Source organism: Perissodus microlepis, chromosome 10, assembly GCF_051167445.1.
Source record: "Perissodus microlepis isolate ML-2025 ecotype Zambia chromosome 10, ASM5116744v1, whole genome shotgun sequence".
NCBI classification, from domain to species: domain Eukaryota; kingdom Metazoa; phylum Chordata; class Actinopteri; order Cichliformes; family Cichlidae; genus Perissodus; species Perissodus microlepis.
Genome location: NC_140470.1, coordinates 12034092 through 12095039, shown reverse-complemented (window position 1 = coordinate 12095039; position 60948 = coordinate 12034092). Strand labels below are relative to the sequence as shown.

General features: G+C 41.0%; 5 protein-coding genes across 10 annotated transcripts in view; 2 read left to right on the top strand and 3 right to left on the bottom strand.

Moving 5' to 3' along the window:
- Positions 1-279: 279 nt before the first annotated feature.
- On the bottom strand, positions 280-11562 carry LOC146378904 (insulin receptor substrate 1-B). Its single transcript, XM_084942055.1, has 3 exons — positions 10842-11562; positions 6161-9301; positions 280-3734 (listed from the first exon to the last, which is right to left on the bottom strand). The coding sequence occupies exons 1-3, from the start codon at positions 11188-11190 to the stop codon at positions 3727-3729; spliced, it is 3498 nt and encodes a 1165-aa protein (XP_084798181.1). The 5' UTR covers positions 11191-11562; the 3' UTR covers positions 280-3726.
- Positions 11563-15593: 4031 nt separating this feature from the next.
- On the bottom strand, positions 15594-27034 carry gucy2d (guanylate cyclase 2D, retinal). Of its 4 annotated transcripts, none has more exons than XM_084942053.1 (19): positions 26606-27034; positions 24009-25009; positions 23435-23736; positions 22937-23309; positions 22755-22839; positions 22570-22693; positions 22303-22422; positions 22113-22193; positions 21767-21943; positions 21530-21683; positions 21275-21424; positions 20991-21139; positions 20746-20909; positions 20045-20237; positions 18474-18648; positions 17543-17641; positions 16820-16914; positions 16642-16724; positions 15594-16481 (listed from the first exon to the last, which is right to left on the bottom strand). In XM_084942053.1, the coding sequence occupies exons 2-19, from the start codon at positions 24871-24873 to the stop codon at positions 16397-16399; spliced, it is 3474 nt and encodes a 1157-aa protein (XP_084798179.1). In that variant the 5' UTR covers positions 24874-25009; positions 26606-27034; the 3' UTR covers positions 15594-16396. The 4 variants fall into 4 exon arrangements, with proteins under 4 accessions (XP_084798179.1, XP_084798180.1, XP_084798177.1 ...); XM_084942054.1 differs by having other exon boundaries at positions 22570-22684; XM_084942051.1 differs by having other exon boundaries at positions 21275-21683.
- A 9038-nt stretch (positions 27035-36072) lies between these two features.
- On the top strand, positions 36073-39393 carry hsd20b2 (hydroxysteroid (20-beta) dehydrogenase 2). The gene is made up of 11 exons (XM_084942050.1): positions 36073-36223; positions 37158-37204; positions 37658-37733; positions 37810-37920; positions 38012-38079; positions 38185-38229; positions 38330-38364; positions 38457-38538; positions 38675-38740; positions 38832-38981; positions 39066-39393. Exons 1-11 carry the CDS (start codon positions 36073-36075, stop codon positions 39177-39179), a joined length of 945 nt encoding a protein of 314 aa, XP_084798176.1. The 3' UTR covers positions 39180-39393.
- Positions 39394-41470: 2077 nt separating this feature from the next.
- slc12a9 (solute carrier family 12 member 9) lies at positions 41471-54694 on the bottom strand. 2 transcript variants are annotated; one of them, XM_084942045.1, is made up of 14 exons: positions 54422-54694; positions 52442-52679; positions 52197-52331; positions 51961-52098; positions 51541-51843; positions 51333-51440; positions 48088-48199; positions 47854-48011; positions 47686-47768; positions 47482-47606; positions 46195-46387; positions 45921-46095; positions 43793-43939; positions 41471-43697 (listed from the first exon to the last, which is right to left on the bottom strand). In XM_084942045.1, the coding sequence occupies exons 2-14, from the start codon at positions 52644-52646 to the stop codon at positions 42871-42873; spliced, it is 2709 nt and encodes a 902-aa protein (XP_084798171.1). In that variant the 5' UTR covers positions 52647-52679; positions 54422-54694; the 3' UTR covers positions 41471-42870. The 2 variants fall into 2 exon arrangements, with proteins under 2 accessions (XP_084798171.1, XP_084798173.1); XM_084942047.1 differs by lacking the exons at positions 51961-52098; positions 52197-52331 and having other exon boundaries at positions 54422-54693.
- Positions 54695-58213: 3519 nt separating this feature from the next.
- The window catches only part of gnb2 (guanine nucleotide binding protein (G protein), beta polypeptide 2), a 12329-nt gene continuing 9594 nt past the window's right edge, over positions 58214-60948 (top strand). Inside the window, exons 1-2 of one of the 2 annotated variants that reach the window (XM_084942049.1) lie at positions 58214-59136; positions 60835-60914. In XM_084942049.1, the coding sequence (XP_084798175.1) occupies positions 60858-60914 (57 nt within the window). In that variant the 5' untranslated portion in view covers positions 58214-59136; positions 60835-60857. Of the gene's footprint in view, positions 59137-60831; positions 60915-60948 lie in introns of both variants that reach the window. The other variant, XM_084942048.1, reaches the window with a different exon arrangement.

Genomic DNA, 60948 nt, shown 5'->3' with positions numbered 1-60948 from the left:
TTCTTTTTATATCCGCTAACAACACATCCTTATTCAATATTCAGTATCACCACAAAGGCTCTACTTGCCAGTATGGTACTGGATACAGTATGCAAGCAGTCATTAACTATAAATCACACAACCTTCAGAAAAAACTTGCTTATCACAAACTTTGACTGAATTTTAACAACTATTTTCGTTTTTTTTCTTCTTCTTCTTTTGGCCCAGTGGCTGATGAAGAAAAGTGATTTATCTTAAGTCACATCTATGATCTTTGAAGAGTTTTTTTTTTTTAAGACCTTTTTGGCAATTGCTCTGACAGCAGCAGATTACAAATGGAATAAATGAGAAAGTCATGTGTAGGAGCAGGAATGGCACTGTTTCATAGTTTAGACCTCAAGTTTGAGAGAGAAAATAAAGCGTGACAAAGAAGTAGTGCTATTCACACCTTCTGGGATCTGAATCCACATCCCCAAAAAATATCTGAACAATACACACGTGTGTTAATACTGTTTTAGCCCAGCAGCCAGCAGGACTGGCTTCACCCTTCATCTCATGATTTATTTTTTCTTTTTTTTGGGGGGGGAGGGGTTCAAACCAAGCAGCTGTATTAATTTCTTCCCAGTGTAGAGACAGTGGAAGTTAAATTATAAAAGAGATTAAGTATGAGTTTACATTAAAGTCTCCAGCATGAATAAGTGGCTGGCTGGTGGTAAAAGGGTAAAAAGAAAAGGAGAGTTGGGGCAGAAGTGGACACATCCCAATGTGTGAATATGCTAAGATGAAAAAGTGAGCTTTTCCTTTCATTTTTTTTTTTTTTTTTACTTTTTGGTTTTTCTTTTCTTTCTTTTCTTTTTTCTTTTTTGGCCAAACCACAGCTTGATAAAGCCAAACACACGAGCGAGGGTGTGTGCTTACATTGTGGCTGAAGTGTTAGGCACTGCAAAAAAGAGCATGAGATTGTTTTACATGTTTCTGATTCTAAACACAGTAAGGCAATTTGATTATGGTTGAATGACAGCAATGTAAGTTCCCAGCCTTTTCTCTCACGATCAACAAATGCTCAATTTAGACTCAGGCAAGAAATAACACTTGGTTTTTTTTTGTTGTTCTTGTTGTTTTTTCCCATTTTCACAACCCTTCATAAGATTACCTGTGTAAAAACAGCTACAATCAAAAATGAGGCACTTTATAAAATACTATGTATATATATATACATATACATATATATATATATATACATATATATATATATATATATCTAGGCTAAATAGTATTAATCAATATATGTATACTGTATATTTTGTATACCATTGTAATGTGTTACTTTATATAAGAGTTGTGTTAACTGTTATGCAAATGAGAAAAAGTACAGCACGTACTATAGTTTCTGTTATTCTATACTATAGTATACACTATAGTATAATATACAGTTATAACAGAAAAGCTCAGTTGCAAAAAGTGTTTACACTTTGATGTTTCCAATGATTTTGTGCTACACAATTGTTCAAAATGCAGAATGTAAATAAAAATAGGATTCAACAAATTGTAAAGCTCATAAACCCAAATTTTATTCACAGTAAGGCTTAGAAAATATATCAGATGTCTTACTATTTCATGAAAAACATTAGCTCATTTGGAATTTGATGCATTGCCGCCATAAAATTCCAAATGAGCTGCTATTTTAATTAAAATAGTACCTTTTCTCCATTTGAACACTTGATATTTTTTTTCCTATATTCTAATGTGAGTAAAAATTTGGGTTTATGAGAACTGCAAATCATTGCAATCTTTGTTTTTTTATTCACACAGCCTTGTAATATTGTATATGATCTGTCCTCATAAAAACACGAAGGGACTGTTAGGGACTCCAAAATTCATTCTTTTCCTAAGATATTTACTGATTTTGTTTTCTTTTATACACTAATTACAAAGATGGCTTACATTTTGATTTAACTTACTATTTTCAACTGGCTGTGTGGCGTTGGGATCGTGTAATTTGACAGTCACGTGTCAGTCTCAGCCAATGTACGGTTATCAAGTGGAATCGGGGGATAACTTGAGCGCTCAGATTCATTAGAAAGCTGTCGCGTGTGCTCAGTTCATGTGTAATAACTGCTTACGTAGCGATTCTTCTCAGTTAAACATAAAGAAGAGCTAGAATGGACTAGTCATAATTTGGACAAAATTTGGTATATCTGTTGTTTTTAAATTAAGTCTGACATTTTTTCTTCTATGCCAAAGCAGACAAGCAAGAATATTAGGTCAATCTGGTCATTTTAATCAAGTGTTTCGCTCATTCATGGTTAATGAATTGATTTTTGAGCATCTATGTAAGTTTTTTTCTGTATAATTGTGACATCAATCACTTTCATAAAATGCCTGTATGACAGCGAAGGCTTTCACGTGACTTCTTCTGCTGGATTTATGCTGTAAAACAAATACAGCATATATGAGTCCAGTGAAATTACTTTTCTTATGCCAGCTGCAGCTACTGAAGGTTATTAAACTGTCACTTAGGTTTGGGAATAAGGATGAAGGGGATCATGAGTTTCCTATCAAACCCTGAACACCACATAGTGTATAAGTAAATCCATTAAATATCCCAAAATACCACAGAGGAGCTTTCACTGGGCTTTAACAATGGCTACATTTTGAAAACGAACCACATGGCATGATGGGACATGTTAAGTTTATGCGGCTACATAAACATATATCGTGTGTGAGTGCACATGTGGAGCTTTGGGGATAAAGCTGAATTCTGTGTGAAAAAACAGAGACTTTACACTCTAATGCATTTCACAAAGATTGCATAAGCTATGTGGGATTTTCACACAACCACTTCCCTATTGTCTGCAAAAAACTGACAGGAAACTGTGTTTTCATCTCTATAGCGCAAATCCGTTGCCAATTCCATCCACCACCCCAGAAAGAAGCACATTTTGAAGTCCTTCGGTAGCACAAAACCAGCGATCAATAAGTGTAAAGGCTTTTTTTTGCAACTGTGTATGATAAATCAAATACATTTACAGTGGCAGGGTGTGTACGTGTATGAGCCCTCTGCCAAACTGCATTTTCCTTCTCGGTTTGATGATCCTTTAACTTACATGGACAAAGGATGGTGTAGCATAAATAGTAATACAAAGGCAAAAACCACAGGATCTAATAATTAACACTCATTAAAACTCAGCTGAGATTGGTTCATTATAGCAGCTGCCACTTGAAATCTTGAGACACAAGATTCCAATAGACTGGCTCAAACATCAATTAAAAGCAAATAAGGACATTTTTCGAGATTCCCTGAAAGTGTTTTTGAAATACGAGCGTTAGTAACATGATAATATAGATCAAGTAGGCAAAAAGAAGAACAGGCTGTCCATGAATGTCATAATGGCCACCTGTGAGCTCACACCATTACACACCTAACTGTCATCCTTTATCTATATGAAGTTAAATGATGATCAGATGTTCGTTTTTTTATTATTAAAAACAAGGTTAAAAAAAAAAGAAACTTTTTCCTTACCCTGTGACTGTGTGTTGTGTATATGTGTGTGTGTATGTGTGTGTCTGTGTGTGTGGTGTGTTTGGCACACGTTTGGTTGACAGAAAACAGCAGACGGGATGGGGATGAGTTTTCCAGGGTTTCAGTGTTCAGACTCCAGTGTACAGTTCTGTTGTGGCAACAGATCGGGCTGCCACCCGTCCCCTGACGGACTGTCACTCTAAGATCCAAGACGAAGATGGAGATCAACAGTCTGGGAGGAAAGAATCAAAGATAGGCGTGAGCTTCAATGTATACCACAGCTTTGTTTTTAGGATGATCTGATATCCTCGTGTTGGTGTTGTTCCCACATCATCAATAATATACTTTTGCAAGCCAAGCCATTCATTCATTTATGACATTCCAATGTTGCAAGGACAATATGTATAATGCTTATTGTTTATTAAAGAATAGTATCCTGAAATGAAAAGAATTCAAATTGCTGGATCAGCGGACAGAGGCGGTTTCTCGCACGTTAAGTAGATTCTTTTTTTAAGGTGTCGCAAATCTATGACGTCACAACAATGTGATTGGTCACTTGTAATGTTGAACCTGGAACAACATTTATTATGATGATGTGGGAACAACACCAACACGAGGATATCAGATCATCCTTGTTTTTATTGCTCCTTATTGTGCTTTATTTTTAAAGTATATATACACACCACAATTTACGTAATAATCAAAGTAAATTAGATTTAAGTCTCCACACAGAAAATGTTAGAGAAAGCAAGGCAGCTCATGCTAGGTGATCTATTCACCAAAGCATATTGCTTTTGTTTAATCTAGAGCTCCTGCCGGCTGGTTGGGTAAATATCACATGACCCTAGATATCTTTCTAAAAGGATTTTCTGATTGGTTTCATGCACGCTGTTGCAGATGTCAATATTATGTGTCTCTGTGTCAAGCTTTATCAGCTCCAGGCATTTTCATATGTTTCTTCCCTTTCCCGATCCACCTGAGCAACAAGAAGTCACTGCCCTGACTCTGATCCTGTCAGGAAAATGAAGTCAGCGGCACCGACAAGCAAACATCTTGGGTTTATCGCTTGTGACCTACAGAAAAGGATCCCGCGAAATAAATTCATTAAAGAATAATCTCGCGGCGCAACCGCAAATACTTAATCAAGATAAGCTCGGAAAGGAGCGCAAATAAATGAAAGTGCGGTTTGAAAAGCTATGAGTCAGTCTAACCACTTGCCCCGTGCATCATTAGTGTCAAATGTCTGTCTGCCGCCTCAACACTCTGGCCGTCTCTACCCAGGTATGCTTGCAGCTTTGTGCACTAGATTTCTGTTTTACCATTCAGCTGACGAAGACCAGCTTTTGCTTAATTTCTTAAAATCTTTAGGTGAACACAGTATATTATATAGGCTGTGTGCGCTTGCCATACTATAGCTTTCATACAGTTAGGATTAGAGCCCATGTGTTTTAATTATTACTCATTACAGTTTAATATTGTTTTAACTGATGATTAATTGAGGTTTAATTTCCTTTTTTGCCTTTAAATGGAAAACCAAACTGGCTGCCAGTTTATAACGATCACATGCTACATGTTCAGACATTTTCATAGCATTGGATAAATGCTCTTTGTTTGAATAAATAAAATGCGCGCATGTGATTGGTCCTCTCACAAATATTAATATTAACCTTTTTATTTATTTTTTATTTTTCACATGCAGCCTTTAACGGTTTAGTTCTTGACATGTGCATGTCAAGAATGTACAGCCATCAAAAATCATATTCAGTCACCAACTGTTTAATAACTGTCATCTGAGCAATGTGAGGGAAACCTCGAAGCTGCCATGTGAAATGCAACAGCCAACAAGACACCCACACATAAATATAAACACCTTGCTTGCGTTCTGTCCCCTCTACCTCCATTTATGTGAAATGGCTCATTACCAGCAGACAAATCAATTGGCTCTGCTCTCTGAACACCCACTTGCGATAATAAGAGACTCTACAGACAACCCACAGACTGGAAATATGGCGCTGCCCACCAGCTTGAAGCCAAGGTACACATCAGTAAAAGATGAAAGGAGAAAGAGTGACTAAGACCCAGACATGAGCTCTGTCTGTGGATTATGCACTCACATGAAAAAGTTTTCGCTAGACAAATATGATCAGGAATCATGTTTTAACTTGTGTTTTTGCCTATTTAAAAACAATAACATATTCTTCTTGCTCTCATTAAACATCAAAGATTAGGGCTGATCTAATCTTTTCATAATTAAATGGCTTATATTATTCTGATGTTACGATATTTATTGTCTTAATAGAGATCAAGAGAAGTACAGTTTGGGCCTTTTTTTGCTTAAATGATCGGGATTGTTTTTAACTATTTGATTGACAGTAAGTAGATATTTTCCTCCTCAGTTTCAGAAATCACATCAAAAATCATTTCCAGATTTGAATTATTCTCTAAATCGAAGGAAACAACTGCAGTGTCAAACACACGTAGTCGTTTAGCCTTGAGGCCAAAACTGACAAAACAGAAATCTCCAGCCATGATATAAAAAGAATTATAAATGTATCCGCAGAATATATATTTAATTTTCTTAACACTAAAGATCTAATCATAACTTATCACTCTACAAGTAATAAATAATTCAACATGAACTGGCTTTGTAGTGCTTACCTTGACCATCTTTTCTACTGTTCTGGTGTGCTCTCAATTCTTCTGATTTATAGAAATCAATACTGGCGTAAGTGTTGAGGCTGGAGCCAGCACTGCTACCCATAGCGCTTCCTCCCATGTTGTAGGCAGAAGAGGTGTGCTCCACTCCAGCTTGAGGGCTCTCCTTAATGGCCAAGTCAAGGTCAATATAATTAAGGCCTTGTTCTCCAGATGAGGTGGAGGCTTGAGGTGGAGGTGTGGCAGACATACTAGCAGCCTGCCCGCTCTCCCACAGTGAGCAGTCCAAACCATGCCGATGGCTCACTGCCTGGCTGCCCTCTGGGAAGAGGGAGGTAGAAGAGGATGCGTGGCGTGGTAGTGAGGGAGGTGAATTAAATGTCTCTGGGCAGTGGCTTAGGCGTCCCTGCTGGTCACCTCGGACCAGTCTGCTGCTCCGCTCCGGAGACTGGAAGGACTTGACTGGGGAAAAGCCCAAACCTGTCTCCTGCTCCACAGGTAAGGGTTGACCAGAGTGGATGGCAGGTCGTGCTGAAGTGCTGGGATCTGAGGCTTTGCTCTCCGTAAATGGAGGCGGGACTTCTGTCAGCGCTGCTGCTGTCTTTATTTTTGTTCTGTAGCCCACGTTGCCCTCTGCGGCCAGAGGAGAGGACGTGCCGTGCTCGTGTCGGGCCTTGGGGGCAACAGCTGGTGGGCCCTGTTGGGTGCTGAATGTGGATCTAACATGAGTCACTGGTGTTGAGGATTTCCCTAAATCCATGCTGACGTACTCAGCAGAGGTGGACAATGGTGCAGAGAAGCTGCGGGGAAGGTTAGCAGGATTATCATGGCAGAGGAGCGGTTGATTCACGGGTCGGAGCGTTCCATGGATCACAGGACGTTCGGAACCTGCACATCGTCCTTCGCCATATTTACTGTCTTCCTTGAAGACAATACTGACATACTCACCAACATTCTGAGACACTGATGGCGGCAGATTCTCTTTAACCCTGGGCAGCGTGTTTGCTTTAGTAATGTCTGAAGACACGCTGAGGGGACGACCCCGCCTTTGTTGCTTTGGACTCTTACTGCTCGATGCACGTTTTTGGTGGTGACGCCCATCTTTCGTGCTTGTTCCTGCACTCTTGTATTCTGCTCCGGTTCTTAATAAACTTAACCCTCTCCCCGCTGATATGGACTTGTCTTCGAGGCTTTCACTACTGGCAGAGCTAGAGGAGAAAGAAGAGGAAGACATGGAAAGTTGGCAGCTTCCAGCAGCGCCCATTGCAATTTTGTTTCTCTTGCTATATCCAACTCCTCCTCCCCGTCCAGCACTATCGTGCCCACTGCCATCTTTTTTTCCTTCTCCTTTGTTCAAGTCATCCTCAAAGCGAGTATAGAGAGTGTGTTGATAAGCTCGTGGCAGTGAGAAGTAGGAGTTGAACATTTTTGGTTGAAGTTGGTGCTGTTCAGGATGGGAAGGCGGTGTGCTGCAAGCAGAGCGGCTGCTGACAGGTGAGATGTTCATGTAGTCACTGGCAGCCCGGCTCTCCATGTTGCCCCTGCTATCCCACATGCCTAGTCCATGCAGGTCTGTGGAACTGCTGCTATTGGGAGACATGACCATGTAGCCCTCTGAACTGGGCTGGCGGATATGCTGAGGGGGGGACACGCTGTTGTTGGGGGTCATGGCCATGTATTCGTCATCTGCCCCGGGTTTAGTACCGGAGTCAGAAATACCTATTGAGAGAGAAAGTGAAACAGGAGGAGATGTCACTCCAGGCAACATTGACATATAGCCACTATCCACAGCTGCGCCTCTGTCCGCTTCTTCCCCGCTTTTGTCAGACCTCTTCCTATTCTCCCCGACAAGTTGCCCACCCCCAACTCTCAGTCTGCCTGAATCATGGTGCAAATCAGCTCGCTGTGTGTTAGCGCTCTGCGACATGATGGCGTATTCTTCGTCGTCCTCATCATCTTCATCTTTTCTATGTGGAGTCAGCCGCTCGTGGGACGCCACAGGCAGGGAAGCCCTCTTACTGAGCAGTCTGCGTTCTGCCTCTGATTCACGACTGGATGAACGCCGCAGTATCCGTCTGCCTTTGGAGCGATGATGGGAACCAAGCAGACTCTCTCGCTGTCCCATGACGATATAGCTGGAGGAGCCTTCTCCATGTACGTGATGTCCTGACAGGCTTGGTAGGAGCAGAGAGTGCTCGCCGGGACTGGAGCCGTACTCATCTGAGGATCCATAGTCGCTCGGTGAACCTGAAACAGAAACTCTTTGTGATACACGAGGGTAGGAGCAGATCGTCATGCCTCCCACCGCTGCCCCCACTAGTCCACACTCTGAGCCATGACCAGAGCTGGAGGACAGACTCGGCGCAGGGGAAGGAGCAGGGTTAGGTGTGTAACGTGCAAGGCTGAGGGTAATCTTAGCAGGGGTTGGGGCCCGGGTGGGCTTGGGTCTCAGAGTTGGGGTAGTTGAGCAGGATCCATTGAGACTTGGGCTGGAGCTGGCCCACGTCCCTTTGGCACTTGCTCCACTCTCCTCCGACCTGGCTCCGATGCTGGCTGTTCGCGCCCTTGGAAACCCGTGGCGCGATGTAGGTGATGTGCTCGTGCTGCTGCCTCCTGTTCCGGGGGTCTCCGTGCGTGCCCGTCTCGAGAAGCCCACCTGGCTCGGTGGCAGATTTGGGTGATGACGACGGCTCGGGACACTGATGGGATTTGAAGCAGTACCACCTCCACATGATGTTCCCACAGACTGAGATTTACTGCGCTGACGGAACTCCTCACTAAGGGCCTTCATGGCCTCCAGCAGGGTCTCGTGCATGTTCTGAGCCACCACGGAGTCATCCACCTGCATCCAGAACTCTCCGGGGCCAGTAATAGCTGAGCGCCCCACCTCAATGAAGAAAAAATTCTCTGAATGACCACATCTTCGGACATTCATCAGCTGCAACACTACAGAGGCCACATCAGAGTTGAGCTTGACAAAGTTGACTGTCTTGTCAGTTAGGCACAGCCGGTAGATGCCTACTAAATTCCTGGCATGTCCAAGACCTTTAGGCCAAACCTTGACCTGCCACACTTCCTTGAAGGTTGGAACAGGAGATGGAGAGCTACACTCTCCACTGCTTCCATAGTCTTCAGGGGTTTTACCTAGAAAAACAGTAAAGAATAAATAAAACAATTAGGAGATTTAATGATTACACACATACATACAAGAAAAAAAAAGGGGTTTAATTCAAACATAGCCTGCTGAAATACTAACGAAAGCCAAAATGACAGTAATAAGTAATGCTTTGTTACTCTATCCTAAGTAAATTGCCATATGCAAGAATACTGCCAAACAGCTGTGCTGCAGCCAATTCATCACCATCACTTTTAAGCTACAGCTCATAATTAATTAAGCCTTAAAAGCTATAGAAAGCATCCACTAAAAAGCATCATGCTCAACTGTGATACAAGACATTGTAATTCTGCTCAGTGCCAATCGAATAACAAATTGCAGAATCCCCCCCTCCCCGCCCCAGCCCCCCTCTCACAATCAGTGTTATTTTCAGTAAACAACAAACAGTCTGCTGGTTTGCTACAATCCACCAGAGAAAGAGAAAATATTAGCAATGAACTCCACAGAAATTATTATAAGACATAATATATTAATGTGCTTCAATCTATCTCTCTCTCTGGTTTTTTATGGTTTGTTTTTTTGCAAGACTCTCGCCTAATTACGATCAGCTGCACATTAAAATTAAAATAAACAGACATTGTTTTATTGTGACTGTGCCTGAGCCATACCCTGAACAAAATGGGGGTCTTCTGTGCTCTAATGTGTGTCTGTTAAGGGTTCCACAACCACATATTAGAGCTGGGCAAGCCCATCAGTCTCAAATAACTGAAATGCAAAGGGAGAACAGGCAGGGAGGGTTGGTGGGTGGTGGTGGTGCTCAGCTCCGGCATAAGGATAACAACGTAAACACGAGGATAACCAACAGAAACACAATTTCCAGCGCAGAGCGCACTAACGATGCCATCTCCTCCCTACCAGCAGCAGCACCGCGTAACGCAAATGTAGGTTAGGCGAATAGCAGTCGGAGCTGTGCAGAAAAACAAAAACACGGGCTCCAGCGGAGTGCACCGCGATAGGCTGCTACTATATGATGCATCCCTTGGATGGTTGCTATATGCCCACTGCGCCATGCAGAAGCACACCGTCGTATGAAAACGGACTGCATTTTGGTCACAAGAAGCGATCATCTCGTGTTCTTACAGGCGGATGCTGTTTAACGCATCAAATTATGTTTTTGCTGACGGATAATAATCCGCAGGTTGTGACTGTATTAAAGCACTGCTTATTGAGATTGTGCTGCACAAACACACAGCACATGCCGCCCATAGCGTGTCGGTCTAACCCGTTCAATAGGATCCACCTGCCTCTTGGTTAAAATACATCACCCTCCAAACTGCATTGCTCACACTATATGGGTACAATTAAAACACAAAAACCTACAAACCTAAAAAAATAAAAAATAAAAAATAAAAATAAAAGAAAATATTCAAATAATTCGAGCCGGTGATATGCAGAGAGACACCCGGATGGCCGAGCCAAAATAGTGTATGGAGAACAAATAGCCTACGGCAGGATAGGCCTGATGCAGAAACAGACATAAGAAATCACATCACACTTTTCATATCTTACAGTTGCCCTGGAGGTCCAGCATTGCTTGGTACCACTCATTTTGGACCTCCTCGCTGTCTGCAGCGATGGCAAAGCTCTCGCTTCGGGTATAAAGCACTATCATGTGCTTGTTCTTGGAATCTGCCCGCTTGTTGATGTTGAAGCAAGTCTCCAGGTTCAGGACTTTTTTGGGCACAGGTGATTTACTGCGGAATTTCTTCTCGTTCTCGTAGTACTCAAGTCGAGCGGGACCATGCTCCGAGGCCGCCCTCAGCACGAAAAATCGCCGGTGCATTGATTTATGCTTGCGGAGATACCCGCTTTTCTGTACATCTTCATAGTTCTGCGGCTCGGCTGCTTGGTTCTCCATTGCCAAAACAGGCGAGCGATGGTTATTATAAACAATTATTCTCAGGGGGAAAAATAATGTCCATGCGTATTCCTCATTTATCCATCCCAACTACATCCCTCGTCCTCCCCGCGTTCACGTTTAAGTGTCCAGCATGTGTGAGGAGGCGCAGGATGGGGAGAATCAGCCAAGCCAACGCATGTTTTGGGTTTGGTATCATATTGTGAATCCAGCAGCCGCAGGAGGATCCGCGCACCGAGCGTGCACAGCGTCCACCGCCGCTCGTCCCGCAGCCCAGCCCAGTCCCCAAGTCCAACCACGGTGCGGTTCAGCTGCTTAAGGACGTCTCCTCCACCTGTCTGAGGTTGCCCATAGCCACTCTGTATTCGCCACTGTCAGATTAGGCAGGATAATAACGACACCCCCGGTAAAGACTTTCGAAATAAAAGCCCTAGGAATTGAAGGGAGGCTACAACCGAAGCCGCTTATCCATTCGCGCATTTTTATCACTTCTCTTGAAATGATATGGTAAAACGATAAGTGTGGCCAGCATTTTTAGTAAGTCTTGGGTTTGTACACTGTTTCCAAATGTTGAACATTAGAGCTGTATTGCCTCATCCAGCATCACATTTAGTGATTTTCAGTAACTTTGCTGTGCATTACAATTGGTCTAACCTTTACTCCCCCACAGTTTTGGTGGTAATACAGTAACACAGTGAAATGTAACACATCACTGTTACATTTCTCTCTAAGAAACTAATGTAGCTTTTCTGATTTTAAATTCAGATTCACTTTTGTTCAATTGGTTAAATTTAAGAGAGAAGAGCCTACTCCCAGTGCTTTGCTAAGATCTGGGCTGCTGCCGTTGGCTTTGCAGTAGTACCATAATAAAGATGGTAAGAGAAGGATCTTATGATCTAATATAACCCTTGTAAGCAAGGGGATTTGTGCTGACTTGTGGGCATATATAGTTTTTATTGTTAATCAAGTGGCATGTGCTTGTCGTATTAACATAAACGTAAAGTTAATTAAATCAGTAAATTTCAATATGCATTTAAACATTACAGATTTTAAAATTTTAAAAGCTGAATTTCAGTTTCTTTTTCTAAATAATGACCTCAACACAGCTCACCAATGATCGTTTGAGAAAGAGTAACGTGAAGTTACAGGGGCAGTCAACACTGCAGTAGATTCACAGCTGCGTTATATGGATTCTAATATCCTGCTGGTTCAAGAAGACAGAGTATTGTGACAAATGTATCGACTGCACTAATGTGAGTTGTATTGTGAAAGACAACCTGCTCTGTTTCCGCTCTCCCCCGCCTCTCTGTGGCTGACTTGACTTGCATCCGTTAGACTGACACCTCCAAGCCGGTGCCAGTCAAATGCCAGGGGTGCTTCGGGGCTGCTGGGGTGCGCAGACCAGGAACGCGGCGTTCAGACCACGAACACTTGGTGCGTGGCGCTGTGTGGACGGTCGGCCAGCTTATATCGTTTCCAGCAGATTTTACCCAGTTGGCTGTACAAAGACACGAGGAAAACAACTGCAGAACGTGCTGCTTGAGAGGTCGAGGATACGCAGCCATAGGCCAAATACATTTTGGGGGTAGTCGAATGTCAAGCAGCCATTAAATTCATATGTGCGTATTTTATGCAGAGTCCGCTGTAGAGTCCACGGAATCTGCTGGCAAAATGCAATTTTTATAACAATAGCTAGAAAATCGTTACTTTTTTTTCACGTTTAGAAAACCCAGTTAGCCCAATTAATTCGTTCTTTTCAATTCCAGTTATTTTTAATAACAAAAACATGTAAGAAAAAAGGGGGAAAAAACAAATTATTAATAATAATCACATATTTCTGGAACTACTGATAAAATTGGTTGCCTTGGCGATCAGTTGCGAAATGTTGTGGTTGAATTTGAAGATAATAAACACAAGTCAGATACACTCATCTGCAGGCTACATCATACTGCCCTATTGTTGTTTAACAGTCTTATCTGCTGGGAGCAACAAACACACTTAAACAGAACCGGGATTTCACACAATAGGGTTGTGATAAGCTTGTGAATGCGGATTTAAGGTAGTTTTTTTTATATAATTATTATTATGATCCATAAATACGGAGATAATGCAGAAATACTAATGTATAAAGCATAAACTGATTTCTATCCAAGCAGTAAATCAACTATAATAAATAGCAGTTCAGAAAGATTCGGTCTCATGCTGTAGATGATAGTCTGTAGTTAAATCTGAGGGGTGCGATTGCACCAAAAAGTGCCAAAAAAGGTTTGGCACAGCAACCTGTCAACATGTCCTCATAGCAGCCCTTGTTAGTGGCAGTAGAAAGAATTGCTTTTGAGCTGTCATTGTCCTCGGGGACAATTCCTGGTAGCAGCGCAGACACAGTCTGTTCTTAAATTTGTTTACAATGTGCAGGGTATTGCACAGAAGTTGCATTATGTAAAGCCTTCCTTACATTTTCATTTGATTGTTCCACTACAGAATAAAGCAGAGTCGCACCAGCCCAAGTAAGCTCAAAGCTTGTTAGCATCACTGGCTCAGCAAAGTGGGGAGTTTCACGACTCACACTGAGCTGCTGCATTTTCTGAAATAAGCGTAGTTTTAATGTAGCTCATAGTTTAAGTATGCTCCATCAGCACTGCCTCAAACCTTATACCCTTAAAACATGCATGAACAGATTTCACAGCTTCAACCTACCTGTGATTTATATTGTGATTGGAAACTGGACTGTTTTTTACTGAATTTTATTGGCTCATTTCAAAAGCATATTGCAGTGTAGCGTCAGGGCATCATCTGGGAAAATATCCGCGACACACTCAGCAGTAGGCAGACAAACATAAGAAGACACAATCTTCACTAAAACACATTTTATTTACAGAAACACAGTGATATCACTTTGAAAATGAACAATATAGTGCATTCAGTATTGATGAGATCTATGTGTTTGGCAAATTGTTTAAAAAAAGGAGTAGGTCTTACCTATAGGCCTACCACAGAATTAAATGAAAGAAAGAAATATTCAGACCACTTTCCCCATGTTTGTCCTCTTGATTCGGGACCTTCCAGGTTGTCTTCATCTGGGGTTTAATCACGCCTGGAAAGGGTGCTAAACACTTAATGGTGTGAAAGACTACACCACAAGCAACCTGATAATCAAGTCATCAGACCTCTGTTTTTTTGTCCATACGCTGAGCTGCTGCGACAAACTGCTGTAGGTTAAAAGTGGCCAGCAGCCAGCTGCCTGCAGCCTGAAAACTGCTTTTAGAGGAAAATCACATCCTCACATTGTCTGCCTATTGTTGCTTCAATATCAGTGCCGTGGCAGACAATTAGCAAGGCGACACAGAGTGAGATAACAATGTGGCTGCTGGCTTTTTGAATACACCGTGATAAAACCCTCATGTTTTGTTGATATCTCCTGTTGTGTCAGGGGTTTAGGGAACTCGAGCAGGAAACATTTCAAAAATCCCCTAAACCTGCAGGACACAAAGAAAAAATAACTATGTACACATGTACAGTATATACATCCCCAAGCCAAAGACAAGTGACTCAGAGGACTCCACCCTCCTGTTCTCCTATTTTTCTCTTCACATGCATATGCAATATGTTCTGTTAAACAGGATTCCCTAGGGATGGGCATCGGAGGTGGACGTGCAATCTCAGAGGAACTTTAGATACTGCCGCAGTTTGGAGAGTTCCCAAACGAAAATTCAGACATTTTCCTGCAGAAGATGGCGATACACATGAAAAATCCAAGTCTGCTGAAGCATGTTATTAGAGATCATTTCAGTCAATTGATTCAAACGTTCTGTGCATCAGTGCAGAACACACATACTGTATTAAATAAGGTCTTCCTATTACTGTCTTGTTAAGACCCCGCTGAACACGCAGCACGTTCAGTCATGCATGCAGCGTGTTTCAGTAATAGGCTGCATGCAGTGTTAGTGCACTGTTACTGGCAAATGGTTTGTGCCTTGCATCCTTTATGTTTTGATAGAAAATGTCAACATAGTGTAAAGCAGTACACATTTAATTAGAAAGAACACACAGCTAATGTAGTCTCACAAAGAAAAGAGAGTATTACAGCGAGAGAAGCATAACGGCGATGCGCATGATAAAGAAGAATAGGATAAAGAAGTATTTGTTATTAAGTGGTGTGTTTGATGAATTTTTAAATTTACTGTTTTCAAAACTTAAAAAAAAGCAAACACAAAAAATATAAATTTTTTGATTAATGTGGCGAATTACAGTCATTTACTTACATTCACAAACAGAAAAGAATAATTTTAGTGGTCGAATCATTTCAGTTCAGATCAGAATTTTTTTTGTTTTAAATGAGTATTTGTCAGATTTCTAAAAATATTTATGCTTACTTGCATAAATAAATTTGTTAAGTACTGCATATTGCTGATATCCAGCTAGAAACAAACAGGCCACAGATGTAAATCAAATTTTTAAAGACCAAGTAGCCAAAGAGGAATTGTGTTTATTTTTTAGATATATTTTAATAAAACTATAAAATATTAAATCCACCATGTTTTAATATATATATAGATTTTGATCACTTTTGGGTGGCATGGCTTCTTCCATCATCTGTAAACAACACTGCCGCTACAAAAGAAAATCAGAGCTACCCTCGACCTGAGCTCCGAATGTGCTATCCAGGTTTGCAGCTGAAATTGCTATAAAAATGTATTAATGTTTTCATTCTGTGTTGTTGTGACAGGGTTAATGCCTCTAAAGTGAGTCCAGTGTAGACACCATTATAGCTGAGATGAATAATCAGGCAGTAATCGCTTCCACCATTAAAGTGTTTATGACAGCATCCCTCCAGAATCTCTATAAAGCACGTGGTTCAGTACAAATACATACAGTACAGTACACCAGCATTACACATAATACTGTAATCATATTTGTAGACACTTTCATTGTTACGCCTTTCTGTTAGGCAAAATGTGCTGTTCTATAAACCTACACTTTTTGGATCTGCAGTGTCACTTTTGTCTATTTTTGGTATAAAACATCCAATAAACATATAGAGCATAGACAGTTTCACCTACTTTTTTCATACAAGAGCAAAGGATTGATTGATGTGATTAATATAGAAATTTTCTTTAGTCTTGTGTGTAGTTGCTGTCAGATATTGCATGTTCAACTTTTCAGTCAATGATCTACCTCTGATCACTTTCCAATGATAAACCACGGGCTAGTTTGTCTTCTTCTGTCGATCCAGGAATTTTTGTCTTCTGTCGGCGGGTATCTCTTCTAAACTGATCACATGAGTGCATTCCCTGTAATAGGAAATGCACCTTTTTATGCACCGTAAATTGGAACAAAGAAAACAACAAGCAACTTTGATTGCAGTAACTTTTTCTTTAAAATGATCAAAACGGATTCAGTCGGACAAATCACATCTATTAACATGTGTAAATGACAGAACCATTCTCTTACCCTGGAAGGTCTCGAGGATCAGGCAGAGGTTTGGTGAAATCCTCTTTACCCACCAACCAATAAGTGGTCTCAATACCTTTTCCCTGCAAATAAACAATCATCAGCAATCAGTTGCTAAGAGCACATATCTAATGCTTCAGCAGGTGTGGAGGTTAGCGTCCATTTTCATTTTATTTACCTTTAACTCTGTCAGGCCTCTGACATCAATTTTATATCCGAGGTTCAAGGTCTTCAGGACATCAACTGTGCTTTGGTTGACATGGATTCTGTAAGCTGTGCAAATACAGGCGAAACCTTAGCTTTGGTACAGATACACAGTTTAATATAAAATCTTGGGCTTGGAGCATTCCTGGGTTTAAAATGACTAAGTCTACAAGACTGGGCAGAAAACAGACTGTCCTTCTGAGGTTAAGCCACTTGGTGGCAGCATATTACCCATCAGTATAATCATGTAGCACATAACTGTTACTTTAGATTAAGTTTGACTGAAACTACCACTGATCAGTTGAATGTGAATGTTTTTCAATACAATTTTTTAATTACAATTATTTACTGAGAACATTATTAAATGAGAGGGTTTTTTTTTTTCATTTCCTTTCCTTTTTTCCTTTTTTAAATTACAGGGCATTTACTAAATGTGTGCACCTTGTAGGAGGTTGCTAAGAAAAACTTGGTCATTGACGGCATTTATTCCGAAACTTTAAATTGGCCTCTAATTCTGCTGATAGCCTTAAAGGATTAGGAAGGACTCCTCACTCAAAGCCCTATTTAGCTTCAAGCAGCATGCACACAAACCGAAAGACACCTGACCTCCCTCCCACTATTCCAGCATTAGAAAAAAAGAAAAAGAGAGCGAAAGAAAGAAACATGTGGTTCATACAATCATGCACAAGACACTCACGCAACGCCGTGGACTCCATTCGAGATGCTGTGTTGACAGTGTCTCCAAACAGACAGTACCGAGGCATCGTAAGGCCGACTACTCCTGCTACAACTGGGCCTGCAAACAACAGTACATATAGGTTACAAAGACTTCCTCCATAGCAATACCTTAAATATTCTTTATACTGGTATGCTTTTAAGACTTTTTCTCTACAGTTTCAACCCAATATATGAAAATATAGCTTCTGTGCACATAAAGAAAGTCACAGTATAGAGTCACAAATCCAGAGTATGCAGTGTGTTAATTGGATGACAGCACTCTAAGTGGATAGTGTTTCACTCTTCCAGGAATAAGCTTCAGACACAGATCAAGGAGGTAAAAATGCCTCCTCGTCATTGCAGCTTTAGTCCCTGTGGTCCTATTTCTCTGAATTCCCATTGGATTTAATTTGCACTGTTTTACTTTTTACGCATGTATTTGACTTTTATAAACAGGTGTGTGGATAGATCATTATTGACCTTTTTCTTCAGATTAAATTCTAAACCCAGAATTTTTTTTATAATTATTTATAATAATAATAATTTTTTCTTTCATCCTGTCTTCCTTCTCTCTTCCCAACCGGTCACGGTAGATGGCCGCCCCTCCCTGAGCCTGGTTCTGCTGGAGGTTTCTTCCTGTCAAAAGAGAGTTTTTCCTTCCCACTGTTGCCAAAGTGCTTGCTCATAGGGGGTCATTTGACTGTTGGGTTTTCTCTGTATGTATTATTGTACGGTCTACCTTAAAAATATAAAGCGCCTTGAGGCGTCTGTTGTTGTGATTTGGCGTTGTATAAATAAAATTGAATTGAATTTCACAGCACGCCCAGTAAGGAATCTTCGTGAGAAGCTCAAAGCTTAAATCACACATTCAGGGTTTGTCACAGCACAGAAAGGATGAACACATTATTTACCACTGTGCAGGCCAACACGTATTCTGATTTTGAGATCAGGCATGTGCCTCGCCTTGAAGGTTCCAATGCAGTGGAGGATGTCAAGAGACATGTTGGCCATTTCAGCTGCATGGCGATTGCCGTTCCTGTTGGGGACCCCTGATGCTACCATGTAGGCATCTCCAATAGTTTCCACCTAGAAGAGAAAAAGAGGAGAGTTGAACACAAACTGATACCATATAAGTCAAAAGTTTGGACACACCCTCTCATTCAGTGTTTTTTCTTTATTTTTACTACTTTCTACATTGTAGACACATCAAATATATGAAGCAAGATATATGGAATTATGTAGCAAAGACAAAATGATAAATAACTCTAAATGTGTCGTATATTTTAGATTCCTCAAAGTAGCCACTCTTTGCTTTGTCGACAGCGCTGCAAACCCTCGGCCTTCTCTCAATAAGCTTCACGATGTAGTCACCTAAAACGGTTTTCACTTCACAGGTGGGCCTTGTCAGGGTTCATTTGTGGAGATTTCTTGCCTTCTTAATGGGGTTGGGACCATCAGTTGTGTTGTGCAGAAGTACACAGCTGACAACTGTTGGAATTCATATTAAGGTAAGAACCAACCAGCTAAGTAAAGCGAAACGACAGTCCATTATTTTAAGAACTGAAGGTCAGTCAGTTCAGAGCAGTCACAAAAACCATCAAACACTACGACAAAACTGCCTCTAATGAAGACCGTCCCAGAAAAGGAAGATCAAGAGTCACCTCTGCTGTTGAGGATAAATACATCCCAGTCACCAGCACCTCAGATTAGAGCCCAGATCAATGCCGCACAGAGTTCAAGTAGCGGGCACATCTCTACATCAACTGCTCAGAGGAGACTGCACGAATCAGGCCTTTATGGTCAAATAGCTGCCAGTCGCCTGACCTAAACCCAATGAAGATGGTTTGGGATGAGATGGACTGCAGAGTAACAGCATGAGGGCCAACAAGTGTTCAGCATCTCTGGGAACAGTAATCAAAGTAAGCAAAGCATGTCTACTTTGAAGAATCCAAAATATAAAACATGTTTTAACTTATTTCACACTTTTCTTTTCTTTACTACATAATTCATATGTGCTCATTCATAGTTTTGATGCCTTCAGTCAGAATCTACAATGTAAAAAGTCATCTAAATAAAGAAAAAACATTAAATGGGAAGGTGTGTCTTTGATGATGATGATTACATATCTCTGGGTAGCTCCTAATTTTTTCCCAAAAGGATGACAATAAAGGAATAACAAAGGAGCTACAGGAAAGAAATGACATGGCTACAATAACACATCAGTTATCAGTTAAATCTATGTCGTTTCTAGTAAACTTTGATTGGTCATTACATAAATATATTCTATATAATACTGTAATATAATATAAAATACAACATATATATATTACATTTTGTTTGCCAGAACAGATGAAGGAAGCAGCAATGGAGTGTAATGGCATGTAACATGGGGAAATGAACCATGGGTGGTGGAGCAAAGGCTCAGCCTGAGTGCAGCTACCTGGGTGACATTTATGTCATGTGTTGGTATTTCAACATTCACCTTGTAGACATCATGCAGCAGAATGATAGCATCAAAAAGTGAATAGAGGTCATTGAGTAGGTTGACCACCTCAATGGGTTCGCTAAGAGATGAAATGGTGGAGAAGCCCACAATGTCACTGAAGTACAGCGTGATCTGATTGAAATGCTCTGGTTTGACAGGCTTGCCTGTTTTCAGTGCCTGGGCCACAGACCTAAAGGAGAAATGGATAAGCGGAAAATGAAATGTTCAGGACATACAGACGATTGCAGACATTCAGCTTTAGTTCTTACTTCTAAAAACATGTGCAAGAACTACGTATCAATATGGAGTCAACAGTTTAATACAGATCTGTTTCTATATGTTCTTGTATGACTATATGACTAAAATAAATTCAGCTTTTTGTTTAATGAGACAACTGAAAAAAATCTCATCTCATAGTTTCTGAGCATTGCTTAATGGTACATTTATTAATGTTTCAACAAATCAGAGAATAACTGGAATACACCTGAGATATTTCTGTATAACTCCACAAATTTGTCTCAAATAATTTCTACAGGGTGCAGCAAGCCTCTGAACCAAGAACTGATCCAGCAACAGCTTGAGGTGTTGACTGATCTGCAAACCCCAGAAGGTAATCATGTTTAAAACTCAATACCTATGGCTATGGAGTCAATCCTGTCATGTCTTTCATGTGCTAATGAAAGCTGATGGAAACTCACTTGGGCAACATCTGAGCCACCAGATTGTCAGTCTTCTGCCTCTCCACCTCCAGCTCCTCCGTCCTCTCTCTGATCAGATCCTCTAAGTTGGAGGAGTACTGTTCCAACATGCGCAGCATGGAGTCAATGATGTTGGTTTTCTTTCCCTTGGTGATGCTCTTGAACTGTCACATGGAGAGAAAAACTCAGCTGTGTCCACCTAGCTACAGACTAACATGTGAAAACATACAAACATGTGTTTATACCTGTTTGAAGATATCATCAAAGGTCGGCCTCCGCTCTGGTTCTTCACTCCAGGCCTGTTTCGTGACCTGTATCACGTCCACCGGGGCCTCCTCCACTGATATGACAGGCCGACACAAAGGCGGAGGCTCCTTGACCTTGTTGATAATCTCTGTCAACATACACATAAACAAAAAACCCACCCAGGCAGAAACATTAGTGCACGATTTAGTTTACCCAGTCTTGTCAGCTAACTGAGATTTAAACTGTTAATGAAAAGTACTAAAAGTAGTAGCATATTACTTACCTTTGGGAGGCATGTCCAACATGCAGAAAGGTGCAGAGCGAGAGATGACCTCCTGGCAAACAATGGAGAAACTGTAGACATCACCTGCAAAAGTGCCCCTCCTCCTCTGACTAGAACTTCGCAGCAGCTCAGGAGCCGTCCAAAGTAGATCTTTTTTTTTTTTTTTTATCAAGTGCACAGTTAGTAAAAAATGATACATGCAAACAAAAATTACAATAATAATTATTACGTGGATGTGCATGTGCATGCACTCACCCTCTGGCTTTTCATCTCTGTCAATATTTTGGACAATCCAAATCTCATTGAACCCGTAATCTGTCACCTTCAGCACAAAACGCCCATCTACCACACAGTTACGGGATTTGAGTCGACCGTGGATGATATCGCGATGGTGCAGGTACTTCATACCCTGATGACAGTTTGTAGAAATGTGTGACAAACATGGTAAAATAAGAAATGAAACACTGACAGATCACCTTATAAACCTCTTACCCGGATCAGATCCATTAACAAGGAAGACTTGAACATCCAGTCGAGACGCACTTCTTCATTGCTGAGCAAATCCTCCAAGCTGCCCCTGGTGCAGTGCTCGATCACAATGCCAAAGATCCCAGAGTCGAAGAACAGCCCCAGTAACAGATTGAGGTTCTCGTGCCTCATCTCTCTGAGCTGAGAAGCAAACAGTGGCAATATTAGATATAGTTCACTGTAGCTTTTGTGATCAGGGTGTTAAGGCAAATTCAGATGACCAAATGGTTTCTGGCTACAGTTAAGATTCAGTTATCCATTAAACAACATATATAGTCCTTTTCTGCCCTTCCCTCATATTTTCATTTACCTTGACAAAGACATTCTCAGTGCTGTTATAGACGTTTGATACTGATCCAGCAGGGCATTTCTTCAGCCAAACCCAGTCACCCTGGCATTTAAACAAACAACAAAGTCATTGTGACACCAAAAACATCAAAAAGACTTCAGCTTCTAAACATTGTACTGAAGTTTACTGAATGTGAACATCTGACTCTCACCTCAAAAACAGCAATATTCGAGCTGTCTGGCGTGGAGGCCAAGTAGCTACGGCCGGACACTGAGTGGTGAGGCGTCTTCATATCCCCCTGGCTTTTTGCTATACTGTCATCATTTAGCTTCTGCTCACACACAGGGTTCAAAGAGGATGTGTAAACTCAGAGTAAACAATGTGCAGCTTTCATACAGTCCATACTACTGTAGGTATGTAGTGCATGCATTTCAGAGAGAAGCCAAAGACAGCAGTATTGATTCAGCACAGAACTCACTCGCTTGCTGACTTGGGTATTGATGAAGACCAGGTCATCAAGGTTCAGCACCACCTTTGTCAATCCACTACTGTGGCCACCACCTCCAAAGCTGAACCCAACTTTGCCATCTCTCCTGAAAAGACTGAAAATAATCATTACATATTTTCTAAGCTACACAAGCCTGAACAAAATCAGATACATACCTGTAGCGAAGAAAGCTGTTTACTAAAAATCCAATCAACGAAATGAACATCAGGAAAAGCAAGAAGACAGCAGCCGAATTTATGCCTTGGGAGAGAACCACAAAGATAGTTTGAATGCACTAAAGTCAGCACTGGCTGATTTTTAAATGTGTTTTTAGCAATGGCACTACAAGCACAATCACCTCCAGTACAGGCAAAGTATGGGCTAAACCAGCAGGTTGAGTCTTTGTAGGGAGTGCTCCCTGCAAAATGGATTGAACGGCCGAGATATTTCAAGCCCCCGCTCTTGCTGTCCGTGTGAGAAGCATGAAGCGAATGAGTGGAGTACAGGGTGTTGCCAATGCCGCTGTAGTCCAGGACCACATATTGAGCTTGCATGCCTTCACCGTTCCTGCCAGCCCTCAGGGGCTGATTGAATCCTTCAAACTCAAAGCCACCCTCGCCATCGGCCAGGATCCGACCAGTTACCCAGCGGCCTTCTCTATCGCGGGCCTGCTCAACAGCCATAGCTGTGTAGTACATCATATTGTAGATGGTGCCAAAGAATGGAGAAACCTTAAAGAAGGGACAGCACAGTAGCCATTTAAACTTCAGATTTGTGTCTTTTTCCTATCCTTCGAGATTTGTCTTTTACTTTCTGTCATTTCTAAATGAAGTAGATTCTTATTAGATGTTCTCACCTGCTCTGGGGGAGTGCTGGTATGTATTTCAAAGCTGTCCTGTGCTTGTTTGAAGGCCTCATAGAAATTGCGTTCACCAGAGTCCATGGTGATAGTTAAAACTCCATCAAAGGCTTTCCGGAGCTTGGTGTCATTGCCCAGCATATAGTAGGGTGCATCATTGTAGGGTAGTGAGTAAAGAAGGGTGTCGTAGGGAATGAACACATAGCCACGATCAATCATGCGCATAGCCGAGGCTGTTGTCAGAAGTTGGTACTGGGCTTGGCCACCAATCAGGACTGAGGGCATGCACATGATGACCACTAGAAAAGTAAAGTTTAAAGACAGTTTATAATCCCAATTCATGTGAAATATAGCATGTGCAGGCTTTGTAACTCTATGAGGTCTGATTAGCTTAGTTACTCTACCCTAACCTGAACCCCAACCCTATGTTTTGGAAATTAAAGGAAAAAAAGAATATTCAGATATCACATCACAGTCTTAGTGGTTAGAGTTATGGTTCCTGCCATTGCTGATGATAATTTAGACATCACAGGGTTAGTTTTGTTCAAGTTGAACTGTGTTTTTTTCTCACCTCTGACCCGGTCTGTCTCCCGCACTTTTGTCAAAGCTGCCCGAGGCCCTTCTTTGTTGTTCTCCATTGTGACCACCGGTTTAACAGGCAGGCCGAGGGCTCTAAGTGAAGAGGCCAGCTCATGCCCTGTGGCTTCCCACAAGTCTGACTCCTCTGAGATTATGGCCACGTGGGCCCACCGAAAAAATCGCAACACTGTAAAAATTACACGAGAGGAGAGTGGCAGTGGCCTCATGAAACTAGGATACATATGTCCTTTATTCATATTGGGTTTGAGGCAGGCCCAGGAAAGATGCGCAAGATCCCACTCTTTGGCGTACAAAGCAGCTGAGGAGCAGTAGCCTGGGTTGGCTGGGCCCAAGTAAGCAGCTGCATAACCTTTCAGCCCAGCAAAGCGAGCCAGGGCACGGGATGACTCGCAGTCCTCATTGATCAGCTTGTAGTCATACCAGTAGCCTTTACTGAGGTAGGTGTTCTTGTTTATGCGGTTGATGGCAAGGCTGGCAGCCAAGTCAGGGAGGGCTTTTGAGTATAGTATGTCACATGTCCAGGGTCCAACTAGAGCCATTGTGAAAGTGGTTGCAGAGGCTTGATGGGGGAAAAATGAGACTATGAGGAAGGGCAAAAGAAACCAGTTCCTCCACCAGCTCCTGGTGTGTTGCAGGGCAGATGATAGCAACTGTGGTCTGGATGATAATGACCTTTTTGACAATGATGACGATGCTGATAAAGATTCAAATCGACTACATCCGCTGAAAGTGTCTGTCCATATATGTTTTTTTCTCCTCCCTTTTATAAAGTTGTGCTGCCATCGCGGGTGGTAGGAGAGGTTGTGCAGACAGCAGGGGTCTATGTGTTGTGCCATTTTCTCACACAGCTGTTTAGATGCTTCACACACAGAAGGCTAGTGGTGGCTGTTTATCGTGAGAGTTTCTCTGTAAATGAGAATGTCTCCCTCTAGTCCAAAGCTGGACAGGTGACAGCACGACTCCAAGCCATCACTGCCAACGGAAAAAAAACAGGTGGAAAGCATGAGAAATGTTGTAGAACGACATTTAATCTGATCAGTGTTTGGGTCCTCTGTTTTTAAAATGCATCTATCAACACATAAGCTAGCCTCACATCCCACTGCGATGTTTTATTTAACAGAACGTAATGTTGAATCTAATCAGTTATCCATCTGCTTCGGTGATGAAATGGTGCCCAGTGTCCCTGTCCTGTTCCTCTGAGAATTAATGGCATGTGTGTAACAAGCTGATTAGCTCTGCCCAGGCCATGCAGTTCAAATGGCAGATAACACGGAGCTAAATCTGGCCATCTCTTTATTTAGTCTAGCTTCCTTTACCCTTCCAAAGTCTTTCATTTCTTGCTTTCTCTGAAATCCAACATCCTCAAATCAGCTTCTAGAAAAATCTAAAAAAAACTAAAAGAAAAACAACAACAAAAAATTTTAAAGTGCAAAACGTAGCTTAGCAGGCCGTACATAGGTGATTCGGGTTCACCTTTAAGAGACACATAAGCTATTTTCTAATTTTTAACTGGAATATCTGGCCAATACAAACTGAATTTATTGAAATAAATGTAAAGTATCCTATATAAGTGTTAACACAACTGGAAATTCAATATATATTGTAATTTGATAATTCACATTTTTAGTGGTAGTAAGTATGAGCACTGACAGCAGAGCAAAAGGCCTCAGCAGCTTGCTTCTGGTGGGGTTAGAAAAAAGTTTGGAAATGTTCCCATACATATTTTTATATACATAAATAAAATATGTATTGGAACATAAATATAAAAGATTCAGTCATCATCTTAACCCTGTAATGTCAAGTGTATCATATTTTATACATGAGTTTTTAGACCTTTACAGTGTGATTTTAACCCTTACCCATTTATATGTTAAGCAATAAATTCCACAATAAAGGATGAATGTAGAAAAAAATCTTCACATTAAAGCTCAGACATGCATGCAAAATATTTTTATTTTATTTTTTTATGTGTTGTCTGCTTTTGTCAGAAGATTTAAGAAACACTCCAGCTTCAAACACATAATTTTTTGGGAATTATTTCATGCTTTAGGCTTTAAATGCTGAAAGTGCAAGATTACTTGTAAAAAAAAAAAAATAAATAAAAATAAAGGTAGATCACAGAGAAGTTAAAAATCTTCTAAATTAGATTTCTTGATAAACAAATGTTAAACTTAAAACTGGGTTGTAAACCACCTACAAATGTCAGTTCTTAGCCTGTCATAAAGCTAAGTTAAAGCACATGACTAGCAACCATCAAGGCTCCTGAAAGTGGCTAATACTGACTTTGGCTTATCAGTTGCTAATATCTTAAGAGGAGCAGGGACTAGAATGTACTAAGCTTGTTCTAATATGCCACTGAAAATTGCATCATTTTATTGAGTTAAATACCCCAAAAGTCTATTTCAAAGTCAAAGACAGATCTAGTTTACAAGAGAAAAGTCAGTGCTTGAAATTTCCGTGGCCTCACCTATACAGAAGTGGCTGATGAACACATTCCTTTCATTAATAGTGACCGACCTATGGAAGAGAATTCAATAAAATAAATGTTACAAGAAAATAAATTCTGACCTGGAGCAGTTTTTCTACAAAGGAGCCATGTCAGGGTTGCAGTTTGTCCTTCAGCACCATCCGAGCTCCAGGTGGATTAAGAATACTAAAGCACCCAGCAGGAGCAGTTACCTGTGGTCCTTTGTTGAAAAAAACTACCATATGTAATCCAAAAGTCACGTGAAGTAAAAAGTAAACAAATAAATAAATAAAATCAGCTATCTCCACTTGTACCTAAAGTTCCCAAAGACAATACTGAAAATGACATATATCCACATTTCCAGTAGCTTAGCCTCGCTTTCGTTCTTCCTGTCCCTGGCTTGGATTGGGACCAATCTGAAAGCACCGAGTAACGGGATGGTGTGTGAGAAGAAGCGCAGCTCTGATCCAGAGTTTGGATTGGCTAAAAATAGACTGGCAGACAGCTGGGGACAGTAACAAGTAAATGGAAGAAAGAAATGGAAGAGTGAGAAGGACTGACAAGCTTTGACTTCTTAACCTTCCTTAGCTTTTAATCCACGGTGTGGAAAGAGAGTGTGCGGGGGGCGGGAGTAGAAGCACATCCACTGTCTTTTGCACTGTGTGCTAACTGAGGTGCTGATGTAATCTAGAAATTATCACATTCACAAATTAGTTGTAAAACAACCTAAGCCATCCATCAGTCCTTAAGTATTTTAAGGACTGATGGACAGTCGGACCAATCAGAGCCGGGATGAACTGGTGAGAAAATAGTGCTTCACAATGAGCATGACCAAGAGTATATTAAATCAGTCTTAGGTATTAGGAAAGCATAAAGACAAGAGGAGGTATAATACCCCGTGCAGTACTCCTCATACAGGAGACATTTTGTTACCAGAACAGCAACGCGTCACTCGCTCAAATATACACATAAAATCTGTGCTGGGGTGAAACCTTCACTTTCAGACAGAGAGTTGTTTTCCATCTTTGCTCATCATGCACACCTTAGCATGACCTTGGTGAGAAACTTTGGCTTTAATGCAGCTGGCTGTTTTATCATTGATGCCCACTTTAAATTATAGAAATGCTACTGACCTCTTGGGTCTCGAGTCTAACAAAGGCAGCTGTGTCTGTAGATCCATATAACCCTGCTGCTTTACATTATCCCCTTCTTACATTCAGTTCAGCTCTGTTTTATTTATACCACACCACTTGGATACATATGATATCACAATAATGTCAAAGGAAATATGACACTTACCTTTGTGTATTTCACAAACTCTCACCAAGTTAAATGTTGGTGGCAAAATTCTGCTACCCTTAAAGTGGAGTGGAAAACCCATCAGGGTGGTGCTGTACAGCCACCAAACTCATATCAGGAACATGCAGCTCCAGATCCAGATGTACTTGCGTATGGAGAGGGAGGAAAGAGACAAGACAGACAGAGAGAAAGAGGACAAAACACAAACCACAAACTTAAGCCTCGAAAAACATTAAGTTACGTTAACTTAAGAGGGGTGAACTACACTAACTTGTTTATTTTGAGTTTGCAGTGCTCGAGTAGGATAAGTCATTTGAAGTTAATATGGTACATCCAAGCAAAAGTTAATTACACTTCATACAAAACCTCCGTTTAGCAGATATTATAGTAGCACACACTGAAAGCAACATTATGCAGCCACAAGAGGTCTAAACACAACACAGCTGAAATAATGATCAGTTTTGCATTTGCTATTGCAGAAGTATTACATAATTAGTAAAAACAAGCACAAATTCAGTAAATTAAATGAAACAAGTTTGCACAACTGCGCTGCTCTGTAGGCAGGTGAAATGTGCAGATAACTCAGTGTAAGCAACTAAACCTTTCAATTAGCATGCAATAAGTGAAATGCAATCAATTGAATCATGGAAATACTTTAAATGTCCTTCTTTGGATCAAGTGAGTGCACTGTACAAATTAGCACAGTGGCATTTATAGTGTATGCCACGAGTGCATGTTAATAACATGAAATAGCTACATTTATATGGAGTGAGCCAACGGATGGTTCAGCGTTCAGGGAGCTGGTTACATGCTGATCAGATAGCTGAGCTCTGCTTCCCATTCTACTTTTGGAAATTGTAAGACCAAGAAGTGCTCTGTTAGGATCATATGGGTATGTGAGGTCTTGAAGAACCTGGTAATTCAGGGTTTTAAATTTGAGGAGAAGGATTTTACACCATTTTTTTCAATTTTTGGAAGTGTGCTCAGCAATTTCACTATAGCACTGCTGACCGGTCAGAGCATCTCAGAGATATATGGGAGCAGGTTGATGGTAAAGAATTACAAAAGAATTAACAATGCACAGACTCTGGCATCACTCTGAGACAGGGTTCTTAAATTAGATATTATTGCACAGATGAAAGAAGGTGGTCTCAAAGAGTTGTTTTATGTTATCAAGTTATCAACTCCAAACTTCTGCTATCACCAAACACATGAACCTTTGGACTACTGACTCATCATCTACTCAAACAAACTGTCAATAAGACAGAAAGCAGCATAGTGCGCTTCCTATAAACCCAATGATACTTTCCAGTTTCAGTAATAAATCATTGAGATCACTGGCATCAAATAAAACGATTCTCTTGTCCATCAGTCTTTAAGAAGATTGTAAACTTTCATCAGTTCTGTTTAAACTGTTTCTCTGACAGAAACAATTCAAACGACCATTTGGTAACAAAAGTGGTTTGCAACCGTTTTTTAAAGGATTTCAGCTATACTGGGGCAGGATTTAGGTCGATAAGTGGCTGAAACACTTGGATTGAATGCAGCCTTTATTAAGTAGAGGTTTAATTACATCGGCTTTACAGCCTGTGAAACGTAGTTTGTTGATAATGCTAAAACGTACCTGCATTAAGCCAATTACACCTGAGATTTTTCTTAAATAACTAGAACCTCACCTGTTAAAACAGCAAATGACTCGAGCAAACACTACTTTCTGTTTGACTGAGGCACTTTTTTCATGCAGTTTTGCATCATACTGTCCATGCAAGCCACTGCAAAATTTGGAATATATGCCTGACATAGTAGTTAGAGTCAAAAGATCAACATGAGCATAATACATGTTTAAACAGGGAGATGTCCTGGGTGAACTGGTGCACAAAGCTTAAAACATCTGAATGTTATCTGTGGTAAGCCACTCACAATCTGCAGTGGCTCTTAAGCGCGTGCAGCATGTTCAGTTCACTGCAGCCCTGCAGCTGGATTTTTAAACTAATAAGGAGGAAGGAAAACGTCACATTTTAAACATAGTATCAACAAAACAAAGACGCCCAAAAGTGATGCTCAAACACATCACCCTCTGCTGAGGCCGACTGCTGTGTCGGTGGTCTCTCCCATATGCAAGTGTGAGGATACGTTTGTTCTGTAATTAGATTAGTCAGGTGAGGCTGTGCTAAACTGGCTCCCTGCAAGCCTCTTAGTGACATGGCCAACAGCACTGACAGAAATCACTTCAAAGCAAGGTCAGACACACAGTCAGCCCGGTTGAGCGAAGAACCTGCTTGGCCTACAACAGAAGCTGCAACGCTGCACAGTGCTAACAGAAGGGCATCAGCACTTCTGATCAGTAACTTCCTGATTAATTTTAGTCCTAACACTCTTTTTATTTGGAGCCTAACACACAATTTTACCCATGTTGAGAGGGTATAAAAGGTCAACAGGACACATTTGGAAATGACTCAGTATTTTTTAGTCTTAAGCAAACATGTAAGTCTTAAGCTGACAGTATGAAACTGGCACATTTGCGGTCACGTGGTTCGCAAAGCCGTGTGTTTCTTGGAATTATTTACTTTCTCTCGTGAAGCAGTTTGTCACAGTAAATTATTCATACTCTGGGAGGACCTGTGGGAGGAGCAGTAGAAAAGCTTAGACATTTGCCTCTTATGTGACCTCACTTAATTGCTGAATTCATTTGGGAGCCTCTGCAAGTGACATCACTTAGTCTTTTCAGGGTCAGAGGATTTGAGCTATGAAGCAGGGAATGCTTGAACAGCATTTGAGAACGTCACGTAAAATGTGGGTTAGGTAACAGGAAACCTCCTGTGACTGTCTGAATACACTGTCCTCAGTGAGCTGTTTCTGATCAGAGAAATACATGTAGAAGATGGACACACACAGTGATATAAATACAAAAGTCTGTTATTATTGTTGTTGTTATCATGTGATTTTTATTTATTTTTTATTTTGTTTTTTAAGTTTTAACATTTACTCTTGGGTCAAGTATAAATTGTTCAAAATGTAAGTCATATATTAAATAGAAGTATATTGACATCAAGTAGTCCCAGCAGCTCTCTAACTTAAATTACTGTATCTGTCAAAAGCAGCAATGACCTGTAAAGATACTGCAGCGCCCTCTGCTGGTTACTTGTAGTTTTTTTCAAAGCGACACAACAGAATTAGTTGCATATCGACAGAGGTGGGTAGTAACGAGTTACATTTACTCCGTTACATTTACTTGAGTAAGTTTTTGAAAAAAATGTACTTTTAAAGTACCTTTTTTGCACGATACTTTTTACTTTTACTTGAGTACATTTGTGAAGAAGAAACGGTACTTTTACTCCGCTACATTTGCAAAATTAAAAAATAATTAGTTTAACACATTAGATAACATGCCGCCAGTGGAGTTTCCGGTAACTATTTTACCAATCAGATGTGGCCATGCAGTCACATGACCAGTTTGAAACTGTGGCTCATACACTGAGCCACACTATACAGCTGTACAATTGAATCGCAGGGGTTAGAAGTTCATAGGTCACGATGCAGGGTCTCACACTATACAGCCTGATGCTCTGATACGACCTGAGTGCTCAAACTGTGCGTCCATAACATGAAGCTTATCATACAGAATCTGTCTCTCGCTCTCCCTCTCTCTGTCTTACAGACACACACACACACACACACCACCATCAACTTTGCTAAATTACTAATGGAAAACATTGACCAGGCAGCTGCAATTGAGCAGCAGTGTCCATCCAACTCTTTGGATGGTTGCTGTAGTCATCACAATTTTGTGAGGCCACATTGAAAAGCCTCAGATACGGAAGCGTAGAGCTGCCACCCAGCCAAAAGAAAAATAGAAAAGTATATTGTTCTAACAATATACCTTTCACGTTTGAACAATATAATATGACGTTATTACAATATACATAATTATCACGTTCGTACAATATAAATAGGCTACATCGCAGCTCCAGTCACGCTTCCATCAATGGCTTTCTCGTCTTTTCCCAGAGTAACAGCCAAACAGGAGGATCTATTGGCTAGCACTGCTTAGCCTTGCACGCATTCTTATTTTAAACTTAATCTGGAATTCATTGCAAACTGTTTGTGCGGGATATGAATGACAGGATTTTGTTTTTCTACAAGAGTTAGTAAAAAACATCTCCAGTGTGATCAAATCTTCTTGCCAAACATCCGCAGCTTTGCAGTGTATACAGCACTATAATGACCAGACCTAATTCTTTTGAAAACCATATGTCTTTCCACAGGTCTCAACTTCATCAGACATTACCTAGACTCAGGGTTGGATGAGGCCAGCACAAACAGTGACCTATTCGACGAAGATGATGGATCCATGGGGCCAGGAAAGGCAGAAGCAGGGGAACTGGAGAGGTACCTTTCATGTCCATTCACTGGAGGTGTGGATCTATTGCATGGCTTTCCTCACATCAAGAAGCTGTTGATCAAAATCAATACAGCTCTTCCTGCATCTGGAGCTTGTGAAGGACATCTCAGTCATGCAGGACTCCTGTTCACTGCTAAACAATTAGAGCTTCACAGAAAGAACCTTGAGAGCAAACTGCTGCTGAAGCTTAACCATCACCTCAACGAGTGAAGAAATGGCACATTTTTGCTAAATATGCAGAAATAGATGCACACCCATACAATTTATGTTAAACTGAGCTGCCTTGTATGAACATATGTTGAAGTTGCCTCGTTCTAATGTTTTCTCTGAGGCTGCTGTGCCATTTGGAGCAAAAATGAATATAAAGTTTACAGCATATCTTGTCACTGGAAATTGTTTGCACTGTTTATATGTTTATATTATTTACTGTAGGTATTGGTGAAAAAAGCTTGATGTTGTGAAAAACTGAAATCTGGGAATTTTTTTGTTGATCTTTTTACATATATTCCTGTTGAAAATACTAAAATTTGTATATTTATTTTTGTTTGTCCGATAGCATTTATTTAAAAAAATAAATCAGACATTTCAAACAGTTACTCGCTACTTGAGTAGTCTTTTCACCAAGTACCTTTTTTACTCTTACTTGAGTAACATTTTTGACGACTACTTTTCACTTTTACTTGAGTAATAATATTTTAAAGTAATGCTACTCTTACTTGAGTACAATTTTTGGATACTCGACCCACCTCTGCATATCGATACTTTGAAAGCTTGAAAGACAAATACTGCTTTCTTTTCTGTTATTACCGTCCACTTATCAGTTTATTATATGGGTTGAAACAAGTACATTGATCTAGATAAACCTAAATGTCTGAAATATCCTTGTTTTAGGGGGATGTAGTTCTTATCGAGTCCAACATTAAACTTGTTATATGACTTATATGTTATATGACTGTTGTGATTTTGTTGAAATCATTTGCCATAAATACCTGAATAATACCAGATTTGAAATGAAATGTCTGCATTTTCACAACAATCTTTGCTGTGACAGTCAGATGTGTAATTTGTGTTACACAGCTTGGAATGTGGTGTTTGGGTAAACAACATGTTTACCCTTTCATGGTCCACTTTAATAAAATTAATTTTAAGAGCCTTAAAATATTTGTTTATCAGAGAAATAAAAGACTACATGTTGCTTTTTTTTAAAATACAGTACAGATGTATAATTATGATTAATTTGCAGTTCTTGTTGGTGAGAAATTATGTTGTGATTTTATTTTATGTTACTTCAGAATCAGAATAATTTACTAATACTCAAGGAAATTATGTGGGTTACAGTTGCTCCAAGACAGTAACAGACTAATTATGTAATACAATATGTTGCAGAATTTGAAATTTTAAAAACAGGACTAATATAACAAATTGCTCAATTATAAATATCAAGAAGATTGACAAGAATATTACAGAGGTGAGAATATATATGACTGACATTTGACTCTAAACTGTGAACTTTGTCATTTGCTATTTTACTGTAGAGCATGTGCAAAAGGGTGTAACTATTGAAGTGTTTACAGTGTATTAGATGGAGGAGTTGTACAGGGAGATGGCCACGGGCAGGAATGATTTCTGTGTTGTTCAGTGGTGCTTTTTGGTAATCTCAGTCTCTCGCTGAACGTGCTCCTGTGACTAGGCGGCACATCATGGAGTGGGTGGGAGGTATTATCCACCATTGTCCTCATCTGGGACAACATCCGCCTCTCAGACACCACCCTAAGGGAGTCCAGCTCCATCCCCACAACATTACTGGCCTTGCGGATCAGTATATTTAGTGTGTTGGCATCAGCAAACCTCAACCTTCTGCCCCAGCATGCAACAGCATAGAGGATAGCACTGGCCACAACAGACTCACAGAAAATCCTTAGCATTGTCCGACATAACTTTTGGTCAATCTGAAATACCCTTTGGGTATTATAGTACATATGAACTTTAACCATCCCTCAGTTTTGCTACTATACTTCCAGATTGCTGTTAGAACTATTAACAAGTATCTCACATTTACCTCTATAAATGTGACCCCTCTATAAAAACTGAAGTTTTGAGAATTCACCCCAAGACTAGATTGTGAAATGCTCAGGTAAATTCAAAAACACAAGAGCTACATCTCAGATAGCATGTTAAATGTTAAAGTTCATGACAGTACAGTTAGAAAAACATTGAACAAGCAGGGCTTGTTTGTGTTGCAAGGAGAAAGCCTCTTCTCTCTAAAAAAAATAATAATAATAAAGAGCATGGCAGCACAGCTTAGGTTTCCAAAGTTTCATCTGAACAAACCACAAGACTTCTGGAACAATGTCCTCAAGACCAGTGTGGAGATGTTTGGCCACATTTGGAGAAAACCAAACACAGCATATCAGTCAAAACACTTCACACCGACTGTCAGACATGGTGGTGGAGGGGTGATGATTTTGGCTTGTTTCGCAAATCCCAACCTAACTGAAATGCTGCAGCGGGACCTTAAGAGAGCTGCCCATAAATGAATCCCCACAAACCTAAACAAACTGAAGCAACAAAGCAAACAAAATGAATCCACACTGATGTAAGACACCAACAAAGTCACACATAAAACGCTGATTTAAACTTGATGTTGCTAAGTGGTTCTACACAATACTGAATCATCTGTAGCGTGTGTGTCGTTTATATGGGGCTAAAGTTTAGCCCCATATAAACAACACACAAATGGAGTTTAATTGAATTTTTCACATGTTGGTAACTGAACCTGAACAAATCTGATCGGGGACACAGTAGTTTATGCTATTTCTGCTAAAACTTAGTGTGAAAGTGGGAAAATAAGTAATCTTGAATGCATATAGTAGTTTTTTATGGTAGAGAGGGGTTAGTAAAGTAAGACACACTTGTAGAAATATGAATTGACCCATTTTTACACAAAACACACTTTTTTGCCACGGGGAGTCATGATTCTGAACACTGCAAATGACCCAGTTCAATTTTTTATCATTTTAATGATAGCAGCTTAGCTTGATCACAGCTCTAAATATGCTTGTGTAGCATTTATGGGCTATCATATGTATTGTTGCTCAGACATTTATCGAGAGCATTTTGAGTTTATCAGTGTACAGACGTTGGTTGTTGCATGAATGGATAGGACTGTTTCTACTGACAATAAAAGGTGACAGATTGTAACTGCAGCTAAGATTTATCAGCTGTCAGTAGCTGTCACAACTACGTTATTGCTTTTATCTGCACTGACACCATTTGATGAGTCGTACTTTCAGGCTTTTGACGATTAGATTCACATGCTGCAGCACGTTAAAGAGAAATCCTGACATTTATACGTACGATACAGGACTCGGGTTACAGAAAGAGCTGTATATTGGAGAAAGTAAGCTTGGGCTTGAAGACAAAAATAAAAAACAGAAACATTACAACTGGAGCATGTTTGAAAGACATCTTAACAAAAAACTTTGCATTTTGTGCCATCGGACATGACAGTTACAACTAAGAGCTTTCCCTTGTCGTTTAGCATGCTTACGATCAACTGCAACTTGATGTTTTTATGTTAAGTGAACAAACTCTTAATAATATCATTGTGAAATTATAGTGTACAACTCTGTAAAGACTCAAAAGCTTATGTGTGCTTCCAAAAAGTAACTGTAATAGAGGTTTAGTGCCATATCTGTCCAGCAGGGTCACCTTTCACGACAGCAGCATTCAATCAGGGGTGGAGTAATGTGGAGGAGGAGGAGGGGCGTTACAGATAAACAGTTTTCACTGCCCAAAGTTTGGCAGTTGAGCCACTTCTTAGGGATTTTGTACTCTGAGCTACAAGCAAAGGAGCTCTGCAACAAGATGTTGTTTGCTGACCTACTGGCCATCATTGGAGGAATGACTGTGACTTTCTACCTTCTGAAAATCACTTGGAGATGTTGGTGTGGATTTAGAGAGTTTGTTTTATCATCAAAATGGCAAGTGGACTTGAGAACATACGGACAATGGGCAGGTAAGGTTAAAGAAGAGGAATTACAGCGTACTCTTCAAATGTAACAGTGCCAGCTGTGGAGGTTTTAGGGTCAGGACTGCAAAGCCCTGGACATGGTACCTCTTTTCTTAACATTTTTAACATGCCAACTCTCAGATCATCACAGTGTCTTTGGTTTACATAGAACTGACTGGTTTGCAGTCAAAATACATGTCTTATCTGCTGCTATGTTTGCTGCCACACAAATCTCTAAGCTTATCTGGGACAGGTCTATCTATCCCCAGAGCACAAACTAAACAAGGAGAAGAAGCGTTTAATTTTAATGCTCCACGTATCTGAAGCAAACTCTCAGAGAACTAGAGGCCTGCTGCAGCACTCCGTTCATTTAAATCAAGGCTGAATACTCTGAAATCACATTCTTGCAACTTTTACTCTTGTATTGGTTACATTTCCTCCTAAATGCTTCTAAAATTACATTGTTACTTTGGCATGACTCGTTGAGATGAGGCATGCAAATAAAGTTGCATTTGAGGTATATGTTTATCTGCACTAAATACAAAATAGTCAAATTCTACACGAGAATCTGTAACTGGATCTTTTTTATTAATAGATACAATTTTGCCCATGTTTTGACTGCTGTTATTCCAGTAAACCTATCAGATGATATTGATTTTTTTTTTTATTATTCTGCTTTTTGATATCCTCTGTAAACTAGCAATCTTACTAGTTAGTTATCACTACATTCACAGTAATGCTGGTTGTGCCGTACTGCTGATCAGAAATAATGGAAGTTTCTGCTTTGAATCCACATTTAAAAATGTATTTTTGTATAAGGAAAGCAAAACACATTATCTTTGTCCGCAACAAATCCATGTTTAAAACTCCTGCTAGGTTTGACAGGAATGTTGAAGAAATAAAACTGATCTGACATTTTTCTGCTTTCTCCTCTGTGCAGTTGTCACCGGTGCCACATCTGGTATTGGTAAAGCTTATGCCACTGAGGTGAGTCATCAGCTCCCCTTAACAATCGCTCTCTCTCCCACACACACACACACACACACACACACAGCTATTTTGTAGCCGAGACTTTCTTTTGTTACTTTTGTCACTTCTTTTCACGGAAAACAGAAAGTTGTGAATTTCAGTATCTTATAATGTAGCTGCGTTATTACGATGGAGTTTTAGGTAGTTTGTAGTCATGCAACAATTAATATTGCATCATGATGTGCTGTTGATGTGATAATCATTCTTGCAAATATATTTTTGTTCACGCAATGTGAAAAATTATCAATTTTACAGCTAGCTTATAAATGAGTTTTCACAGTTAATAAAATTGTTGATAGTAAACTCCAAGACCAAGAAATGTGTTTTTAAAGTTCAGAATTATAAAACAATTTGACGGACTTTGTCTCCTTGTTGTGTGACAGCCACAAACTCTCTCTTTTTCTCTTCCAGCTGGCACGAAGAGGCCTGGATATTGTTTTAATAAGCAGATGTGATAACAAGCTTCAAACTGTTGCCAGAGAAATCGGTGAGTTCAAGGAAAATACTACTTTCTGCGGCTATTGAGACAAAATAATCAAAAATATATTGTTTGTTTTCGTCAGAGGGTGTGTATGGAAGAAAGACTCAGACCATCCCAGTGGACTTCACACATGGCTACAGTATCTACCCTGCCATAGCCAAGGAACTACAAGGCCTGCAGATTGGAATTCTGGGTAATACATACCCACCTACTTTCCAACTTGCCTTTTTCTTACATACTTACTTATTGAAGCTGCTAATTTTGCATGTCCTTATGCCACATAGTTAACAATGTGGGAATGACCAGTACTGACTGTTTTGCCTATTTCCTGGAAATACCAGATGCTGAACAGGTAAGCGTTGACGTGTTTTAATGTTATTATCTAAAGTTAATGAACTGTTTAATTTATTTCTTCTGATAAAAATCTTTTTTTCATTTTCTGTGTTTTTCTGACCAGAAAATCACTCAGGTGATCAACTGTAACATACTGTCAGTCCCTCAGGTGAGAGGTCTTTGTGGGTATTTCTGAGTCATTTTCACAGCTTTCTCCAATAAATAACCACTGATTGATATCTAAATGAGCTTATGTTGTCTCAATTCAGATGACCAGACTGGTTCTCCCAGACATGGTTAAAAGGTAAAGACAGAAACATTCAAATTTAAAGTGATTATTAGGTAGCAACGGTATGGGATGATGTAATGGATGTCTGCCTTCCATCTTTGACCCAGAGGAAAGGGGCTGATCATCAACATCTCGTCTATGACAGGTGTCCATCCACAGCCTTTGTTGACGCTTTACTCTGCCTCCAAGGTGCTGTTTCAGTATGACATACTTGCACTCATTGTTTCAGATACACGCTGACCCCGTCACACTGTAATGTTTTCTCACTGGCACACGGTTTGATGATGCTCACTTGTTGGTTTGTCTGTTTTCTTCTTTATTCCAGACTTTCGTAACATACTTCTCTCAGTGTCTCCATGCAGAGTACAAGTCAAAGGGAATTACTGTCCAGGTAAAGTGTGCAACTCTGGCCAAATTCCAAAATTTCATTTTTTTTTTCAGTTAAAAGCCAAATAACTCTGGCTCCCTTAATCTCTCCTCAGTGTGTGGCTCCCTTCCTGGTGTCCACCAACATGACAAAAAATGTGAAAGTGAACAGCTTCATTAAGAGCGCTACAGCGTTTGCTCGTGAGGCTTTGAACACCGTGGGTCACTCCAGCTGCACCACTGGCTGTCTATCACACGCAGTCCAGGTCAGTTATAAAGTGCTAAACTGTTATCCCTTAGAAATGATCCCCTCCAATACGTTAACATGTCACTTTTCCAACAACCTACAGAATGCGCTTCTTACAATGCTCTTGCCGGACCGTCTTCGGATGTCGACATTCCTCATTAGGAAACTACGAAGCTCATGCAAGAAAAACGATTGGACCGGTGAAAACGGGGAGTAGTCATGTGACTCCATCTGCACTGATATTGAGGTTGTTTTTTTTCTGCAGGAGAAAATTATCACTCAAATATCACTTAATTACTTCAACTCTGTGATGAATAAAACCCATTCACGACTGTTTTAACACTTAGACACCAAACCTTAGGGATGTAGACGCGGTCAAGACGACCTGATGAAGTTGAGAATAGGGATGAAAGGTGATCTACGTGACTTTGTATGCGGCTTGGTTTGCTTTCAATCAAAGGGTTATTTCATTGCTACCCCTGAGAGAGTTTGATTGCTCTTTCATACAAATATGAAAAAGTAGTAAACTGATTACAGCAGGGGTTTGCAACCCTAGGCACGAAGGGTTAACTGATGGCACGCCCATAGCTGGACTGGCCGTCGGGCATACTGGGCATTTGCTCGGTGGCCCAGTGACTTTTTTTTCTTTGTAATGGTATAAACAATGAAAGGTGGTGGATTGGCCAGATGCTGGTCGGTGTGTAAAAATAACTCAGTTGTTTGGTGGTGGCTGTGGCGGTGCTTCCTCAGATTCAGCAACATTAGCAAGTGGTGGAGGCCAGCAGGTGGATGAGAGAAAGGGGAGGCAGGAGGAGAGACCCAGGCGGCCGCCGGTCCGAGTGTCAGGTGAACTGAACTTCAGGTAAGAAGTTATGACCTGCAGTCTAACTGGGTCAGATATAAACCAAGTTTAGGTGGAGTTTATTTTCGTTTTGCTGACTTTTTACAGTCAGTTACAATAACTCTTACTGCGTACTAGCTAGCATGACGGAGTTTCTATACAGCTGGGTGGGTGCTTTGATGGTACTAATAGTGAACTTTATTTTATTCATAAGGTTAGTTAGTAGAGTTGCCAACTGTCCTGTAAAAAGACTGAATCGTCCCGTATTCAGAGAAAATATGCGTTTCGTATTGAGGTGAAAAGGAACAGTTTGTCCCGGACTTCAGCTAGAATGAAAAAAGACACAAAGCTGGAGTTATTCTGTCGTTACGCTGCACAGCTGCCTCTTCTTCTCTCATTCTCTCCCCTCTCTCGCCTGTTGCTACTTCAATCATGAAACGATCAATGATCAGCTGATCAGCTTTTTTCTCATTTGTTTGTCACCAACTTTGCGCCAGAAAGAGGAAACCGCCGAATGTCGCGCTAAACAACAGCAGCACGTTTCAGCTTGATCAGCTGTTGTTAGAATGTATTTAATATTACTTTCTAGTAGCTGATGTTTGCTGCAGCCACAGCTGTAAAAGCTGCTGGCCATGATATCGGTTTGTATATCTGGTGAGAGGGAAACATGCAGATGAAACCAGGTGTCCTTACTGAATCATCAGAGCTGAGCAGGTGATGGAGAAACAGGTTTACCTTTTAGGTGACATGAATGAGTTGAAGGGAAGTTATGAACTGTTTCTGAGAGACAAATAACACCAGGATCCTTTTTTTTATGTAGCTGACAGCTGGTAACTGTGCAGGGGCGGGTCTAGCAAAGTTTTGCCAGGGGGGCCAGGTAGGGCATTAACAGGGAAAGGGGGGCACAAAGAAATACTTTCTTATTCTCATTTAAAATGTTTAGCTTTTAATAAATAATTATCTGAAGCTTACAACCAAAGTTTTTATCTGACGTAAAATGTATAGAAATCATACATATAACATCAAAGCAGCTGGAATCCACAGCTGTGCGTGTTCATGGAGCTGCATTTTCACCTGCTGGACATCACTACCTGACAAGTTTAACTGTCTTCAGAACATTGCAGAGGCCTTATTGACAGTATTTGGTTCTACATATCTGTGTGAGCAGATTTTCTCTCACATGAAGAGTGTTCTCAGGTAGCCGTCTGAATGCTGGACACTTGGAGACCTGTGTCTCTGAGTGGGAGACCAGAGATCACATTAACATGTGTGTCTCTGTATTAACAGACATGCCATATTGGCCCAGTTTATTTTTCTTATCATTGTTGTGAGGAGACCATAAATAGCATTTGCATTTTCTGTTGTATAGTTCATTTGCTGTTTTGGAGTTTTTGTTATGGATAAAAAGTGTCTTTTTTTGGGGGTTTCAAAATAGCTGATAACTATTCGCTGTTAGCTGCCAACATCTGTGAACAAATATAATTCTATAAAGTGGTTCTATATATTGTGTAACTGTTAATATAGAGCGTTATTAAATTTATTGCTAATGCAATCATATGGCACATTGACTTCTGAGGAAATTTTAAATGGCACTCATCATCAGAAAGGTTGCCGACCCCTGGATTACAGTAAAAACACTAATGCAGTAATCAGGAAAGTGAGCAATCAAGAGTGCAAACTGTGTTTTAATGAGATTAAGATGAAAAGTGCATCAACACAACAACTTCTATCTTTAGCTGTGAAGTATGTGGAAAAACTACAGTACTGTATAAAAACAATGAGAAAAGTTAACGTGGGCGGAGTAAATTATTCTGCAGTAAGAGTAGTGAGAATGACTTTTCTGATGTGAGAATTGCACTGAAGGCAAAATAATAATAATAATCGTAATACAACTGGCAGATATGTGGATTTGATCTGTTTTTATTACATTCTGTGGTTTGAACACATAAGTGGTTACAACAAAAATATTAATTTACGTAACAGCTCCAGAGATGACAACAGACAGTGCCTGTGGCAGTAATTTCAGTAATATTAGAGTGCAAGAGTCCAAAAGTGTTCTCATCAAGCACAAACAAGAACACGCTAATGCTTTTTCAGCAGTGACAACAAACTCAGTGTGTTGTGACATCTCATGTTGTAAATATGGTCACTTAAATATTTTGTAAAAATGTGATGAAAACTTGTTTGTCTTTACTGGTCTGAAATGTCATCCTCACCATGAAAGACTGAAATATATTTGTTCAGCGTTATTGTTATCATTATTTATCACCTCCAACGTAACCGAATAACCCTTTCTGAAGTACCTTTTGAGTCTGCTCTGCTAGCACCAAGTCCAATCAACCTTTTTTTTTTTTTTTTTTTTTTTTTTTTTAAATAAACACAAATAATAGCAACAAATGTATCATTCTAATGTCAAGTCTATATAAGTCTTTATATCACTGGGGAAAAAAATTCATAAATTGGCATGAGGACATGAAAAAAAAAACAACAACAACAACAACAAATAAATACAAATCTGAATGAAACAGGGTCCCAAACAAAAGATGTCTTTGGATCTCTTGGTCCAGCAACCAGCAGAAACATGAGAGCGAAGGAACGAAAGTAGGCAGCAAAAAAAGTACAAACGAAAAGAACACAATGCCATTTAGAAACTGAACTAGAGGAATTTATTCTGCACTTGTTTTTGTTAATCCAAAGCTCAGCATTTCATCACTGAAATTATAGGCAGATATATTCTATATGTAATGCCCTGGGCAACCCGCGCAGCTTAAAACAACGTGCGCGTTTGTTACGAAGAGCCTTTGGCCTGTTTTTGTTTAGACAGGCCTGAAGATAATGCAAGAAGAAGGTTGTATCAACAAAAGCAAAGTATTCTCCCAATTCCTGGTTCAGTTGAAGCCAGTTCAATAGTTCAAGTATATAAAAATAAGGAAATATCATATTTAAATGAAAGACCTCAAGTGCTACTTGACCATCGTTGCTACCCGCATTTAAGTGAACAATGAGATAAGACACTATTTCAATGACAAATCGTACTGCAATACCAAAAAGTCATCACCGCACATGCTCAGAGGTCAGTGTACGTGACTGGGGTGACGCCGTGAATTAGAAGCGTTGGACCTAATTCACTGGTCACTGCTTCCAGCTGAGCTAGAAACACCTGTGACTGGCTGCGGTGTGAAGGAGGTTGAGGTAAATACAGGAAGCGAACGGTAGCTTGCGAGCTGTGCTCCATCAACATGTGGTTCACTGCTGACAAGAAGCTCTCGGACGGAGCTTGTGCTGGCTCTGCGGTGGGAGTGTGGTGCTGCACCACAGAGTCCCACGGCACGATCTTTATCGATGCCCTGATCCTCAGCTTCCTCAGCAGCTCTCGAAAGGTCTCTTCGTTGACCATCCATCCCTGGTCGCTGGAAGCGGTTCCCACGTTGAGGAAAATTCTCATTTTTGCATGCCGCCATTTGTTGGACATGTTGAGTACGCAGGCCATCTGCAGCAGAAAGAGGCTGCACACGTCCTCGTAGTCACGGCTGCCCGGCTGGAGCAGGTTGAGCGGCCACACGTCTATAATCCGCTCCGAGCCGTCGACCTTGCTGTCTTTATCTTCTCCCTCTAACTGGAAGAAATACCGACCCAGGCACACGCTCTTGTTCATTTTAATGGCGTCAGAAATTATCCCAACGTATTCCTCTGGTGCGAGCCACCGCGGGCTCTCTGCATCCCGGACGGGGGGGAAATGAGCCTGCAGTGAAGGCAGGTCAACCCCAAAATTAAATTCATCCTCGCCGCCTCGTTCCACTGCTGTGTCGCAGAAGGCAGAGTCCTGCAGGAGGAAGTCCTCAGGAGTGCAGCTGTCATAGAACCCCAAAATCAGCATGTTGGGCTTCATGCCACCTTTTAGAGGAATGTAGGAGTCAGCACATAAAGTAACGTCACACTCTGGACTGAATGTAATCACCAGAAAAGCGAGGAGACAAAAATGAGCTTACCTAGGCCTGTGATGCGAAGCAGATGCTGAGTTCCCTGTCTGACAGTAGGAGAGAGTGTCAGGTCAACAAAGGCCTTCACCCCAAGTTTATCAACTAGGCTCATCCAAAAGTTGTACTGCTGCTGGACTGGATCTGAAGGCAAGGTGTCTAAAACACAGAGTAGACAGAAAAATACATTCACCAAAACTAAGCTGAGAGCTTCATTTAATAGATGCAATTTCATCAAGGAAATGGTGAGTGGTAAATGGACTGGTTCTTATACAGCACTGTCCTGCTCAAGCACTTAAAGTACTTTATGCAACATGTTTCATTCACCCATTCATAAAAGCATGTTTTTCTATGTCTAAGTGCTTTCTATCTGATATTCACACACATCCACACTCAAATAAACATCTGGAGCAACTCAGCTGGAGCCTCTCCAAGATGCCACAGGATGAGTCAAACCCTGGTCAGGTCCCCAGGCTATCGCAGGGCTAGCACATAGAGACAGACAACCATTCACACTCACATTTGCACCTATGGGCAATTTAGAATAATCATTTTAGCTAACCTAACCCACACAAACATGAGAACATGCAGACTCCACGCAGAAAGGCCCCAGCAGGATAGTGGATTGTGGCAGTATGGATTAAGGATTGAATAAAAAGAAATGTAGTTCCGCAAGGCCAAATCAATAAGGAGCTAATTATCTATCTGAACCCTCAGTTTGAAGCTACTGTGCCACAGGAAAAAAGTCAAGTGCAAAAGCTCCTGCACATTAAGACCCCACGAGGAAACTTTTCATGATGGTATGTGTGATCAGGTAGGCCTGTCAGAGCTCATATGACTGCAAGTTGATTCATAGCGTCAGGCTTTCCAGGCACAGGACATCAAGTAGGGCTGCCACGATTAGTCGACTAGTCACGATTACGTCGACTATCAAAATCGTCGACGACTGATTTAATAGTCGACGCGTTGTTTGAATCTTTATAAGATCACAAAAGACGCAGGAATAAGTAGTAGGATTTAAGAGTGTAATAACGGACTGAAACAGAAGATGGCAGCACTGCATGTACAAGGATGCCAGCTGCCGTTAAACCCCGAAAAAGAAGAAGAAGTAGCTCTGTCCCAGAATTCATAGCACAGCCCAGCTCAGTTTCCAACAATGGCGGCAGCTAGTTAGTTTTAAAATTACTCTTATTATTCTTTCTGGGTCACAAAATAAATGTTTAACGTATTTTCAGGCGAGAATGTAACTGTATAAACCTCAAATATCTGCTCAGTTTACCAAGACACCACATATTTTCAAAAGCGCTCCGACGTTTTCGGAGACATCTGTTACCCACTAGCTCGATAGCTAGCCGGGGGCAAGGTCACTAGAGCCCATGAGAACACCGGACTCCCAGCAAATCGTTTTCAAACCCACCGCCTTCTTTCGCTACTTAGGTTAAATATATATAAGTCACTTAGATAACTTAAAAATGTTATTGTTTGGCTTTTTTTTTGTATTTTATTTGTTCCTGAGCAAATCTGTTTGGCTGAGATTAAAGTTATAGTTTTTACACAGCTGAATAAAGTCAAGCAGACAGCTGATTATCAGAAGTGTGAGATGCTCGAGAATATACTCCGGTGTCCTGTTATATTTTAGATAGCAAGGAGTTTATTAAACTTCATTGAAACAATCTGCAAATTTCATTAAAATTTAAAGTATCATCTTGTCTTTATTTTTAGTTAGCACATACCTTAAACACTTAAAGCTGTAAGCTAATGATAGTTATATAAGAGCAGATGCATGCTGGTGCAATAAGCTGTACGCTATACGTCCAATGGATGCATGATCTGATTAGTCGACTAATGGCAAAAATAATCTGTGACTAGTCGACTATCAAAATAATCGTTTGTGGCAGCCCTAAAGGTAGGTTTTAGCTATAAATACTCAATGTTTCAGCACTACAGGTAACAAAATGCTTTGGTACGAATTAGTCACAGAACCCAAACAGTGCAAAACTGATACTGAATGTGAGTATCTGAGGCCTTCAAACAACAGCAGCAGCAACTTCAGTTAAGTCATAAGCAAAACCACAAAGATAAGAGTAATTTAATACTGTTAGCTGCAGACGGCCATAACACGCCACCTAATGAGCATTACCCAGATCTCCCAGCTGCACATGGCCCAGCACATACAGTCCTCCCTTCTTCAGCTGATTTACAAACAGGATGAGCTGGCTGGAAGAGCGGGGGTTGGCCACCATCAACAACACCTGCGGCCTCCAGAACTTCACGTGGTCTTTCCTCACATCCAGCATCAGCAGATACTTGCGCACCTAAAAACCAGAGCGGACAAAGAGAAGCGAAACTATTGAGAAACTGTAGTGCATGCTGGACTTTGTGTGTATGAGTGCGAGTGACTGTGTCCAGATAACCTGGTGGAAAATGAGAGCCTGGCTGATGTAGCCCCAGCTGCTAGTGGGCGATCTGTAGTGGAGGAAAAGCAGCAGCAGTAGGAGGAGCACGATGCTGCCCGAGGAGTACACGGGATTGATGACGAACATCATGGCCAAACAGCTCACAATCCCCAGCAGGCAGGTGTGCCAGGAAAAGAGCTGGAAGGTTGGTCTGTTAAACACACACACACACAGACAGACAAGACATGAACAGCAGGAGCGGATGGATATCACTTTTATGGCAATATATGTTTAGCTTTTGTAGTGTCACAGAACAAGTGTTTTCTTATGTCCTTCCAGAATTGATTAATTGATTACACTTTCATGGTACCATAGCACAATGTTAAATGTAGGCACAGAAGGACTAAAATGCTCTCGGGCTGTGATATTTACAGTCCTGTTACTAAGTGCTTTCAACTGCTTTGCGGTCACAATCAAATCTATTAACCATTTGTTCTCTGAAAATGTCAGACGTTTTTGAAAAATTACCATCACATCTTTCTTGTCAACACAGACTCCAAACAATTAAACAATAACCTCACGATAATACAGAAAAGCAACAAATTCTCACATTTGAGAACCTAAAATGTTTTTCACTTTTGCTGGAAACCATTCAGATTATAACCAAAATCAGTTAATGCAGTGACACATTATTGCTGCAGCTGCACTGCAACTTATCCTCCTGCTGAATTCATGCTAATATGATGAAGCTTGCTGTTGTCTGTTAATGTGACGACATTGTAGGTTCCACAATGTCAAGAATGAGTTGCCACTGACAGAGGTCAGCAGACACCACACAAGTTTTTATTGTTCTTTCACTACTGGTTGATCAGTATTTATTACGACTCTACTTAAGATATTTTGCAGAATTTAAAACCTTAAGCATAAGTTAAGCATTTTAGTCATTAACATGTGCATATTTTGAAACTAGACATCACAAGCAAGGTGTGGCTCTGAATCAAAAAGCACTGGGCACAGCATGATAGTGTGGTGGCAACTGTTTACACATATAGTGCTTTATCAGCTGTTTTACACTAAACAGGGCTACATTTTATAACATGAACACTATGCTAACTTGCACATAAAGTCAAAAGTTTAAGTGTTTTAAAGTGTTTAACGAGGTGATTAATCATGCAAGAAGTAAGGTTTTGGGTCCATACGAGTTAACCTTTAAAAAAATCCTAGTTTAAAGCATTTGTCCATTGGCTCCATTTTTTTAAACCCAGAGGCTACAGCCATCTTTAATATACAGTATGTGCTCATTACCTGAAATTTGGAGCTGATGCCCACTCAAGTGCCAAACAGGCCAAGTCAACTGCAGCGTAGGCAAGTAAGTAGAAAACAGTCACCAAACCTGCTATCGCATTGAGCTCCCCTGCAAACACCACGCACTGCAACAAGCCACAAACTACAGGTTAGTCAACCAATTCCAATTTCAAAAACAGGGACCTGCGGGCTGCAGGAACTCACCTGTGTCAGGCCCCAGGTGAACAGCACCGCCACCCAAGGATTTCCTGAAGCTGATGTGATGGCAGCTGGGGCTAATGGCAAGCCTTTGAGGAAAACCATTAAAATTTCATATTTAATCCCATAAGAAGTATATAAAAAAATTTTTTTTTAAAAGATCTTGAGCCTTACCAAAGAGGTGATCCAGAGCAAGAGCATGCAGGATACGGGACGCTCCTATCATGGCACACATCGCTGCTGACAGTGAGGCGCAGTATATCCCAATAGTGACAAATGGTGGCCATAAGTTGATCCGTTGCAAAAAGCCATAATCTTGAATCAACAGGGTCCTAAAGAAATATGTTTGTTATCATAACTCAAACTTCTTATTTGTATGTCATTTATATTTGATAAGCCATTTCCGACCTGTCACAGGTAGCGCTGATCATGAGGAAGAGCAGGACGTAGACGATGAAAGTGTAACTGACAGCTATGATGGTGCCTTTAGGGATTGCAACACTCGGATTCTTCAGCTCCCCTGCAGAGATGAGTGGAGTAAGAGCTGCTGTCATGAAGTGCATGTTTATGTACGTGAGACCAATTTTTGCATGTTCATACAGTATTGTGCAAAGGTCTTGAGCCACCACCGATTCTTTATACTTCTCTGATAAGGAGCCAGACTATTATGTCTTAAGGAATAGTTCTCCAGGCTTTCTAAAGAGCTTTTGAAGTTTTGAATTGGCCGCTTCTTCACTCATTTACACTCCAGTAATTGCACCTGACCATCTCCAGAAGAATGTCTTTCATAAGCCACTTCACACTGACACCTAAAAGACACCTAACTCAAGGGATGAACCAGTGTTGCGTTTACACAAAACAGACAACTTCGCAAAGAACCAATTTTAAAATTGTACCTTTAGGCACTTTGTTACCAGCAGCGTGTTGCAAAAACACATCATTTGTAGGGGTGCAACGATACACAAAATTCACGGTTCGGTTCGATATTTTTTCGATACAAAAAAAATATGTTCATGCCTTTTTAATTTGTCATTTATTAAAATTATAAATATATATTTTAACTCAAAAGTACAGTTTTTAAATTTAATGTTGCTGAAACGACAAAGGGATAAAATAATAAATCTATCTGATCGAGAAATCACTCATCTTTGGAAAAGAGTTTATTACAGAGAAATGTCTCTTTTCAAAATAAAAGCTATACTATAAGCTTCTTCTGGGCTATACTCTCAGCAGCATATTAAACATATCAGGTCCCCATGAGGAGAATCGTGTGCTAACGGCTGTCTAAATGACTCGGGTAAAGTTTGCAGCATGCGTGCTTGTTGTTTTTGTCTGCTTCCACTTGTCTTTGCACTATGATGATGTCGGAGTAAATGTGCAGTCATATTCGTTGTGTTCCCACTAGTGCTGTCAGGGTAAATTCTGGTTAAAATGACGTTAATGCCACAACACGGCAAATCTCCGTTAACGAGCTACCGCGGATCGCCCCGTGCGTGGGGCTGGACGGCCAACACGTTAACGAGCTAACTGCGCTAATGCACTAGTTCCCACCAATGTAATTGAGCATTGCGTGGCACATCCAACATACTGTTTTACTTTTGTCCATGACGCGCTTACCTTCAGGGTCATACATCACATGAAAACCAAAATAGTTCCAAACGCCAGATCTGAATGAGGGTGGGGGAGGTTCAATTTGCCATGTTGCAACGAGAGCTTAACTTCTGTCTCGCTAGCTTGCCCTGCGCTCAGTGAATCTGCGTTCGACTACTCCGCCTAGGCTGCACTGTCGAGCGCAGATCCACTGAGCGCTCAACACAGACAGCATCGTCAGAAGAAAAGTTGATAAAATAAATTAAAAATTTTGTATTGTTCGATACATATGCATACCGAACCGAAAGCACTGTATCAAACGGTTCAATATCGATACGAGTATTGTTGCACCCCTAATCATTTATTGCCGACTAAGGAGCTTGGAAAGAAAAACGTCTGCACTTCTTTAAGTTGCTTGAAGACGTTTCACCTCTCATCCGAGAAGCGTCTTCAGTTCTAAGGGTCAAATGGTGGAGAGTCCCAGTGGTTTACGACACCAACTGTCTGCCATCTATAATCCAGTTTTGAGAACCCTTCCCAGACGCCTTAACGCCCACTCACATCCTGGGCTATCTGATCTCAGGAAATCACATGATAGGGTGGGCCCAGGTTTCACAATGAGCTCACCTGAAACCCTGGCTGATTGTGACCCACACCCATTTCCACACCTCGGCTCATGTCATTAGGTAGAGGATCATCAGGGGGTCCTTTGTCCCTCTTTGGGGGGATACTCCCACTGGGTTTAAATCTGGGACTCTCCACCATTTGACCCTTAGAACTGAAGAAGCTTCTCGGATGAGAGGTGAAACGTCTTCAAGCAAATTAAAGAAGTCTAGACGCTTTTCTTTCCAAGCTCCTTAGACTACGATGACCTGGATGACTGAGAACCTTCACAGACATCATTTGTTGCCATTTCTTAAGAAAAGATAACAAAGTTTGATAGATACAAAAATGTATTTTTTAAATATTTACATGATTCCCAAAGAGCTATCAACTGAAAACTTGACACATCTCAGCTTAGTGTGCAGTGTGTCCTTAACTATTTGGAACCTGGACAAGTGGAGAACAAACGTCTACTTGTCCATTTGTTTCCAGGTCTTAAAAAACATCCACAATATTATCTGAAAGTCATGCCCTTAAGAAATGGGAAAAGGTCCAGCTAAGGCCTGACAGAGAACTGAGAAATAAATCTCGTCCACCAGTTGATCCATAAACTGTTCACTGAAGCTTCATCAGAAACAATCTCTGTGGAAGGATGGCTATCAAGGAATTGTTAAGAGAAAAGGAAATATGTAAAAAGGAGGTCAAGGATATTTACAGCCATCTGTGAAACACAGTGGAGGCTCTGTCAAGGTTCTGCACTCCATTTCAGTCAGTGGTGTCAGAGACCTTGCTAAAATTGATGAAATTATGAATGTCATCAGTTTGCAAACACACTGCCAATGCAGAAAAAAACCTACCTGGACAGAAAAACCACACAGTGGAGCACGATCAGTCATGATCAATCGAAGCATCTTGACAGAAAATGGAACAAAAAGCAGCCAACATCCAAAGAAAAGCTTTGAATGTGTTTCAAGAAGCCTGGAGAACTATTAGTGAAGACTACTTAAAGACATGAGAGGGTGCATTAAAGAATAAAGTTGAACACACCAAATATTGACTTTCAAGCTTGTTAGACTCTGTTTTTGTCTTTTCCTCTCATATTTTCATGTATCTTTGCACTTTTCAATAAATTACTCCATGCATTTAAATTTTTTTCCTCACAAAATATAAAGAAATGAGGGATGACTCAAGACCTCTGCGCAGTGCATAATGCACCATGAGGAGACCTTGAGAAAACAGTCACAGAGATCTTTTGGGTATTGCGGTAACGCAAGATAATATAAGAAACGATAACAGGAAGTGAAAGTCCTGCTTTTAAATCTACCACTAGATTTTGGTAGAAACTGCAATATCTGCCTCTGAAATGTCGTTCAAATAATCAAAAAGACGTAAATGTTTAAGAAAAAGGAAAGTACTTAAAAATATCGCTAGTAGCACTGTCACCCCCAACAAATTTTCACCTGACATGTTGGCTCCAGCCATGATTCCTGTGCAGCTGGTGAACATGACAGCAAACACAGTGGCAAAAGACATGACAGAGTTGGTGCTGTAGTCCAACGAGTAACCAGCTAGAGAGAAAGGGGGAAAAAAGAGGAACCTCAGCAAGACCTTAAATAGATGCTTCCCTGTCCTTACAAGCATTAACACTTGTGGCCCATCTATACTTACGGCCCAGGTTGTTCTTCAGTGTGGTGGCGCTGAAACCAGTGTAGCTGGCGTTGTAATGGAGGGTCTGGTTTCCAGGTCCGTGGTGGGTAATGATGAATTCTTGAGGTTTGACTGCTACAGAACTGATGAAGACGGACAGCAGCGATACAGTGACCACCAGCAGGATGACGAAGGCGGTGCGGGAGTAGATGTGGGCGCCCACCAGACACACAAGCAGACACAGCAGAAGGATTACTGAAGAGTACAACACTGTGTACCAGTAACCCTGGGGAAGCACCCGCACGCCCGTGGACACAGAGGAGTCTAAAAAGAAAAAAAATCAGGCAGAAAACTTATGCAGGATGGGATGAAGTAAATGAAGTAGATCATTTAATGGAAAAAATATATATATAGTGAAACAAAATACGAGTAGGACCTTACTGGGATCTGCACCAAATACATCAAGTATGGCTTCTACGAGACCTAGAACATAGCCTCCACATGCAAAGATTTTTGCTAGAAAGAACATTAAACCAATACTTCCTCCAAACTCGGGTCCCAGAGACCGGCTTATCATGTCTGATCGTGTTTTTGTTAAGGCTTATGGTTCACCTGAAACTGTGGCAAAGGATGCATTAAAAAAAAAACGTTTGAAACAGTTTGGTCTGTAAGGATACAATACGCTCCACCGCCCTGTATCGCACCATTGGTGGAAATAGCACAAATGGATAGTATCGTAAGAGATATGATGGTGTAGGCTACAACCACCATCAAAAGAGCCTGCAACAGGCCCGCATGACCAACCACAAACCCTGCAAACAAGGAGATCACACCACGTGAGTCACTACAGCACAATGACGTGAGCCATTAAAAACATGCCAAGCGTGGCTTTTTTTAATCTGTTCAAACATGCGCCTCTCACCTGTTCTCAGAAATAGCACAATGCTGAACATTGAGAGGACGGTTGGCACCATAACACCGAAAAACGTGTTCAATTTTCGAGGATTCTGATTTGGCGTCCCGGAGCTGGATTCTTGGGTGGGGTCCGCATCCGTGCCACATACCGCTGCAGTCACATTCAGACCGCACACCCCTGAGGTGATCAGGGGCGTGCGTTCGTTTGACATGGCTGCGGAGAAGAGGTTCTGCTTAGTCTGCTCCTGTGGAAAAAAAGAAACCAATAGAGACCGTTTTAAAACCATTCTGAAGCAGTTCTACAGAGTTTAATCTGCTTCAGGTAAGCAGCAGCTGAACTTGGAGTTGATGGCCTGAGTCACTTCTACCTTGTCTGTCTGCTTTGTGCACAACACAGATTGCTGTCATTTGTTAAGCCCAATTTATCTCTCACTTATCTCCCATTCTCCTTTTGTTGACTTGGACATATGAAAGCCTGCAGGCTAAAGGGCGTGGCACAGTCAATAGGAACTCCATTTTCACACAGTTTTGAAATCGCGCTGAGATTTTGCCTCCTCGCCCCTTTCAGTGCCTCCTAAAAACAAGTGATCATCATGTGAAACAACAGCAAATGCCCTAGAATGTCTTATAAATACTTACAGGCCCTGATCAAGTAGTTACTCTTCACCAGCTGAGAATTAGCTGGTTTAAAAGTAAGTACTTTAGTTTTTTCTTTATCATCACGATCAAACGCTCACACGCTGCAGAAAGAATCTGCAGGCCAAGTTTATAGCAGACTTCATTATGAAGTTCCTGCTCACACTTCAGGTCGGTATTTGTAGTCACCTGATTCACAGCTGCTTGTCTGTTTTGACATGCAGGAGAGAGAAAAAAATAGCTGCCACCTCAGCTGAGCAGCAACCAGGTGGCCTTGCATATTTTGTTCCTCTCAGCATTCGCTTTGTAATTCTTCCTCAAGGAGATATTTTTCATCACTGAACCAGCAGAGCAGCTTTCTGAAAGCCATTAGCTCAGCTACAGAAATCACATGATAGGAAACCCAGACTGCCACCTAAGTCATACACAACAGAGCTTGACTGAACATGCCAGGTACATTTTCTCCAAATTATTATAGAGGGTTCCAGCTAGCAACTGATTTATGTCAATGATACTATCTGTTAAATATCGGATTAGTTATTAGACAGTTAATTTAGATCTATTTCTCAAGGATAACAACAAAAAAGGGCAAACACTTATTGGTGTCACCTGCTCACATGAGGTTTTCCTTTGTCTCATTTGAGACATAAACTAAAGAAAGCGTCAGAAAGGCACTTGAATTCACAGAGCTTCTCAGCTGTTATTTGTTTTGTGTTAGTTGCAAGTCTTTCGTAAATTACATAGGCTTACCCCCATCATGACAAACGACTTCTTGGTGGTTATAAAAGGGAAGTTAAGCATTCAGAGATAGCCACATGCATCAGTTTGTTTGTTCCTGTATTCTAGTTGATGCTGAAACGGGCATTATGGCTCATGCTCTGCAAGATGCTGTTAGTGACGCACTGTGCTGATGTTTACGATGATAAATGATGATGATGACGAAAACCACGATTCAGTCTATCGGGAATTATAGGCCCTCCTGGGTCCCCGGACCCTATTTTTATAAACATGTAGGTAGGTAAAATAAATCACCGCTTCCGTCACATGTACGTTGGATGAGGGTGGAGCAACTGGAGCATAAAAACTTTACATCTCCAGAGAAGGGTAAATCGGGGCAAAAGCTTAACTATGCGTGTGCTGGTGCATTTTGGGTAAATGTCTCCCCAAGCCCGACGGTCAGGAAGTTCGGGCCGGCTGATCCCGCCATAATGTAAACAACACAGCTGATCTAAATGCTCCTGAACTGTCATTCAATCGGCAAAATCAAACATGTTTGCCACGAAACGCGCCCCGTGATGTGATGTGCCTTTCCCCCGCCCCCAGCTAAAACACCGAGCAGAGTCAACCTTACCTCTCGGCACACTTTCAGCCACTTCCTGCTTGTGAACTCCTTTTGTTGGTTTGGAAGCTGGGTGTTTGGTTGAGCCTGTGTCAGTTGTGTGGAGAAGTCTCTCGCGTCAGATGCGCAGTAGACTCACAAATGTGGAAGCAATGGGCTGGCTGACCGAGATTAGCTTCCCCTAGAGTTGGATGCTGCGAAAGATGTGCTGCCCAATAATAATACAACAACCGCGGCACGCCTCGTTCCCCCTGTTATTTGTTAAAAAGTGTCACGGGAGAGCTGACACTGCTCATGTGACTGCCTACAGGGGAGGGCAAAACATTACAAATATGAGGAAAGGTACTGCTTGTCAGAGAAAACCACGCCCCCAACTGGTGGCCTCGCCAGGGCTTTATAAGTCACTTTAAATAAGTGTAGAACAGTGCAGGTGATGACTCTGGATCGCAGTCTGTTCTGAGCAGCCTGTACTGAGTACTGAATGAGCACCGGCTCATTTAGCACACAGTATAGGTCGATCTGTATCCTGGAGTGCAATGCCATTTCTTCCCTCCAGGGGTCACCAAATATCAAAGAGGACTTACTTGTCAAACATGGGCACCGACTAAAACTGTCAAATAATGGCGTTTTTCTTGATTAAAAACAAAAATAAAACCCAAAGAAAATCAATCTGTTCATCTCCATCCATTCAACTCCAGGAAATCAAACCACTTCTCGATGTAATCGAGAACGTTTGTATGGGAGTTGCATAATGTCGGTGGGTGCATAGCCTGCAGGCTGAAATGTCATGCAGCATGTGCCCTCGGAAGCACTACTGCAGTATCAACATCTGATCAGATGTTTGCAGAAGGCTCTAGTGCACGCAGTGCTGTGCAAAAGTCTCGAGCGGTCCATCATTTCTTTCGTTTTTGCTTCCAAGTCTTGTAATTTATTTTTTATTTTTTTTAAAGGTATTGATTGGTTCTCCAGGTTTTTGGAAGGCCTTTTAAAGATTTTTTTCTTTTTGGACACTGGCTGCTTTTCCCCTTATTTTCAGTTGTTTATTAAGCCACTTAACATTGACCTTTGAATCATTCAAGCTCAAGGGATGAGCCAGTGTTGTGTTTACTCAAAACAGAACACTTAGCAAAGAACCTATTTTGAATATCTTTTGGGACTTTGTTACTATCAGCCTTGTGCAAAAGCACACAGTTTATTCAAGCTTCTTCAGCTGAATCTATTTTTTTTATGCCAAAGATAATGGAGTTTGATAGGCATAAAATAGTATTTGCACCAACCAATGTGATTCTCAAAAAACTATTAGTCAAAAGCTTTGTATATCTTGGCATGGGGTACAATGTGTTCTCACTAAAATCTGAGAAAATTGAACAGGTAGAAGACAAAAGACCGACCTAAGACAGCCTCACCAGGTGAAAAGTATCTAAAAGATCATCAGAAGGGTGAGTGACAGTGGCTGTCAAGAAGCCATTCTTAAGGAAGGAAAACACAGAGAAAAGCTCAGGTATGCCAAATTATTCAAGAGCTGGACTGAAAAATCAGTGGCAACAGTTTTCATGGAGTGATGAATCCTAATCTGAAACTTTTGGCTTCAGGTTATCATCTGTATGTATGACGAGGACAGGAGAGAGGTGCAACAGTAAGCAGGCACAGCCATCTCTAAAACATGGTGGAGGCTCTCTCATGGTTTGGGGCTGCATTTCAGCCAGCGGTGTTGGGAATCTTGTCGAAATTGATGGGAATATGAACTCTGATTTACAAAGTAACTACTTTTATTAAAGCGCATAACCATTCACACCTATGGGCAATTTAGAAGCAGTCACCACTTAACCTAACCCCACTGACTTTGCACTGTAGGAGGACTACCTGGAGAGAACAATGCTAACGCGTTGCCCTATCAGAACAATCTAAATAAATACTCAAATCTCTTTTAAAATTGTCAATTCTGGAAGGTATGAGCATGATTTTCAGCTTTAATGCACTCTATATTAGAGTTAGTCTCTTGCTCATCTATAAACTACCCCATATTACTGCAGGGTTGACAGTCTTGCACTGGCTCACTGTGTATTAAAGAATTAAAAAGTAGCGCTGTTTGTATTTAAAGTCTTAAATGATCTTGCAGCTGCATATGTGATAAATTTTGTGTCCATACATAAACAGAAATGCATCAGCTGTGGCTGTCTTTAAATCAGAGCGGATGAAATACAGCTTTGGAAACAGCTGAAATGGAACTGTTGCTGGAGGACAGGTTGCTGTTGTGTTGTTTTATCTAATAATTCAGTTTAATTTCAATTCATTTTTATTTATATGGCACAAATTCAAACCAACAGTTGCCTCAGGGGACTTTATATTTAAGGTAATGACCCCACAGTATTAGAGAGAAACCCCAATAATGACACAGTCCCCTGTGAAGAAACACTTTGTGACAGTGGGAAGGAAAAACTCCAGCAGAACCAGGCTCAGAGAGGGGCAGCTAACTGGATGAGTATGATGGGAAAAATAATGTGAACATCTTGACCATGAATTTTAAGGAACCCATTTATTTATTTTTATGTTACTTTTTTCTTGTAAAGTACTTTGGTTTTGGTGATATATAAATAAACTTTACTTGCTTACCTACTTTATTTTTCAGCATCACAATGATCCCAAACACACACCAATGCAGTAAATGCACAACACACACTGCCACATATAAGTCATGGACTGGCCTCCCCAGAGTCCAGACCATAACTCTTCCTGAAGACTATTTAGAGAAATTACAAGCTGCCTAGCACAGTTCAGGCTGTGTTGAAGAATAAAGGTGGTCCAATCAAATATTGACTTTTAAGCTCGTTAGAATTGTTAAACTCTGTTTCTGCCTGATATATTGTATTTCCATGTGTGTTTGAACATGCTTCAATAAATCTCTGCACCATTTTCCCGTAGCTAAATATAAAGAAAGTGGGGATGTCTGAAGATTTTTATACAGAACCATATGTATTCTTGTTTATAGTGGTTTGGCCCTTCATGACATAATATTGCATTAATATTAATATTGTGTTATTTTAAGTGTAATACTTTCAACATTTGCTTAAGATCTTAAATATTCCAGAAGTAAATTCGAAGTAATGCGATTACTTTAACTAAGAAAATCCACACTTAAGCGCTAAAAGCTTTTTGTTACTTCTCTGCAACCTGCATTTCATTCATTTTATCATTTCTCTGCAAAAAAAAAAAACATACTCTCAAGGAGTTTTCTCCACAAAAAGTTCCCTTGTGAGGGTTGACTGATTACAGTCATTCTTGATCCCACTAAGTTGTAATATCATAGATTCATGTTTGTGCATTCATCAGGGGACAAAGGTGGGAAAACTCTGCACACACATCATCCTGCACGGTGAAGGTCAAACATCCAGCTGAAGCAGAAATGCTTGTCAGGAAACAGCACGATAAACAGGACATGTTTATCAGAGGAGAGGGGCTTTACGGACACATCCTCAGTTTGGTGCACTCATAGATTTATGGGATAGATCCGAGTACTAGTCCAGCTCCCACGTGATTCAGTGATTGTTTAAATCTGCTAAATCTTCTTTCTTTTTTTCAAACATGCATTGCAATATCTTCATCTCACTGAAATCGTCTCAATGTCACGTGAAATTAGACATATACTTCATATTTTTTGTAAAACGCCTGAAAATCCATCAATCATATGCTGTAGATTTTTATAAATGTAATCAACCTGTGTCTGGTGAGACAATAACTGTCCATGTGAGCATAGGATCCCCCGAGTAGTGGTCTGCACAGGAAGGAGGAGGCGGGGGGCATTGGATTTACGTGTATTTAAAAGATGGGTGTGGTTGACTTCTTCATGCCCGGATTTGAGGATCCTGCAAGCGCTCACCGCGTGATCCGGCACCCTGTTACTGAATGATTATATTCAGCAAAGAAAAAAAAAAAAAGAAAAAAACAGGAACCGTGTGGATACTGCCCAAGCGGTGAGGGCCGCCTCTGGTTACTGTCTGCAAGAGGAAAACACAAAATCTAGCGTGAAGGCTGGAATTCTAAACGCTTCTTCGTCCTTTTTTAAATTTAAATGAATCGATTTATTGATAATTTATATTTGATGCACTTTCCGGATTTTACTCTGTAATTCACTGCCGATTTGGAGGCGTCTATCCTGATGAAGTATCGGCAGAGGGAGGAGGAAACCAAAGAGAGGAAGGAAACGAGGATAACGTCACGAAGACTCGGAGTAAAACGGACTGAGAATAGTGTTTAATGGACGATCCCTGATGCGGGCCGGGGAAAGAGCTGGGGCCAATTCCGTCTGTTTACGCCGTATTGGACGAAGATGTTTTTGTTAGGTTGCCGTGTGTGAAAAGTGGAAACGATCCGGAGAGGAAACAGCAGCTCGGCAGCAGCAGATATCATCTTGTGTGTGTGTTTTTTCCTCAGGAGCTCCGCTAAAGCAGAGAAATGGAAATGTGTGCAGCCCTCCTCCGGTTGCCTGTTTACTGAAGGGTTTGGAAACAGGCTGATCGTGACACACGGAACTTTTAAAGTGGATCTCCTGTGAACTTGATTTTTAATGACTGAAAAAGACTTGTAGTTAAATCCTCCACGGGATTTGTCTTTTTTTCCTTTTTTTTTTGAGGGGGGGGGACGTTGCTTTCAGTTTCTTTCTTTTTTTTATTTTTCTTTGCAGCAGGGGGAGGAAAAAAGGGCAGGAAAATCATCGGGAGAATTAACAGGTAGCCACCCATTATCCAAACGCTGTGACAGCAGATAGGTCAGCCTGTGTGTGTGGCTGGGTGATGGTGTGCGTATGGCAACATTTTGACCAAATACGATTAGCTACATCCGCAATTTTAGGAGCTCGATGTCTAAAATGAGATGTGATGAAGGCCTTTATGACTGTGCTGATCAATATGTGAGGTGATGTAGCTAGGGTAGGGCCTTTTTTGAATTATGTAAATCTCTAAATCTAGACAGTGAAATAAAAATCTCTCTCGAGTGCATCCTTTGAGACTGGCCTGTACCCTCTTTCTCCTCAGTGCTGACTGTATTTCATTGGGGAGGCTCTTAGGCCATGCGTTCACATCCTCTGCCATCAAACATCCACTCTGCCCGGCATGCAGTGGTTGGAGGCAGATTTTAGCCATGCCATGTTAGAGCACCTCCACATCAGATGTGCAATCAAAGGGGTGGGGCCAGGCACTCCTGGCATCTTTGCGTTTTTGTTCTACCACATGCTCTCGGAGGTTGGTGGAGTGCCAGAAGTGCTGGGGACACCGAGGACCTGCCATATTAACCTTTTATAAAGAGCATGGCCTAGCAGCAAGGGTCGTGTCGCTGCTAGGCCATGCATCATCAGTGCGGCAGTGTGATATGGGTGTCCTCACTCTCTGCTTTTCTTTACCCACTGACTTCAGCACAAATCTGCGTGTCCGCCAGTTGATGCTCAGAAGCAGCAAAAACATGCATCTGAGCATCTGGCAGGACCCATGGCCTGATATATGATCCCCCTCCCCACACCCCCTTCTCTACCTCCCTCCTCCTCATCCTCCTCTCCTGCAGCATCTATTCTCCTGATTGGCTAAATGAGCAGCTGTGCCAGGAGACTGAGACCCACGATGCACCCCTTTTGGCTTCCATTAGTGCTGTGTGATCCATCTGGTCGCAGGTCCCTCCAGGGAACAGTGATCTACTGTAGCTAATTGCTCTTCCTTGCACAGTGTAGGCTACTGTATGCATGCTATCTGTGGGGTTTTTATCTTGAATTTGAATAGCTTCACATATGCAAATCTATAGGCCACCTGTTTGGGAGAATATTTGAATGTGCAACTGTTTTCCCATGAGGAACAGGAAATACTGTAGTGCACGCCGCTGGAAAGCGCAACATAGAGATGAACAGTTTTCGTGTACCTGTGTAATTTAAGAAATTAGGGACTCCCCTGTTCTTCAGCGTGAAGTGTTTGTTTAAACACAGTCAGCGGCTCAAATGAAGGATTGCTCCGTCCTGCATTAGTGCAAAGTTGGACTTGTATGAGCATTGCTACCAGGCACCAGATAGTGAGCATTCACTCACTATCTGGTGCCTGGTAGCAATGCTGGCTTTTTGATAGCAGCTTAGTCATTGCAGATTATTCTCCTCAGTTAAACCAGGATGGGTGGTTGTACAGCCATAAACAGATTACAAGTTGTATTTTTTTTCCCTCACTGTGGGTTCAGTAAACCTCAGAGATTAAAATTGGGATTTTATTTGATTATTTTATTTCCCCAAATGCAAGTAGCGTTCAATTATTGATGAAAGTAGACCTCTGGATTAGTAGGTTAGGAAGTATAAAAATATGATAATCCCAAAAGAACTTAATATGCACTGATATTCATTTCATTTAGATTTATTTGATAATAGAGTGTGATATTTAAAGTCGTGCCCCATCCAGCAGGTGACAGCTCGGACAGTTTCAAAATGAGTGAGCTGGAACAGCTTCGTCAGGAGGCCGAGCAGCTTCGGAACCAGATACGAGTGAGTGATGTGTGTCTGCTGTGAACAGTTTTAC

Coding starts and splice junctions, on each gene's coding strand:
- LOC146378904 (XM_084942055.1), bottom strand. CDS start 11,190: ATGGAGAACCAAGCAGCCGAGCCGCAGAACTATGAAGATGTACAGAAA. Junction 9,302..10,841: donor GCTGGACCTCCAGGGCAACT/GTAAGATATGAA, acceptor CTGTTTTTCTAG/GTAAAACCCCTGAAGACTAT.
- gucy2d (XM_084942051.1), bottom strand. CDS start 24,873: ATGGCACAACACATAGACCCCTGCTGTCTGCACAACCTCTCCTACCAC. Junction 17,642..18,473: donor ACGTGTTGGCCTGCACAGTG/GTAAATAATGTG, acceptor TGTTGTTTGCAG/GCCCAGTTGTAGCAGGAGTA. Junction 16,482..16,641: donor GATCCTCGAGACCTTCCAGG/GTAAGAGAATGG, acceptor TTCCTATTACAG/GGAATGCACTCATGTGATCA.
- hsd20b2 (XM_084942050.1), top strand. CDS start 36,073: ATGTTGTTTGCTGACCTACTGGCCATCATTGGAGGAATGACTGTGACT. Junction 36,224..37,157: donor AACATACGGACAATGGGCAG/GTAAGGTTAAAG, acceptor TCCTCTGTGCAG/TTGTCACCGGTGCCACATCT. Junction 38,365..38,456: donor CTCCCAGACATGGTTAAAAG/GTAAAGACAGAA, acceptor TCTTTGACCCAG/AGGAAAGGGGCTGATCATCA.
- slc12a9 (XM_084942045.1), bottom strand. CDS start 52,646: ATGTCAAACGAACGCACGCCCCTGATCACCTCAGGGGTGTGCGGTCTG. Junction 52,099..52,196: donor ACAGGGCGGTGGAGCGTATT/GTATCCTTACAG, acceptor AAACACGATCAG/ACATGATAAGCCGGTCTCTG. Junction 48,200..51,332: donor GGCTGGAGCCAACATGTCAG/GTGAAAATTTGT, acceptor TCATCTCTGCAG/GGGAGCTGAAGAATCCGAGT.